This window comes from Lithobates pipiens, unplaced genomic scaffold (assembly GCF_037356315.1).
Source record: "Lithobates pipiens isolate NorthernLeopardFrog02 unplaced genomic scaffold, aLitPip1_a1.2 Scaffold_16, whole genome shotgun sequence".
Classification (NCBI taxonomy): domain Eukaryota; kingdom Metazoa; phylum Chordata; class Amphibia; order Anura; family Ranidae; genus Lithobates; species Lithobates pipiens.
Window position 1 is genome coordinate 105,334,919 of NW_027507748.1, and position 72,089 is coordinate 105,407,007.

The 72,089-nt window shown below is 44.3% G+C and overlaps 2 protein-coding genes and 1 pseudogene across 2 annotated transcripts; all 3 read left to right on the plus strand.

Annotated features, from left to right (window-relative positions):
* The first annotated feature begins 1,430 nt into the window (after nt 1-1,430).
* LOC143984264 (histone H2A-like) lies at nt 1,431-3,732 on the plus strand. The gene is made up of 2 exons (XM_077484536.1): nt 1,431-1,500; nt 3,221-3,732. The coding sequence occupies exon 2, from the start codon at nt 3,231-3,233 to the stop codon at nt 3,639-3,641; it is 411 nt and encodes a 136-aa protein (XP_077340662.1). The 5' UTR covers nt 1,431-1,500; nt 3,221-3,230; the 3' UTR covers nt 3,642-3,732.
* Nucleotides 3,733-11,000: 7,268 nt separating this feature from the next.
* Nucleotides 11,001-39,477, plus strand: NIT2 (nitrilase family member 2). The gene is made up of 10 exons (XM_077480201.1): nt 11,001-11,080; nt 14,129-14,247; nt 15,526-15,646; nt 15,814-15,902; nt 21,369-21,462; nt 25,167-25,241; nt 25,491-25,569; nt 30,515-30,613; nt 34,297-34,352; nt 38,655-39,477. The coding sequence occupies exons 1-10, from the start codon at nt 11,056-11,058 to the stop codon at nt 38,744-38,746; spliced, it is 849 nt and encodes a 282-aa protein (XP_077336327.1). The 5' UTR covers nt 11,001-11,055; the 3' UTR covers nt 38,747-39,477.
* Nucleotides 27,414-27,495, plus strand: LOC143986365 (U2 spliceosomal RNA; annotated as a pseudogene).
* Nucleotides 39,478-72,089: the final 32,612 nt, after the last annotated feature.

A 72,089-nucleotide genomic window follows, 5' to 3' on the forward strand; every position in this document is an offset into this window, starting at 1 on the left:
GCCTGTGGCCAATCATGGCTCTCCTCGCTGCTGGCGCTGTGATTGGCCAAGCATGTGGGGTCACAGTGCATGCTTGGCCAATCATGAGCCAGCAATGCACTGCGATGATACAGTGCATTGTGGGCCGTGAGCGCCACACGAATTTGGCGCGAACGGCCCTTAACGTTCGGAATTCGGTGAACAGCCGATGTTCGAGTCGAACGTATGTTCGACTCGAACACGAAGCTCATCCCTAGTCATGATGCTTGTCATTCAGGCCACAGAATTCAATCTTTGTTCCATCAGACCAGAGAATTTTGTTTCTCATGGTCTGACAGACCTTCAGATGCCTTTTATTAAATAGTGGCTTCCGTCTGGCTACTCTACCATACAGGCCTGATTTGTGGAGTGCTGCAGAGATGGTTGTTCTGGAAGGTTCTCCTCTCTCCACAGAGAAACGCTGGAGCTCTGTCAGAGTGATCATTGCGTTCTTGGTCAACTCCCTGACTAAGGCTCTTCTCTTTCTATCACTCAGTTTGGCCCGCTCTAGGAAGAGTCCTGGTTGTTCCAAACTTCTTCCATTTACAGATGATAGAGGCCACTGTGCTCATTGGGACCTTCAATGCTGCAGAAATGTTTCTGTACCCTTCACCAGATCTGTACCTTGATACAATCCTGTCTTGGAGGTCTATAGTCAATTCCATGGACTTCATGGCTTGGTTTGTGCTCTGACATGCACTGTTAACTGCAGGACCTTATCTAGACAGGTGTGTGCCTTTCCAAATCATGTCCAATCAACTGAATTTACCACAGGTGGTCTCCAATCAAGTTGTAGAAACATCTCAAGGATGATCAATGGAAACGGTGCACCTCAGCTCAATTTTGAGTGCCATGCAAAGGCTGTGAATATTACTTATGCGCATGTCATTGTTTTCATTTTTTCTTTTTAATAAATTTGCACAGATTTAAAAAAAACTTCTTTCACGTCATTATGGGGTATTGTTTGTAGAATTTTGAGGAAAATAATGAATTTAATACTGTTTGGAATAAGGCTGTAACATAACAAAATGTGGAAAAAGTGAAACGCTGTGAATACTTTCTGGATGCACTGTATATTCATCAAAATGTACCAAGCGTTGTGTGAGGTACCATCTGATTGGATGGACAGTATACACAGGCACTCACACTATGAAATGTTTGCTGAATTTTGTCTGTTTTATCCGATGGATAAAATCTGAAACAAAAATATATGTGGGAAGCAGATTTATCAAAAAACTCCCTCTAAATGAATATTGCTTCTTCTACTCTGCCATGCTTGTAATGTGATTGGGTCAGGGGAGGGATTACAATGAGCCCTGTAATAATGACCTTACCTTTTGCACCTGTAGCACTATGCTTGCAATTAGCCCCTTCCTGAGAGTGTTCAGTATATAAGCTATAGTGATGCTACATACTCATACTACTTTGGATTGCTGCAGTGTGAGCTGGTCAAGGAAGAGTGGAACAAAAAGATTTGCTGTGGTAAGTTTGATTTAAGTATAGTGTTTGAATTTTACACAGTTAAGGTTCTGTCTATGGCCTAGTGAACTGTGATTTATCTTCCCTTCTGATACCAAAGGATACTGGCTTTATTAGTTCCAGACCTTGCTGCACTGTAATGCTGCAAGGGGGTTATGCAACACTGTACCCATATGGGGGGGGGGGGGGGGGGTATTATTTTTTTCACATAACTTACAGCTTTCTTTTGGTGGTTTTTAAAATTTTGCTAACTAAAGAAAAGAAGACTTTTTTTGATTCCAAATAAAAACCATTTGGAGACCCTCCTCTAAGAGCTTTAACAGTGTAATCTTATCAGGCTTCACTATGTGGCCATACGCTACCCCTGTCCACTTAATCAACTCTGCTTTTATTACCTCTGATCTAAAGCAAGCATAGGGATGCACCGCTTAAGTGTGAAAGCCACTAGAGAGACCGCAGTGGCTGTTTCAGGGCACTTTTATTTTTTTTGTGAAAGGGGTCTAATCGAAATCTGCAGTGCTTATTTTCCCCTACTGCATGTGCATCCACCCCTTTGTTGGACCTGCAATGCTGCTCGTTTCCCCCCCCCCCCCCCCCTTGTTACTGCGGGAGGATGTTTCAGGATGGAGAGCAGGGGAAAGGGCTAGTAAATGTAATTCACCGGCCCCTACCTTTTCTGAACGCTTGCTGTGCGCATTCAGAACTGTTTACTATGCTTCAGTTTGTGAATGTACAGGAAGACACTTGAGACAGAGCACTTCCAATTCATTCACTGTCCTGTGCAGCTGAGGCTGCAGAGACAGGGTATATTTGATCTTTTGGGGCACACACCCTAATGCAATAGGCTGCGCACACCTATGAAAGCAATTCAGACGAGTCTGGTCCTGAGATGTGTGAAGTTAAAGCGGAGGTCCACCCTAAAGTGGACCTTCCGCTCATCGGAACCCTCCCCCCCCCCCCCCCTCCGGCGCCACAATTGGCACCTTTCAGGGGGGAGGGGGGTGCAGATACCTGTACAGGTATCTGTACCCACTTCCGGGATAGCTCTCTGCGGAAAGGGGCGTATATTACGCCCCTTCCTGCAAGTGCCCCGCTGCCTGCTGGGAAAACACACAGATCCCAGAGGCAGCGGGGACCGTCCTTATTGCGCGGCTCGTGCATGCGCAGTAGGGAACCGGGAAATGAAGCCGAAAGGCTCCATTTCCTGATTCCCATACCCAAGATGGCGGCGGCAGCACCCGAGATACGATCTACAGATCGGCTTCGGGTGCCGACATCGCGGGCGCGCTGGACAGGTAAGTGTCACTATTTTAAAAGTCAGCAGCTGCAGTATTTGTAGCTGCTGGCTTTTAAAAAAAAGAAAACGCGGCGTCCCGGTGGACTCCCGCTTTAAAGTAGAACTATAGGGAAACATTCCCCCCCCCCCCCCCGCCTCCATAGCCAAACAGGAAGTGAGGGGAATTCCTAGGGGACCCCCAGGTCATCAGAACTAGCATCCCCATTGGAAGAGTTACCCCCCCTTTTCTAGGGACAACCCATAACCCATATCCATGGGTGGGGGTTTTTTTTTTTTTTTCTTTTCTTTCAATGATGAATAGATTAACACAAATGAAGTGGGTGAATCTCATTGTAACAGGGGGCACAGACTGCAATAAACTGATGGGTGTTCTAATCCCTCTCCACTCACACTATCAAAATGTTAAACTTTTTTTGTTCTATCCAGTCTTTTCAAGATGTCTGGTCGTGGAAAGAAGGTCCAAAAGCCTGCAGCAGGCAAGTCATCCAGGTCAGCTAAAGCAGGTCTCCAGTTCCCAGTAGGCCGCATCCACCGCTTTCTGAAGAAGGGAAACTATGCAGAGAGGATTGGCTCTGGATCCAGCATCTACATGGCAGCCACTCTTGAATATCTGTGTGCGGAGGTCCTGGAGCTGGCAGGAAACGCAGCCAGAGACAACAAGAAATCCCGCATCATGCCCAGACACATCCAGCTGGCTGTCAGGAATGATGAGGAACTGGCCAAGCTGTTTGCTGGTGTTACTATTGCAGATGGGGGAGTCTTGCCCAACATCCAAGCTGTTCTGTTGCCAAAGAAGACCATGAAAAGCTCACAACAATCCACAATTGCAGAGTCTCAGGAAGTTTAAATGTTTACTTTTAAATTGGCCATAATTTATTGATGTTTGTATTTTGCTGTTTTTATTCATATTGTATACTTATTAAAAGTTGTTCTTCTAACACTGTTGTGACTATTTGCCTACCTAACCTTGGGGCTTTGTCTGGCTAAATTGTTGATCTTCTAAGCTGCTTCCACTAGCTGAGAATGCACTTGGAGTCCAAATCTGCATGGGTCTCCCAGGAAGCCTCCATATAGACTATCCAAACAGCTGCAGCTAAAATCGGTTTTGGCAAATACTGCAAACTGAGAGCTTGCTACTGCTCATGGACAGTATACTGTATATGCCAAAGCAGTTATGCCACAATTGGCAGGAGCGGGGTGGGGAGAAAACCACCTGGGTTTACAATTGTCTTTCCTGTCTTAGAAATCTTGTGGCCTGCTTTATTGGACAGGGTTACCTCAGGGGTTGTTGTCACCCCACTTCATAAAATACTGCTCAGTGTTACCCCCCCCCTCCATAGTTTAGGGGTCTTCCATAGAGGACCCCCATTAGGTCCCCTTATATCAGCACTCCACTTGGAGACCTCTATTAGATCAGGGAACCCCCCCCCCCCCCTGCCCCTAAAGGCCCACATTAGACTGCCTTACTAAGAGCTGTTTCAAGCCAGGAAGTGTGGGAGCCGGAGTTTGGGGGCGGAGCGAAGCTGCTCTACTGTAGTGCTATTTTTCTTTCTTTCGTTCCATTGTGTAGGGGGGCTTGGAGGGTAAGCAAAGTAGAGGCAGGTGCTGCATCACTGTGCCCAGTGTCTGCAGGACACAGGAATCAAAATACATCCAAACTTGTGCACTCACAGGGCCACTGTTAGGAATCATGGGGCCCTCACCCCCTGAGGGTGAGAGGAGGAGGAGGAAAGGGGTTGAGGAGGCAGAAGAGAGATGGGGAGGGGATTGGGGGAGTTGGGTGAGAGAGCGGAGGGTTGAGAGAGAAAGGTGGTAAGAGATGGGATAGCTGATAGAGAGGGGGGGGGGGAGGAGTAGCTGTGAGAAAGAAAAGGGGGGGGGGGGGGGTAACTGACAGGGGAATGGAGCTGACAGAGGGGGGGGTAGCTGACAGGAGGTGGGGGGGTAACTGACAGAGGGAGTAGCTGACAGGGGATTGGAGATGACAGAGGGGGTGGCTGATGGGGGTGGGGGGGGTAACTGACAGAGGGGGGGGAGTTGACGGGGGAGTGAGAGGGCAGGTGTGAAAGACAACTCAGCGAGGACTCAAGGAGACACAGCAGAGAACACACCAGGCAACTTCGGGCGGTAGCGATCACCCACAGTCCAGCCCCGTCTCCACATGTGACAATTTCCACTGAGCCGATCAAAGACTCTCGTGTACGCCGCCCGCAAGTGACCTCTCAGCCAATCGCAGGCTGAATAGGTATGCCCGCTGCCCATCGTTGCGCGCGGCTCGGAGACTGAGCTCACAGGCAGTAATATACACTGTTAAGCTGATGAATCAGGATTCACCGCTCTAGGTTGAACTGCAGCTATATGTGCCCGGGTTTCAGGCGGCTTGAAAACCGGGCACGTGTTCAAACCCGGACTGTCCGGGTCAAAACCGGACAGGTGGCAACCCTAGTACACACGATCAAACAATCCGGGGGAAAAGTCCGGCAGACTAAGATTGGAGTTTTGCACATCAATCTGTCCGAACTAGCATTTCGGCGGACAGTACAGCCATGTGTGTGCCAGTCCGCCGTACTTTTGAAATGAACAGACTTTTCCCGTCCGGAGAAAAGTCCGCTCATTTTGAGCGCGGCTCCAGGTAGCCGGGACTAGCGAAGGAGACGTCGCTGGCCCCGTCACCTGGTATGGACTTAAAGGGGAAAACGGCGTGGGGGTCCCCCCTAGGTCCATATCAGACCCTTATCCAAGCATGCTACCCGGCCGGCCAGAAAAGGGGGTGGGGACGAGCACCCTCCCCCTCCTTAGCCATACCAGGCCATGTGCCCTTAACATGGGGGGTGCCTTGGGGAAGGGGGGGCCGCGTGGCCCCCCATCCCAAAGCACCTTGTCCCCAAGTTGATGAGGACAAGGTCCTCTTCCCGACAACCCTGGCCGTTGGTTGTCGGGGTCTGCGGGTGGGGGGCTTATCGGAATCCGTGAGCCTCCTTTAATAAGGGTGCCCCCGGATACCGGGGGAAGAGGCCCTTGTCCTCATCAACATGGGGACAAGGTGCTTTGGGGTGGGGTGCGCTTGCTTGTCCCCACCCCCTTTCCTGGCCGGCCAGGTAGCGTTCTCAGATAAGGGTCTGATATGGACCTGGGGGGGGACCTCCACGCCGTTTTTTCAGCGTAGGGAATTCCCCTTTAACTCCAGACCAGGTGACGGGGCCAGCGATGCCTCCTTCGCTGGTTCCGGCTACCTGGAGCCACGCTCAAAATGAGCGGACTTTCCTCCGTGTGTGTGGGCGAGTCCGTTCATTTCAAAAGTACGACGGATAGTCCAGCGGACTTAATCCACCGGACCTAGTCCATCAAAAAAGTGCCGTGTGTGGGCAGGTAGCTGGTTCGGAAAGTCCGGTGGTTTGTCTGCCAGACTAAGTCCGCCGGATAGTCTGATACGTGTGTACGCGGCATAATGCTGTCTAGTGACGCTGTAATATAGAGTCATCACCATCAAAAATGCATATAGAGTCCAATGCCATCTAGTGGCAATTCAAGATATATTCTCAACCTATTCATACTATGATAAAACTTTATTAGTACCTAATTTATGTGAAAAAATGTAAATGTTAAAATAGAACAGATAACATGAGAATTTTAATTAATTGTACTACCCATATATAAAAACGATATCAACACCCATATAGCTAAGTTAGAATTATAAAATCTCAGAAGTACCTGGAGATAAAACAACTAAAATCTATTTCTATATTCAAACCCTGAATCATAAATCCACAGGGTTTCTCTTCTAGAAGTATCCCTTAGTTGCTCTTTTTCACAATTTTTTATATATTTTATTTAAAAATAACAGAAGAAGTAGCCCAGATCCTTCTTTTCTTGGGTCCCATGCCAGCGTTTCTGGCCCCTCCCTCCTGCCCCCATAGCAAGCAGTTTGCTATGGGGGCGCCTGAGCCAAGCCGCTGCTTTGTGCTTGCTTTCAGACATAGAGCCATGGTTCAACCCCACCCCCTCTCTCTCCTCATTGGCTCACTGACCTTGATTGACAGTAACAGGAGCCAATGCTGTAGCGCCTGTAAAGCGCCTCAGTGTGAAAGTAGCTTAAAACACATCCAATAAAAAAGCGGACAGATTGGACACTATAAATTACACTTTTGACACTTTTTTGGGGAAACAGTGACATTAGTACAGTGATCAGTGCTAAAACTAATGTAATGTCACTGTACTAATGTCACTGGCAGGCAAGAGGTTAACACCAAGGGTGATCAAAGTTTTAAGTGTGTCCCTAGGAGGTGCTTGCTAACTGTGTGGGGGATGGACTGCCTGGATGAAGACAGAGATCTCTCATTTCATCCCTGTCAGAACGGCGATCTACCTTATTTACGTAGACAGATCGCCGTTCTGCCTCTCTGGGGAATGACCGTCGGGTCCCGGGAGACAACGCGCCTGCCAATTGGCTCCCTCTCTGGCCAATCGGCACACGTGAGCACTCCCAGTGACTGTTGCACGAAACCACGTTACACGTATGTCATTTCACTCATTACAGCCAACATGCCGCAGTATATGAACTGTGGCTGGTCAGCAAGTGGTAAATGTTCTGTTGCAAATTGTAATGTACAAAAAAAAAATTTGCAGGTCAAACTTGAAAAGTGACAGCTGATTAGGTACATTCATGATAAGGTCCAGCACTGTTCTGCAGCAGTTCTATTCGCTGTCCTCAGTAGCAGTCTGCATCTTCCTCCTCTTCACTCCACTTTGATGTTCTGTAGAAGGAAGGGGGGGGGGGGGGGTCCTGGAAGTAGTCACTACTTTTTGACAAGGAGCACTTCATACCATCCAAATCAATTCTTACCAAAATGTTGGTGACCCAGTTAGTGTCCAGCTCTTTGCTCCCATTACCTGCATGGGCTGCACTGTGGAGATCTTTTAGAGTACATTCTAGCCAATCTCTCCTATGCAATTCTGAGGGAACACCTCTCCCCTCACACAGGGACAGCTTTACAGACAGCCGAATGTCACAGACTATCAGTGCCATGGCTGTGCATAGCTCCCAACTGTCCCTGATTTTGAGGGACTGTCCCTAATTTGGAGAAATGTCCCTCTGTCCCTCATTCCTCCTCACTTGTCCCTCATTTTGGTCTGATCTATATAGCTGTATATAAAATGCATTTTTTATCTATCATAAAGTGTTTCCCAGTGCTAAACCTTTCATCCGATTTCAAAATTGCTGCATTTGTAAATTCCAAAAGCCAATATAAAGGAATAGTAGTGGTAAAAAAAAGCACTTTTTTTTTATTGTACAATTCTCCTTTAAGGGGGCTTGGTAAGGGGTGTGTCTTTACATTTGCTGATAGGTGTCCCTCATTCCATAGTTGCCAACAGTCCAGATTTTCCCAGGACAATCCCGAATTTGTGACCCTCGTCCCGATCGGAGGCTTTCCCGATTCGAGATTTTGCCCAGGGAAATCGGGAATGTTTGCGTTTGCAATTTTTGGAGAGCTGGCTTCAACAAAATGGCCGCCGCCGCTAAATCGTTCCCCCTTGTGTTCAATGGAGAGAGGAAGGGGGCTCAATCCGTGCAGCCAATGAATCAGCTTCTCCTCTCATAATACTGATCCGGGGTTAGCTGCATGGATCGGCCCCTCCCCTCTCCACTGAACACACAGTGCCAGTGTCCGATCAAATATGGTCCCCCATCGGATAGTGTCCGCTGTGTACTGCGCATGCACAGTACATAGCACACTCAGATTCCGAAAATAGCCGAGGATGAACGGCGTCTGCGCCGTGAGTCCAGGTTCTATCCCCACCATCCAAGTGGACATAGAATTAGAATAAAAAGAGCCGAGCGCAGCGAGGCCGAGCCCGAAGCGTGGCGAGCGAAGCTCGCCCACGAGGGGCCCTCTAATTTTCACAACCCTGTGTCTGCTTGGATGGGGGGGCTAACACCTCCACTCATGGCGCAGGCGCCGCTCATCTTCGGAGATTTTCCGAAGCTTCGTCTGCCCCGTACTGCACATGCACAGTACGGGGCGGACACTATATGATGGCAGGACACTATCTGCCAGAACACCGGCCGCTCATGCCAGGAATCTGCTCTTGTCTCAGTTAGTGCACAGTGTCTTCCCACTCAGATACTGACATGGTATTGGGCCGTGGGTGGTATCTCATTGGGCTGTCTGGAACTGTCATTTGTCCCCTCCAGATCTATTTGGACCATCTTCTGCTGGGTCCTGGCAATTTCTTTCTACTTTTGCCACAGTTTCTCTGCCTGTCTTTCCCTGTTTTGGTGGGGAAGGAGTCAGTGTCCTCTTGGGTACAGTGATCAGTTGCTGGCAGACTCTTTCTGTTCTTTCTAGTCCTGACAGGTGTAGTACCTGGAGGAGAGGGTGGCTGCAGGGTGGTTGTATTTTCCATGGATTGCTGTCCCAGGATCGATGTATAGGAATTTGCAGTAATCTAACTTTAATGTACAGGCAGGAGGTGGGTTAACTATATACAGGAGGAGGGGGGTTAGCCATATGCAGGCAGGAGGGGGGTTAACTATATGCAGGCAGGAGGGGGGTTAACTATATACAGGAGGAGGGGGTTAACTATATACAGGAGGGGGGTTAACTATGTACAGGAGGGGTTAACTATATTCAGGAGGGGGGCAGGGTTAACTATATAAAGGAGGGGGCTAACTATATACAGGAGGGGGAGGGTTAACTATATACAGTAGAGGTTACTATGTACAGGGGGGGAAACTATGTACAGGGGGGAGTAACAATGCATGGGGGGGTTACTATGCACGGGGGGGTAACTATGCACAGGGGGGTAACTAGGGGGAGGGGGTAACTATGTACGGAGGGGGAACTATGGCTCTGCCTGGGACACTGATGTGAGGACTGACTCTGCTGGGGGCACCTGATGCAAGTATAGGCTCTGCTGGTGGCACCTGTTGCAAGAACAGACTCTGCTGGGGAACACCTGATGCAAGGACGGACTCTGCTGGGGGCACCTGATGCAAGGACGGACTCTGCTGGGGACACCTAATGCAAGGACGGACTCTGCTGGGGGCACCTGATGCAAGGGCGGACTCTGCTGGGGACACCTGATGCAAGGACGGACTCTGCTGGGGGCACCTGATGCAAGGATGGACTCTGCTGGGGGCACCTGATGCAAGGATGGACTCTGCTGGGGGCACCTGATGCAAGGATGGACTCTGTTGGGGGCACCTGATGCAAGGAAGGACTCTGCTGGGGGCACCTGATGCAAGGAAGGACTCTGCTGGTGGCAGGCGGCACGCTGAGGGATCCCACTGATTCGGCATTATGGTGAGTTGAATGATTTAATTTTCTATTACAATCTAATAATAGAAATAATGCACTTCAATCATCCTGACACCATAACAATCATGGTGCCGGGATGATTGAAGTGCTAAAACCAGGTGTTTGGAGTATCTTTATCTGCTGATTGTTAAACTCTCTAGAATACACACATTTCTATTGTTGTGCAGGATCTGAGGCTACTGTCCCTTCATTCCTCTCTCCCCCTTTCCCTCGCCATCCCTCATTCATCTCGGACTCTAACCACACCCCTTTGAGCTACGCCCATTTAAACCACACCCATAATTTCACACAAACCACGCCCAATTTTCACCACAATGCACTTTGCGTGCTGCTGTTTTCTTTTTTCCCTATGTCACGCCTACAAACGTATGCCCCGCCCCCTAATTATAATACAGCTGCGCCTGCAGCCAAAAAAGTGTCCCGGAATTTTTTTTTTTGCAATGTTGGCAACTCTGCATTAGAAAGACAGAGTTCAGCGGCTCCTTGTGCAATATGGCTTTATTGAATGACTGAACAAAGAATTGAAAAAAAAGGTCTGTGACTTGTCGTGTGACTTCGATGTCCAAAGTCGCACAAGTGGAAATGGAGCAATTGATAAAAAAGTTTGGCCTTAACTTACACTATAAATAGTGGGTGTGGATGGATTGGGTTGTAGAGAAAGGATAGAATTGTCACCTCATATGGTGTCAGTGCAATAAACTGTAATGTAACTTTATTAGTTCATTATAGACATTAGTCATTGCATCCCTTTATTATATACAGCCGATCATCTAATCCCCCATGAGCTCTGCACAACCACACCAAGCCGCCTGACACACCAATGCATTCATTTCTAATGGCTGTACCGTGGACTACACTTCCCAGCATCCTCTGTGCTCCTGGGTGGGCGGGGAGGAGGGACACTTCCTGTGTATTAGGTGACAGCTCGGCTCCTGGGTCAGTATGCAAGCAGCTAGAGCCATGGCAAGTGAGTAGTGACCCCGGTATTCATGTATAGAGCTGCTTCCTGCACTGTGACACCGCTGGCCTGGAGGGTGTGGATGGCTCTTCTCTTCCTGTCATGTAGATTTTATGTCAGCTCATTTATACATGATAGATACACACACTGTAATATTAGTGTATATGTATACAATCTGTTATCATACAGACACAGGGAGGGCTCCCAACATCTGGAATCGTTTCCAGGGACAGAGCTTTGTGCTTTAGTATTTTAATGACAGAACAGTGTATATTATGTTATTTATTACAGAATATATGGTGACATTATTCACTGATTAACAATAGGAGAGATCTTCAGTGTCACAACTTCTGTCTGTGAGTCTGTGCTTAGGGATTGGGGAGTTTTGGTTGAAATGCTTTTGAACCAACGTGGTCACATTTATTCAGCATCTCTAATACTATAGAAGACTGTCAGGGACCGGGAACATGTTACCGAGGACTGTCGGGGACTGCAGTGCTTTAGGAGTTTGTCAATTTGAGATATCAGAGATTGCAGACATGGTTCAGGAGACTTTCAGGATCCCGTCACCTCTGTCTGCACCATTGCTGTATGTTACTGTATGCACTTCATTCCTCCATGCATGTTACTGTATACACTTCATTCCTCCATGTATGTTACTGTATGCACTTCATCCTTCCATGCATGTTACTGTATACACTTCATTCCTCCATGTATGTTACTGTATGCACTTCATCCTTCCATGCATGTTACTGTATGCACTTCATTTCTCCATGTATGTTACTGTATCTACTTCATCCCTCCATGCATGTTGTTTCTTTGCTCTCCTATCTTGTCTGCTGGCTCCCCTCCAATCTCCCACCACACACCAGATCCTGCTCTGCCATCATCTCTTCTATCGGTGGGAGCCAGCTCTCTTTTCCTAGTTCTGATGACACACATGTAGTGGAGATTGCCCTGAAGCCTTCTGAGATGCGTCACTTGAGTATTCCCTGAGGCTTTGGACGGGCCACCATTCTCACCTGGACAGAAAAGATGGAAGTGTGGGTTCCGTTGTGCAAAAATTGGTGTTGCAAAATAAAAAAGACATCCAATTTTGCAGGGGGTTCATGTTCTGAATTCCATGCGTTTTATTGTTCGCTGTATTAAGGCATTAATAAAAACCAGACCTGCACCTTTTACATAAATGCTGCCCACATGATTTCCCATCTCTTTACATGGGGTCCTCCAACGCTGCACGTGTAACATGGACCAGTAGTGGCTGGTGGTATATTTGGGGGGGAACTGCAAACAATGCACCCACAGCTACCCGGTTGGTTGGCCGACGGGTCACTCGTAAACCCTCCACCCCCTATAAGTCGGTCACACAGCTGTCACGTCAGGCTCAGTACAGTAATCACATCGGGGACTGTTGCTCCTCTCTGCCCATACTCTGCTCTCCCTCCATACAGCTCCGCTCTCTCCTGGTGGCCATGAAGCTCTCCAGCAGCTCCTGAGCCTGCCGCCATACCGTCCCCATCCTCCTCCTCCTAGTAAAATGGGCTCGCTTTTCTTTTCAGCCAATCGGGACATGGGTCTCAGAACCTGCTTCCTGATTGGCCAGGAGAAGAATTAGTGTGACAATATCAAATACTCATTCGCTATTGACACACAACTGGGTGGGCTCACTGCACCCCAAGCCCACCCTTTTTTTAAGCCTATTGGAGCCTCTGGTGCGATGTCTCCTGGGCACCCACAATTGCCGATAACAGAACAGGAACGTGGATCTGTGTGTGTAAACACACAGATCCACGTCCTGTCAGGAGAGAGGAGACCGATCGTGTGTGTCCCAGTACAGAGGAACAACGATCGGTCTCCCCTTGTGAGTCCCCTCACCCTACAGTTAGAATCACTCCCTAGGTAACACATTAACTGCTTGATCGCCCCATAGTGTTAATGCCTTCCCTGCCAGTGACATTTATACAGTAATCAGTGCATTTTTATAGCACTGATCACTGTATAAATGTGAATGGTCCCAAAATGGTGTCAAAAGTGTCCGATCTGTCTGTCGCAATGTCATAATCACGATAAAAATCGCGGATCGCCGCCATTACTAGTAAAAAAAAAATAATAATAAAAATGCCATAAAACTATCCCCTGTTTTATAGACACTATAACTTTTGCGCAAACTAATCAATATACACTTATTGGGATTTCTTTTACCAAAAATATTTAGAAGACTACATATCGGCCTAAACTGAGGGGAAAAAAAATGGGATATTTATTATAGCAAAAAGTAAAAAATATTGTGTTTTTCTTCAAACTTGTCGCTCTTCTTTTGTTTACAGCGCAAAAAATAAAAAACACAGAGGTGATAAAATACCACCAAAAGAAAGCTCTATTTGTGGGGAAAAAAAGGGGCCTGGTCCTTTGGCTGCAAATTGGTCCGGGGCTTAAGTGGTTAAAACACTCTTGATACCAAGGACTGGTGAGACTTCATAGCTCTATCCAACAAACTCACAATAAAGCACCAGTCTTACTCTGAACTTTGTTAAAATAAGTGCGGACTGCACTGTCGATTTCATTTGGGTACAGTGTTGCACGACCGCACAATTGTCATTCAAAGTGTGACAGCGCTGAGAAATGAAAATTGGCCTGGGCAGGAAGGGGGTGAAAATGCCCTGTATTGAAGTGGTTAATAAAAACTGTACCATAGCAGGAGAAGAGGATGATGGGAATGATGGTGGTGGTGGTTGACTGGTGGTAGTAAACAGAAGAGTTTTAGGACTGGTTGGCTTTAGGAAATGAATATGGCACATTATTGTAGTTCTGGAAAGTCTTGTGGTTCCTGGTGGCCCATTCCTTATACTGTGTCTGTATGGGCCAGGATTGTGCTGGAGTCATGTCTACATTTTTGTTTTGTCATCCACAGTGACACTAAATAGTCAGCTGAGTAAACTTTGCCCCGGACAGCTTGGCCAGACTCGATGTCAAATATTTATCTGTTACTCAGTAAGACTTTGTTAATAGGTGAACGGAGATTTCTAAAAATGCATTGTGTGTTTTTTTTTTCCATAGAATTCCGCTTGAGCCTAGTTCAGCTTTTTGTGTCGCCTGTAAAAGCAGATAATCTGAAGAAGGCATCCGAGCTGATAAAGCAGGCAGCCCAGCAAGGAGCTCAGATTGTAGCGCTGCCGGTGTGTATCTATATCACTTCATATTCTCCATATAATCTGCAACTTAGTGTTTCCATTGGGCTCCATAGCCCATTCATTTCAATGGCCTGCCCTTAATGCAGAAACATGGGCAAAGAAGTCCTGGACCCTTTTCTTTTTTTTAAATAATTCCAGAGGAAATAGCATGGTGCTGTGACACCATGCAATTTTGTGCGCGTGAAAACACAGCGTTTTGCCAATGTGTGGGGGTGCCCTTAAGAATTAATAGCACCTCCGCGCATGTGCTAAAGAGCAGTGCATTTTGTCTGTGGGTTAGGAACGCGTATGATTTTGCATACATTCCCGAACTGGACCCTAGGTGCTCCCTGGGAAGGGCAGCACAGTGGTGTAGTGGTTAGCACTTTCACCTAGCAGCAATAGGGTTGCTGGTTCAAATCCCAATCACGACACTATCTGCCTGGAGTTTGCATGTTCTCCCTGTGTCTGCGTGGGTTTCCTCCAGGTACTCCGGTTTACTCCCACACTCCAAAAGACATGCTGGTAGGTTAATTAGACCCTGTCCAAAAAAAATTGGCCATAATATGTGTATGTGTTGTAAGTGTGTCGGGACCGTACAGGTTAAAGGACCACGTAAAAGCTGCAGATGGACACCGGTGGCAAGAAAGCGCCCTGAGGCGATTCAGTTTTCATAGGTAGCGCTATACAAGTCATTCATTCATTCATTATATTCCATTGATCATGTATCACCCTTGCATTGGGTGACCAGTGATATTCTAACCAAGCTGGGATGCCAGGGCAGAGGACAGTGCTCTATTGGCTTACCTGTATGCAGGGGCGGACTGACAACTCATGGGGCCCCCGGGCAATAGGAGATTATGGGGCCCCTAGGCAATCAGACATTATGGGGCCCACACAGTATACACAAACACACACACACACACACACACACACACACACACACACACACACACACACACACACTGTATACAATCACACAGTATACACAGACATGTTTCTATTGGCTGAGAAGGTGCTGGAGAGGTGGGGCAGCTATAATCTCAGGATTTTTAGACCAAAGGGATGTTGGTAAAGGACATTTCAGAGACAGATGTAAAAAAAAACCCACAGATTTTTACATACTTTCCCTGGTTTTACTGAGGCTGGCAACCCTGATGGGGCCCCCTAGTGGCACGGGGCCCTCGGGCAGTGCCCGAGTGGCCCAATGGTCAGTCCGCCCCTGCTTGTATGTTGTTCTAAGCTAATTTTCTAACTGCCTTCTTTGTCCACATTTCACAATAGGAATGTTTTAATTCTCCATACGGAACCAAATTCTTTCCTGAATATGCTGAGAAGATTCCAGGCCAGTCTACACAAATGTTGTCCGAAGTAGCCAAGGAGTGTGGAATCTATCTGATTGGAGGTCTGAATGAAAATCTGTCTGATATAGTACTATTTATTGTGCCCTTTGGATGGAGCTTCAATGCTATTATCTTTGTTAGCCAAACAAACCTTCAATGTGCCCCTCTGATTTAGTTTTTCTCTGTTTTCTTGGCTACGTTTTGATGTATTGATGTCATTTCCCTCTAGGCTCTATACCAGAGGAGGATTCTGGGAAATTGTACAACACCTGCACGGTGTATGGTCCTGATGGAACATTGATGGTAAAGCACAGAAAGGTAATGGAATGCTTGTGAGCCAACATGCTATACAAAGTACTTCAAAGAGTAACTCCACTTTTGTTGAGAAAAAAAAAACATTCCCCCCTGGGTGATCTATGTACATTGCAAGGATTATAACAATCTTTGTTGCAGATTCCTATCTTTTGTTATTCTGAAGAAATCACTGTGTGTTTGTCTGCGCCTCTGTTCTAAGTGGGTCTAATGGGAGTGGTTTCATAATTATCAGTTAGCTGTGGGCATCAATGTGGGCACCAATGAGGAAAGCTGCTGGGCCTGCATCCCTTTAGACGTGTTCCTATTGGAAATATCTCACCAAAAATGAAATTTTTGTTGCAAGGGATGCCTGAAATCTGACTTGTATCTTAGGCAGACTTCTGGGAAATTTGGTGAGCCAATCACACAAGCAGGAAATTATGTTACTGGGGAGTGGTCAGTACACACTCTGTGTGCAGAACAATTCCATGTAGTCATATTCCTTTGCATTTATAGAAAATTACAGCAGCTGCAGATTGAAAAGGAAAGGTCATTTATAATAACATTCAATCATGACTTGTAACGCAATTGTGCACGCTATATTATTTTTTTCTTTATTTGCCACAAAAGTGGAGTTACCCTTTAAGACTTGGTTCACATATACAGTGCCTTGAAAAAGTATTCATACCCCTAGGCATTTTCCACATTTTGTCTTGTTTCAACCAAAAACGTAAATGTATTTTATTGGGATTTTATGTGATAGACCAACATAAAGTGACATGGAAAGAAAATAATAAATGGTTTTCAAATTGTTTTACATATAAATATCTTAAAAGTGTGGTGTGCATTTGTATTCAGTTCCCCTAAGTCAATACTTTGTAGCACCACCATTCACAGTAATTACAGCTGCAAGTCTTTTTGGGGATGTCTCTACCAGCTTTTCACATCTAGAGAGTGACATTTTTGCCCATTCTTCTTTGCAAAATAGCTCAAGCTCTGTCAGATTGGACGGAGAGTGTCTGTGAACAGCAACTTTCAAGTCTTGCCGCAGAGACTCAAATGGATTTAGGTCTGGACTTTTACTGGGCCTTTCTAACACAAGAATATACTTTGATCTAAACCATTCCATTGTAGCTCTGGCTGTATGTTTAGGGTCATTGTCCTGCTGAACGGTGAACCTCCATCCCAGTCTCAAGCCTTTTGCAGACTCTACCAGGTTTTCCTCTAAGATTGCTCTCTATTTGGCTCCATCCATCTTCCCATCATCTCTGACCAGTTTCCCTGTCACTGCTGAAGAAAAGCATCCCCACAGCATGATGCTGTCACCACCATGTTTTGCAGTGCGTATGGTGTGTTCAGGGTGATGTGCAGTGTTCGTTTTCCACCACACATTGGGTTTTGCTTTTAGGCCAAAAAGTTCAATTTTGCGCTCACCTGATCAGAGCAAATTCTTCCAACATGTTTTCTGTGTCCCCCACATGGCTTCTCATAGACTGCAAACAGGACCTCTTATGGCTTTCTTTCAACAATGGCTTTCTTCTTGTCACTTTTCAATAAAGGCCAGATTTGTGGACAGATTCTCCCATCTGAGCTGTGGATCTCTGCAGCTCCTCCAGAGTTACCATGGGCCTCTTGGCTGCTTCTCTGATTAATGCTCTCCTTGCCCGGCCTGTCAGTTTAGGTGGACAGCCATGTCTTGGTAGGTTTGCAGTTGTGCCATACTCTTTCCATTTTTACCTGATGGATTGAACAGTGCTACCTGAGATTTCATAGCTTGGGATATTTTTATAAAACCTAACCCTGCTTTAAACTTCTTCACAACTTTATCCCTGACCTGTCTGTTGTGTTCCTTGGCCTTCATTATGCTGTTTGTTCACTAAGGCTCTTTAACTCAACTCCAGTCCTCAAGGCACCCCAACAGGCCATGTTTTCAGGATTTCCCTCAGATGAAATAGCTGTGGTAATTACTAAGGCAGTGAAACTGAACAAATCACCTGTGCAAAATAATGGAGGGCCTGAAAACATGACCTGTTGGGGCGCCTTGAGGACTGGAGTTGAGAAACCCCGCTCTAACAAACCTCTGAAGGCTTCACAGAAAAGCTATATTTATACTAAAATTAAATTACACACAGGTGGACTCTATTTACTAATTAGGTGACTTCTTAAGGCAATTGGCTCCACTAGATTTTAGTTAGGAACATCAGAGTAAAGGGGGCTGAATGAAAATGCACGCCACACTGTTCAGATATTTATTTGTAAAAAATCTGGAAAACTATAATTTTCTTTCCACTTCACAATTATGTGCCAGTTTGTGTTGGTTTATCACATATAAGATATTCTAAGCCATTTGTATGCACAGCGGGTTATTTGCTAAAGGGAAATCCACTTTGCACTTGGAAGTGCAGTCACTGTAGATCTAGAGGGGGTATGCAAAGACAATAAAAAACAAAATGTTTCTGTGTACATGATTGGATGATAAAATCGGGAGAGCTTTCCCTCATTTCAGATCTTCCCCTCAGATCTACAGTGACTGCGCTTCCAAGTGCACTTGTAGTGCAAAGTGGATTTGCCTTTAGTAAATCAACCCCAATGTACCTTAATATTATTTTTTTGTGCTGAAAATGCAAGTAAACATTCTGAAGACATGATGTATGTTTTGTAGTTAAAGTGGAACACCATTTAAAATATTTTCATTAAAGCGGGAGTCCACCGGGACTCCGCGTTTTTTTTTTTTTTTTTTTTTTTTTTTAAAAGCCAGCAGCTACAAATGCTGCAGCTGCTGACTTTTAAAATAGTGACACTTACCTGTCCAGCGCGCCCGCGATGTCGGCACCCGAAGCCGATCTGTAGATCGTTTCTCGGGTCCTGCCGCCGCCATCTTGGGTATGGGAATCAGGAAATGGAGCCTTTCGGCTTCATTTCCCGGTTCCCTACTGCGCATGCGCGAATCGTGCTGCGCAATAAGGACGCTCCCCGCTGCCTCTGGGATCTGTGTGTTTCCCAGCAGGCAGCGGGGCACTTGCGGGAAGGGGCGGGCACTTGCGGAAAGGGGCGTAAGTTACGCCCCTTTCCGCAGAGAGCTATCCCGGAAGTGGGTGTAGTTACCTGGATTATCCAGGTAACTGCACCCCCCTCCCCCCTGAAAGGTGCCGATTGTGGCACCGGAGGGGGGGAGGGTTCCGATGAGCGGAGGTCCACTTTAGGGTGGACCTCCGCTTTAAGTTCACCTTTTGTAAAAAAATAAAAAAATAAAAAAAATGCACATCGGTTTGCAGGCAAAAATTTCTATTTATTTAATTTTTTTACATTGCACTCTGTAAACCTTTGCCCTCGCTATCAGCAGATCTCAGATGCAATGCCTGGATGCTGCAAACTCTCAGTCTGTACCTCTTATAAGGGTAGGCAATTAGTGAATGGCAAGAAGAATCAGTGGAGTGCTCACAATTGCCCTCGCAATTCACTGAGAACTACAAGCCATCAAACACAATGGCTGATGGTAGTCTATTCATTCACAGGAAACTGTGGATGATTGACACAGCCACATGGGCGGAGCCCCGCACAGCTGCACTGTTTTCTAAGTGTGACAGTGGGTGCAAGAAGATCTGCGCCCGCTGTCAAAGAGTAGGGAGCGCTCGCTGCGGGAGGTGGGTGGATATATAGGTACTTGTTATACCTGAGATATGGGTGTACTATGTAACATGCTTCTAAAGGTGAACTTATTCTTTAACCACTTGCCAACCGCAATATATATATATATATATATAAAATATACATTGCGGTCTGCAAATGGTTTACCAGGATTATGGCTGAAGGTATTAGCCATAACCCCGGTACAGTTTTTTTTTTTGTTTTTTTTTTTTTATGCAGGTGGCAGGATTTCTCATGAAACCGATCTGAGCAGTCAGTGAGCCACTGGAATGGTTTCTGCCGATTGCTGGTGTTTCTTGGACTTACCATTTCTGCCACTTCTTCCGAGAAACAATCCAACAGTATGGCTGGTTGCTCCCATAGGCGATCAAAGAGGTAACACTCTTTGATCAACTCTATAGCCTTGGAGTACTGGAGTGATGTCATGACGTCCCTTCCAGTCCAGGCTGGAAGATATTTTTTCAAAGCAAAGGATCAAAAACATTTTTTTTTTTTTTGTTGATCTTTTGCTTTTAAAGGTAAAGAAGAGAACCCGTGATCTCTCCATTAAGAGGACCTGTCATCCTTATTTTTATTACAAGGGATGTTTAAATTCCTTGTAATAGGAATAAAACTGATAAAAAAAATGAAGGGACATTGTAAAAATAAAAATAAAGCGTAAAATAAATAATATATAGTTTTTTAATTAAACCCCCATCCCTCCGTGCTTGTGCACTGAAGTGAACACATATGTAAGTCGCGCACGCATATGTAAACGGTATTCAAACCACACATGTGAAATATTGCCACAAACGGTAGAATGAGAGAAATAATTCTTGCACTAGACCTTCTTTGTAGTTTTAAACAGGTAACCAGTAAAGGCGTTTAAAGCGTCACTTATGGAAATTTTTAAGTACTGTAGTTTTTCACCTTTCTATGAGGGTGCGCAATTTTAAAGTGTGACATGTTATTTATCTGTTTACTCTACGTAACATCAGCTTTCACATTTTACAAAAAGATTGGGGTAGCTATTGTGTTTTTGTGTGACATGTGACATAAAAAATTCCAACAATCGCCATTTTATTCCCTAATGTCTCTGCTAAAAAAATATGTATAATGTTTGGGTATTATAAGTATTTTTCAAGCAAAAGATACTGATTTAAACCTGTAAACAAAAAGTTCCCCGAAAAAGCCCGGTCTTCAAGTGGTTAAGCTTGATTAGCGTGGGGTTAGAACATTTTCGGGAGATTTTCCTTAATTTTCTGTCTCAAGATACACAGAATTTTCTCTCTCCTAAGCAACTGTCACTGAAACCTGTGTCCCCATCACAATTTTCTCTTCTAGTCCCAATAAAAATGGTCATCAGAACAAACAGACAATGAAGATCTCCTGTGGGGACACAGACACCAACAAAAACTGTCAGAGGTCCTTTCGCTCTTCTTACCTTTTCCAAAAAATTTCTTTGGACACTGTAGATGCAGGCAGCTTACACCTTTGTTATTCTTCAGATTGATCCGTATGTCCTCGCAGAGTCCCCTTGAATTCTAAGCTGGCTATATATGCCGTCCAAGTTGAGATTACGCCCCATCTTTTTCTGATAGGAATCCCTGCCTCTTGTCATTCAAAAGTCAATTACCAGAGTCCCTATTTCCCAAGTTTCAGTATTTGAGCGACAGGCGGTAGGAATTAGTGCCAGAGGGGGTGGAGCCCAATTTCTCAGGTTAGATCTTGCACTTTCAAGGCAATCTACCCATGTCTATTTCACTGAGTATTTCTGGGTGTATGTTGTATACGTTTATTGGTAATTTCCTTTCAGGGTGTTTATGATGACCATTTATTTTATTTTTATTTTTTAATCCACAGATCCACCTGTTTAATATTGATGTTCCAGGGAAGATTAGATTCCAGGAATCGGAAACGCTCACCCCTGGAGAAAGCTTTTCTGTTTTTGATACACGTATGTTGCTTTTTTATCAGTACTGCAGCATACCCTCACTTCCATTGTCTGCGCCTTGTCCTCTGCTGCCATTTTCCTAAAAAATAAAAAAATAATTATTCAACATAAACCCTAGGGACAGGAATGAGACCACCACACACTGATGGCATCACTGAAGTCAAGTTTATTCCATAAAACAACCCTAGGACTGCCCCCTCTAATGCATTTCAATAGCAAATGCAATAGATGCACCTCTATTGTTAAAATTATTAAAGTGCTTTCTATGCAATAAGGTGAAAAACCTTCTGTATGCAGCTTCCCCCCCCCCCCCCCCCCCCCGATACATACCCAAGCCTGATCTCGACCCAGCAATGTGCACAAGAGCCGAGGCTCTCTCGCTCCTTATTGGCTCAGATACAGCAGTGGGAGCCTTCAGTGGGAGAGGATTTTGTCATGTGTTATTGTCATTTCTTATAAACTCTAGGGAGTTAAAATGGTTGAATAAATAATGGAATAGGATCTGGGTGTCCCCGTGGTCATAGACTAAACAAGACCATTCAATGCCAGTCTGCAGCTTCTAAAGCTAGCAAAATATCCTCTGCATTGAAAGTGGCATAGACCCATGAAAGAGACAACATTTTCCTTCTAATTATTAAAGATTCATCTTGAATATGTAGTTATGTTTTGGTCACCCACTCACAAAAAGGATATTCTTGGACCAAAACAAAAGTAAGGGATATGGGAGACTTCCACTATGATGAAAGACTGAATTACTTTTACCCACTTTTTAAGGGGCAGTGGCAGCCCATGCATTGTGGGTGCACGGGTGCCGCCCACCCAACACCACTACCGCACACCCTATCTATGCACCCAGTCCCTTTCAGGACGCTGGGAGAATTCCTATAGCGAGGATGGGGGGGGGTTTGAAGCACCTGATTAGAGCCAGAGGCTCTAATAGGCTTCAAAAAAGGGTGGGCTTGGGGCGCAGAGCGCTATATCCTGATCCCACCCAGTTGTGTTAAGATAGCGAATACATTTTCGCTATTTTCACACTAAATCTTCTCCCCACCAATCAGGAAGTGGGTTTGAGACCTGTTTCCCGATTGGCAAAAACGTTAGGCGATCCTATTGGATGGAAAAATCAAATTGTACCAGCGCTCAAACTTACCCTCTTTTTTCCCTTCCTTTATATAGTTATGGGTACGCTGCAATCCCAAATCAAATCCCCTACTTTGAGGGTTACGGTAGATGTACAATATGTATATTGGGGGATTGCGCCTCCTGTTCAGTATTCCCCCCCATCTAAATAATAATAATGCCAAAAAATTTGTGCCAAAAATAATTACTATACCCCCTTAATATCAAAACAGTGATATATATGTATAACAACGTCTCTATTAGCACCCAGAAACAAAAAAATAAATAATAATATATAGTTCTTCAAATGCAATGATTAATTCAACGACTCCAGCTATATCATCTTAATCTTCATTTATCTTCTATCAAAAAGATCCACAAGTGTCACCAAAGAAACCCAATCTGTGTCACCGTCACCCAGCAGAATGGCCACTCACCAGATGTCACCAAATGGTAGGCCTTCAGTTCATTAAACGGATAACCAATCCTCAATGCACTTCTCCCGTTAGCAATTCCTCAATGTCCGTAAATTCATATAAAATCAAATGGAACCAATATAGTGTAAAACCGTTTTCATCTTTAATAGAAAATCAATAAAAACATATTGCACTCACATTTCAATGTGTCTATCAGCCGACACCAAGCTGTTCCAGCAATGAGAAAACCACATAGGATAGGGCAAGCCAACGATGTTCCACAGGTGGTGATCTACTCCTTCCACTAAACCGACCTGTTCCTGGCTGATGTTTCAAAGATATGTCTCCCACAGCTCCTACGCGTAGGAGCTGTGGGAGACATCCTACGCCCTATGCCCTATCCTATGCGGTTTTCTCATTGCTGGAACAGCTTGGTGTCGGCTGATAGACACATTGAAATGTGAGTGCAATACGTTTTTATTAATTTTCTGTTAAAGATGAATACGGTTTTACACTATATTGGTTCTATTTGATTTTATATGAATTTACGGACATTGAGGAATTGCTAATGGGAGAAGTGCATTGAGGATTGGTTATCCGTTTAATGAACCGAAGGCCTACCATTTGGTGACGTCTGGTGAGTGGCCATTCTGCTGGGTGACGGTGACACAGACTGGGTTTCTTTGGTGACACTTGTGGATCTTTTTGATAGAAGATGAATGAAGATTAAGATGATATAGCTGGAGTCGTTGAATTAATCATTGCATTTGAAGAAATATATATAATTTCTGGGTGCTAATAGAGACGTTGTTATACATATATATCACTGTTTTGATATTAAGGGGGTATAGCAATTATTTTTGGCACAAATTTTTTGGCATTATTGTTTAGACGGGGGGGGGGGGGGCAATACTGAACGGGATCCTATTGGATGCCTAACGTGGAGCCACTGCCCAGACCCTGCACCCGCTAGCCTGGAGCCACTGCCCAGACCCTGCACCCGCTAGCCTGGAGCCGCTGCCCAGACCCTGTACCCGCTAGCCTGGAGCCGCTGCCCAGACCCTGCACCCGCTAGTCTGGAGCTGCTGCCCAGACCCTGCACCCGCTAGCCTGGAGCCGCTGCCCAGACCCTGCACCCGCTAGCCTGGAGCCGCTGCCCAGACCCTGCACCCGCTAGCCTGGAGCCACTGCCGAGTCCCCACACCCGCTAACCTGGAGTCGCTGTCTGGAACCTGTAGCCACTGCCTGCACCCAGCCATGCTGGATGACACCCCCATTTATCTGGATCTATCTATCTATTCAGGTAAGTACCAGACCAACCGGCAGATGGGAGGGGAGGGGGGTGTTAGTTTCACACCACCGGGGGGGGTTGGTTGGTTGTTTACTGCCCCCCGAACAAAAAACCCACCAGCCGCCACTGTGAAGAGGGATTTTGAATGCTATATACTGCTGGTCAAATGTTTTACAACACCCCCATTTCTCTAGTTTTTATTCAAATGTATGCAGTTTATTCTCTCAATGTACTCTGAAATTAAACCATTTCAGATAGAAAATGTAACCATGGATTCCCTTTGTTTAAGTTTCACGAATAGCTGCAGCTGCTGACAGCCTGTCACTGCAGTGTATGGGCTCAAAGGCCGCAGCTTTCCATGGCTGTTCTACATGGCAGTTTTTTTGTTTTTTTAAAGTAGAATTCCAGGCTACCACCTAGTCTTAAAAATCTGTACTTGCAGGCTTTTTAAAGGGATTAATTATGGAAAAATGTGCATGTATTGCAGGCGTATTTTTTTTTTTCTTCTTATTTTTTATTTTTATTTTTTTCTTGATGTTCACTTTAATTGGGCAACCCTCGGTAGAGGAGCATGTTTCAGGGCAAAGTGTGATGAGATTATAATATAGACTTTGCAATTACAAAGCAAAGCCGTAATTCCAAAATCCATTTATTTTCCAAGTCAGTGACTGAGAGAGTACTGAAATCAATGGATCGGCATGACAGCCAGGCAACTAGTATTTTCAGAAAGAGAAGTCCGTAATAGCCATCTCCATACTTCCCCCTGATAGAACCTTGTCACGTGTTCAATAGAGCCAATGCACTTGACGTACACAAATATTCTATACTTCTTCTTTTATTTGGTCGTTTTTGAAATAACGTTCATCTCATCATTTTAACAGCCTATTGCAAGATTGGAGTGGGCATCTGTTATGACATAAGGTTTGCTGAACTCGCCCAGATATACACAAGGAAAGGTACCTCTGTCTTTGTACCGTTATTGATGCTTTGTGTGATATTTATTTATTCTAAAATCTTTGCACAATCAACATTAGATTTACCAAGACTATGTAATATGAGGACCTATATAATCTATCGAATCAATTTATATCCAGTCAGGCAGGTTCTTGCCTTGCATAGTAGTTGGTAGATATAAAAGAGATTGTACAATCAGATGCTAAGGCCTCATATACTTTAAGCAATATTACTGTATTAATATTTACCAGGTTGTCAGTTATTGGTATATCCCGGAGCATTTAACATGACGACAGGACCTGCACATTGGGAGCTGCTGCAGAGAGCACGGTATGTTGAGAGGCTCTACATCTCTATATCCTTAGAACGTTTTCTGGGGAAATATTTTTACGATCCCATGCATTGGAAGTGTTTGCATTACCAATCATGCCAACAGCTTATAGTGCGTATTAAAAAAAAAAAACATTGCTTTTGGCTGCAGTGGTCCTTTACAAATTAAATGTTAATGTTGGTGATAAATGTCCAAGGAATTCTTTTAGGTTTAATTGCTATCTTCTATTTTTTTTTTTTTTGTGCCTCGATTCCTGTCATGTCACCAAGACAGGGAGAACAGGGTACTGATTCCCCCCTATTAGATACTTTTACCGATTTGTTCTTTTTATAAGAACAACTCTACTACTCCTTTATGGGAAAGTACATAGTCTTTTACAGCTGATCAGGTGAGCATACAGTTGAGGAGCCTTAAGGCAGGAAAATAAGCAGGACCTGATGGCGTTAGCCCCAGGCTACTTTGGGCATGTGCAGACCAGCTGGGGAGTGTCCTTCAACGGGTCTTTAAAGCGGAGTTCCACACAATTTCCCAAATTAACCACCAGACACTAACACCCCCTTTCTGCCCAAGCCATTTTTCAGCTTTCAGCGCTATCGCACTTTCAATGACAATTGCACGGTCGTGCTACACTGTACCCAAAGAAATGTTTTATCATTCTCTTCAAACAAATGGGTGCACAGGAGTGGCTGTTCTGGGATGCCGTCATATGATGGCATCACAGAACCAGAGCTGCACCGCTCCGCCATCATTTGATGGTGGGCGGGCAGCAAGCAGTTAAGCTTATTACCAAGCTGGCATAATATACATAGTCAAATGGCAATATTTTTTTTTTTTTCCTAAGGGTTCCCTTTTTATGCAGTATTAATGTGGTGTTTCCTGTGTCAGCCACCCGCCTGTATCGCCGTCATATCCGGAATTGTCTTCTGGAGAGGCACACTGTCTCCTGGGAGCTATGAATCAATCTTCCCAGGAGTCAGTGTGGCTAGCCGCCGCTAAATATCGCGAGATCCCGAAACTGGAAGTGACGCGATGATGCCAGCTGGAATGAAATCTGTGTGGTTTTGTTTTTCTTCGTTGCCATCACAACGGGGCAGGCACTTCCGACGATGTGATGTGTACATAATGTGCATGCGCGGGAACGGGCAGTGCATGCTGGTAGCTCAGCATCACCGTATCCCGGAACTGGCTGCTTGTAGGCTTCACATGCCCACAGGCAAGATGACAACTGCCAGTAGCACAGAATATAAGTTCTTTTTTACATATGAAAACGGACATCAGGGGGTAATTTTGAAAAAAACAAGTGAGTGGAACATTAACATTATATGAACTTAGGAATTTTGGAAAAAAATAAATAAATATGATTGGATGTTGGAACTCCTCTTTAACCTTAGTCTGAGTCTAAAGGGTCCTATCTTGTCTCTGTGTTAAAAATACCATGTCCTTGTGGCTCCAAGGATTATAGACCAGTGGCTTTGAGCTCCCACATCATGAAGACCTTGGAGAGAGAGACTTGTTTTACATTAGTTACGGCCCATGGTTAGCAAATGTTTAGACCCTTTGCTGTTTGCATACCAGCTAAGACTGGAGGTTGAGGATGCTATCATTTTTATGCTAAATCACACGTATGCACACATGGATAAGCTAACAAGCACTGTGAGGGTCATGTTTTTTAGCATCTCCTAAACTTTTGATACTATCAGGCCAGATCTCTTGGGTGAGAAGCTAGCAGCAATACAGGTTGATGTTTCCCTTGTGTCATGGATTGTAGACTACCAGACAGCAAGATTGCAGTATGTGCATTTGCAAGACTGTTTGTCAGATAGGGTGATCAGCAATATTAACCAACCTTTCTTGGCCTTTTGGCTAAGATCAAGTGTAGTATCTGTTCTTATCAGTTGCCAATAGGTGGCGCTTGTTTACCGTCCCTGTTCTACGGCGAGGTGGAGCAGGGGTGGCGGTGGCTATGTAAAGCCTGTTGGTGTAAAGGTGACCCGGACTGGTTTGTAGCCGGTTCGGGAAGCCTCCTTATGGGGGCGGAGAACCACTGGTCGGCGCCAGGGGAGGGGACCCTGGCAGACCGGCTTGGATTGTGGCAGCTTTAGCCCCAGTCAGTTTTTTCGGGAGGGAACGCTTAGCTCTTCTGTTCCAGCAGAGGGGCGGCCTGTACCTTCCGAATATAATTAGGTAGGAGTGACGGGAGTGAGGGTTTGACCTGATGGCAAAGGGTCTCACTAAGCTCGCTGATCTCCATGCCTTTCTGGCTGTGGTGGGGGCTGTCGGGGATGCTTTTGTTGGAAAGCCCATGGTGATGTGCCCCTGGAGTGGCAGTCCAGGGGTGCCTTATTCACTGTGCGTCCGCACTTTGATTTTGGCACCTAGGTCACGTCACCATTACACGCTTTTTTTACACCTGCCTCTAGGGCCCGGCCTTTTGGCTAGGACCAGAGGAATTTTTGATTCCTGGCCGGAGGGCCGGCCATTGTATTGCACAATGGCCACTTTTCACTCTCCTTTCCACTATCCCTTCCTCACTTTTTATTTTATTTGTGTGTGTTTTGTCACTGTTTGTCACTTCACGTTTTGATTAGTAGGGTGTCGGTCCTCGGACCAATCCTGAACGTCTTGTGGGAGAGCGGACATAGGCCTTCTGGCTTGGTCCAATCTCCATGAGGGGGGGCCTACCTTCGGGGAAGCCCCCACAGTACCAAGTACCTAGGAGGTTCTGTTTCGGCAGTCCTCCCGGGGAAAGGAGGTCTTCCGGTTTCGTCCGGGGACCACTTGTTGAGTCTGGTACCTCAGTCCCCGTCTGGAGCCTAACGCCCCGGGGGATCAGGATATGGTCCTTCTTTTGGAGGACATCAGGCACCCGTCTGCACTTTTTAGTGTTTCACTCTTTATGTGTGTGCACTTTTTTTATGCACCGGGTGGAAGTTTTTTTGGGTGAGTTTGCACGCCATGGGCTTTTTCAATAGAAAAAATCTGTTCTTATCAGTTGTCAAAGGAGGCGCTGTTCCATCCCTATAGAGAGGGTTTGGCCAGCACTCTCCAATGGTGTAATTAGCACCTGGAAAGACGGTTTTGGTAGGGTTCACGCCGTGCTGCCCAACGGAAACTGGGGGCCGGTGCATGATCGAGTCTGAACCGTCTGGAAGGGTGCTCCTGGTGAGGATGGGTGCCGCTACTGGTCTGACCCAGAGGGTCGAGTACCTGGTCTTCTGGCCTGGATTGGGGTAGTTCTAACCCCGGACAGTTTTTCGGGAAGGAACACTGGCTCCTCTTTTCTGGGTGGGAGGAGCGGTTAGTACTTCCTGAATGTAATTAGGCAGGAGTGATGGGAGCGACGGTGGAGCCTGATGGCAAAGGGCTCTCACCAAGCTCCCTGAACTTCATGCCTTTCTTCCTGGGGGGGAGGGGGCTGCTGTGGTCCGGACCGTTGGTCAGGGCAGTCTTAAAAGCCTTTGGAGCATTGCCCCTGGAGTGGCAGTCCATGGGTGCCTTAAAATCGCTGTGAGTGAGGGTCACTTTGATTTTGGGCACCACGGTCACTGCACCAATAGCACGCTTTTTTAGCACCTGCCTCTTGGGCCGGGTCTTTTGGCTGGGACCAGAGGATTTTTTTATTCCTGGCCGGAGGGCCTGGTCATTGTTTTACACAATGGGCACCTTTTCACCCTCCTCTTCACTATCCCTTCCCCACTTTATTTAATTTATTTTTGTGTGTATTTGTCAGGTTTTTATGTTTTGTCACTGTGCACTGTGTTGAGTAGGGTTGCAGGTCCTCAGGCCTGTCCTGAAAGTCTGGAGAGGGGGTGGACATGGCCTTCTGGCTTAGTTCGCCCTCTCTTTTCTGGGGTCTCCCTTTGGGGGAGCCCTACCTAGTACTTGGGTGGGTCTGTTTCGGCAAACCTTCCAAAGAAAGGGGTCCATCTGGTTTCGGCCAGATGGACCATGTTTTAAGTACCCTTGTCCCTGTCAGGAGCCTAATGCCCTGGGGGATTCAGGGCAAGGCCCTCTGATTTCAGAGGGCTTGTGTAACCATTGCACTTTTTGTGTCTCACTCTTTATGTGTGTGCACATTTTTTTGGCACCAGGTGAAATTTTTGAGTGTGTTTTGCACGCCCCAGGCTTTCAAAAAAAAAAAAAAAGAGCCAACCTGCCACAGTAAGACTATGGTGGCTGGTCTTAAAGTGGTTAAAGAGTGAAGTTCCACTTTAATTTAAGCTTTAGCCAACCTACAAAGCATCACTATACAATCAGTCTTGTAATGTAGAGATACAAAGACTTGAGTATTAATTTCAGTGTCAGGAAAGCACAGTAATGACATACAAAGACATACAAAGACCTAGGCCACATAGATCCCACTAAAATTATTTGTAAGTTGTTCATACATGTTACAGTCTGAATGTACTCTTTTGGAGATGCTACGTGAAGGTCTACCTATATATGCATATGGTTAGCTTTGTTTCGTGGAATAAAATACTTTGAGAAGATTGACAAACAGAAGCAGTTGAGGTGCTTAAAGAAATGAGGAACCATCTGTAGGTTTATAGGTCCCTCCATGACCCTGACTGACATTCCTTGGCCAAACTTGCTTGCTTGAGAATGTTATAATGGCTGGGATGGATTTTTCCAGCAGATCGCTGTTTTCCCCCAAAGTACAGCCAGTGCCAGCAGTGCTACCCTTCCCCAGCAGACGCAAATGAGAAAGATTCCTGAATGCTTCCTTACTAATTGTTGGAGTAAAATGTACACGTGTATAGTGGCTGTTGCCTAATATCTGTAGCAAAGAAAGGGGAGGATTGAAATTAGAAATTGATAAATGAGACCTTACCATGTATGATTCAGGCTGCATGCGGGGAGAGGAAAGGGCATTACTAGTCCAGTGTGGATATATATAAAGAGATGATATAATAAAATCTGTAAATCTTGTCTTGTTATGTCTAGGGCTTTGGACAACCAAGTCTACGTTGCCACCGTGTCTCCAGCCAGAGATGAAAAAGCCTCCTATATAGCTTGGGGACACAGCACCGTGGTCAATCCATGGTAAGTAAAATATTGTTATTTGACAAACAGAAGTGCAACTTTAAAATACAAAAAACCCATAAAAAAAGTAAACTCTATTGACTGTAATGCAATTGCACATATTACCTGAATATTTTACCAACATTTAAATATTAAGAAAAAATATAAGGAAAGCCTTTTTCCTAATTTGTTTTTCTCTTTCAGCAGCTTAGTAGATGCCCCTTACTTATTCATATGCGGTAGTGGAATACATGTTTAAACTTTAATGTGTGTGCTGTTATTATAGGCTCTGGATGGAATTGTGTTGCCGATTTAGAAATGGCCAGCAGAGTAGTGATAATTTTTGATGTCAATTTTCGATTTGGTTTTAGGCCCCTTTCACGCAGGCTTTCCAATCAGGTCCTCCTGTCAGTTTTTCAGACGGTCCTGATCAGATGCTCCATTCACCTCTATAGAGCGTCGGATGTTGGCGGTGACATGTTCGCTGACATCATCTGATCCTGTCTGTGAAATCCAGACAGATGGTGACTCTATTTTCCATTTTTGTCTGGGCGATTGGATGGGATCAGATGAAAATGGACAGGCGGTCTGTTTTCATCTGATATCTCATAGAGGAGAACGGGGGCTCTGACAGGTCCATCTTAGCACAGTAAGCGGAGATGGACCTGTCATCCACCTGCTCAGCAGGGATCAATGGTATCGATCCCCTGTTGATCAAGCAGAATCTGTATAACAGACAAGCTCATGTGAAAGGAGCCTAAGTCATAGTCTTTTGACTAAAATGCCATTTTAGTTTTAGTCGTATTTTAGTCATCTGAATTGTTTTAGTCGACTAAAATAGTGTTAATTTAGTCGACAAAAATATTTTAGTTGACAAAAATACCACTGGTTGTGGGGCTCCTGGTCTGTATGCAGTCCATCATCTGTGAAAATCAAACTGGTCATAAGCCTCAGGATGCCATCAGATCCCCAGCACAGCATTGCTGCCTGCCCATAACTTTATATGCATTCTTTTGCAAGCCTTGCCCCCTCCCACCTCCTAAAAGTTCATTTTGGCACTGATGAACATACACCAACATGTAACACTACCAGGAAGAATTGGAACTTGCTGGTTACACCGTACAGCAGCCTTGATCTGTTGTAACTATGTGATTGCCGATTAGAGCTTTGGATCCGCTGTGGAGATCTTTGGTGTGCTGGTGATATTTTTTGCTTTAATGTAGGGTGGATTTGATCTAAATCACAAGTAAAAAGGCTTGATTTAAATCATATTTTTTAAGAGCAACTGTCATCTCTGTCCTGCAGAGGCTCCTCCTCTGACCCACTGTTGACTCACTGACAATCCCATTCACTTTAATGGGACGGCTGGTGATGCGGCAGTGACACAACAAGGTGAGGGACGTGGCGGCAGCAGGTGAGCGGATGCCCGCTAACAGGCGTTGCCGTGATGGATCTGAAATGACATGTGCTCTTTAAATGTAAGGACTTATTCTTGCTGGTAATTAGAATCTTTAATATTTGCAAACAAAATGAAAGTTTCCTATTTAGAATACTAACTGTCAGGTTAGTAAAACAGCGATATCAGAACTGACTCAATCATACAGTTTGTAGTGTACATAGAACAATGGGATAAAGGAATATTCCTGAACTTTGTTTCATCTCATGGTTACTGTGACATTGTGTGAATGCATCAATGCAGTATATGTTATCTCAGCTTGCAGAGTTTGGATTCATTGAATGAGTTTACCAAAAATGAAAATATTGCAGAATATACAGCCTCATGCTACATAAATAAGCACCATTTCATGCTCAATAAACCAAATTATTAATGTATCTTAAATAAATAAAAAAAACATCTTTTAGATACTCCAAAAGCATTTTATTAAAATCTGATTAAAAAAAATAAAATAATAATTGATTTATATCTACCCTGCTTTAACCACTTCCCAACCAGCGCACACCGATATACATTGCCAGAATGGCACGGGAAGGCAAATTGGTGTACAAGTACGTCCATTTGTATTTGCCACCCTGCTATCGGCGCGCACGCGTGCCAGTCTGGACCCCCGTGAGTGGACATACTTAACAAACACAATTTCACAGACCTGTCAAGCCAGCAATACTATGCATGAGCAATTGAATATCTGTAAAGTACATACGGGTTGGTTCACACCAGGAATCACATAGAAAAGCACTATGCATTCCTGTGCAATTCACATGCAAGATAACAGTAGCCAAATGGATGTTTCCCCATTGCCCCTTGCCTGCCCTCTTCTCTGTACACTAGCTCACTATAATTTTATTTTATTTTTTTATGATCCTTGTCAAATTTGTTTATTGAATTTTAACAATTTAGTATACATAAGTACAGTACATATGGTGGTAGCAAAAGAAAAGATCACATATATGGTAATAATGTTGAGTTGTAGTTCCAACATAAACTAAAAGTAGTTTAACTAAAACAATTTTAGCATGGATATAAGTGCCGGTTCACACAGGGGCGACTCAGATCCGACTTCAAGTCGCCCCAAGTCACCTCAGGTCGCACAACATGTAGAAATCAATGTAAGTGAATGAGAGCTGTCTTAATACACACTACTGAAGTCGCTCCGACTTCAGAAAAGGTTCCTGTACTACTTCAATCCGACTTGTAGGCGACTGGTACCCATTGATTTGTCTATACGGAGGCGACTCTCAGAGAATTATCAGCTCTCAAAAGGAGTTCCCCCCCCTGAGAGCTCATTCTCTGATTGGCCACGGCAAGTCGCCTGGCCTGGGGCGACTTAAAGTGATGTTTTAAGTCGCGTCCAAGTCGCGTCCAAGTCGCGTCCAAGTCACGTCCAAGTTGCCTCCGAAAGTCGTGCTGCCCCTGTGTGAACCGAGCCTAAAGATTGTGTCATACATTGTATAAGAGAGGATAAAATCAACTTAGACTAGGTTAATATAAGATGTCCTCAGAAAAAAAAAAATAAAAAGGTCTTAATTTGTATCAAGAGTATAGTTTTTAAATAAAAAGAAAAATAAAGAAATTTATTTTTTAGAATCTAAAATCTTATACTACGCGTTGGAACTATGTACAATTGGAAAAAAGTAGAAGAGAGAAAGAATATAAAAGAAAAAGTACTCTTAGGTAGGAGAAAAAATTGATAGGGAAGAAAGAAATGAGCGGCGGTAGGGGTCCCCGGGGTAGTACATGGTAATAAATACATACCATAAATGCAGAGAATGGAAGTATTAATCGAGATTACCAAGGTCTTAGTAGGGAAGCATCAAAATTGGAAGGCAAAAAGTGAGTCATCCAGGGATTCCATATATTGTCAAAGTTGGTTTTTTTATCTTGAGTTCTAGCCTGTGTTTTGGCATGGATCATTGCTTGATTGACTCTATTTTTACTTTCAGCAATTATTAAGAATGGGGATTTCCAAGCTTTGGCAATTGTTTGTTTCGCGGATGTTGTGATCTGTAATAGGAGTTTGAATTGGTGGTAAGAGAGAGTGGCCGGTTTTAAATTTAAAAGTGCTATTGTGGGATCATTGATAGGGATTTCAAACAGTGTTTTCACTATGATTTGAATACTCTGAGCTTTAGTTTGGCATATAAACTATGAACAGAGAAGACAGAACAAGAAATCTAATTTATGACTATGAGCTGTTACTTCTCAAATGCCTGAATTTATCAGTCTGTGTATTTGTGGTGTTTTTCAGGGGAGAAGTCATTGCTAAGGCTGGGGCAGATGAAGCCATCATTTCCACAGATATAGGTAAAGAATGTTCTTGGTGTGTTCAGTGTGAGATATCGGGATCCTCCATGATGATGCACGTTTACAGACTCACTTCTGCCAAAGTATTAATCTACCATTTTACCAGTGACACATATATGAAATATTCCTGATAGCCCCTCACTGTCATAATCGAGGTAAAGTGTACCCGAAACATTCACATTAAAGGGGTATTAAACCCCAAACCAAAAATGTAATATAATGCAGCCTAGAGCTGCACGATTAATCATTAAGAGTCAAAATTGTGATCTTTTTCTATTCCCGATCTTCAAAACAGCATGTCACAACAAGTGCAGAGAGTTCTCACAGCTGGGGAAAAAAATAAAAATCCAGGCAGCCTGCCAAGTTTAATCACAACACACCAATAAGTAGAAATAAAGTATCTTTTTGTTCTTTTATCAAAGGAAAGAACTCCTGTGTGTAAATGAGGGAAGTTTAACCATTTAAAGACCAAACCCTTTCTGACATTTGTTGATTACAAGTAAAAATCATTATTTTCTGCTAGAAAATTACTTGGAACACCCAAAAATGATATATTTTTTATTTTTGCAGAGACCCTATAGAGTAAAATGGTGGTTGTTGCATATTTTATGTCACACCGTATTTGCACAGCGGTCTTTCAAACGCCTTTTTGTTCTTTTTAAATACACTTTAATGACTTTTAAATAAAAACGTAATAGTAAAGTTAGCCCAATTTATTTGTATAATGTGAAAGATGTTACACCGAGAGAATCGTGATCTTTATTCTAAGCAAAAAGATTGTGATTCTCATTTTGGCCAAAATCGTGTAGCTCTAATGCAGCCTACCAATCATTAGATGTGGTGGCTACATCAGTTTTCTTTTATTTGGCTTTTCTCCCCTCTGTTTTAACCTGGTGATCTGACCAGTAACACACCTCCTGTATTAGTGTGATACAACTCTGCAGGTATGTGCACAGTAGGCACAACTGACAGCATCATCGTCAGTCAGGGGGAGGGCAGTGTTAAATTTATTAGTAGATTTAAATACACTAAACAAATTGAAGCCAAACGTCAGCTCACACTTCATATTCATTTACAGCAAACATTTTTTTTTTTCCTTTTTGGGATAAAGGCTTTGCATGAATAAATAAAAGCTGATCGTTTTAATCACCTCTGCCAGTGTTAAGTGGGTTGTCTTATCCATGTATACTGAATCATTGTGTTGGAGAATCTAAAAGAAAAAGTGCAGCGTGTTTGAATTTGGTATCACAAATTTTAGTGTCAGCAGCTCACATATATTACTCCCGAGCACAGAGATTCTCCCTTCATTATATCCTGCTGGAGAGCTTGAGCTTCTGAAAAACAATAGACTTGCTGACTGGATCACCAGATGAAAGGAGAAAGAAAGCTCATCTAAGAAATGGTAAGCTGCAAAATACTAAAGGATTGCTTTTGGGTTTAATACCTCTTTACATAGAAGACCTCCTAAAATGATACAACGTTGGACTTCAAAAATACGTATATGTTCGTCTTCAGAATAATATATATGATTGATGGATAATCATAGGCCCCACATTTCTTATATCCTTATATAAAGGAACAAATTCTACTTTTGGTGTAGACTGTGGGACTTTTTTTAACATAAATGAAAAATATATATTATTACATTGTCAAGATAATATTTATCATTCTTGACCCATGTAGTAATACATTTATTATTTTTTATAAAAAATGTTGCCATTTGTGTTTGGCACCGCAAAAATCTCAAAAGGAAAATGTGTTCCTTTTTTCATTTGTCACCTAATTCCTTTTTATCATTTAGACCCGGTTCACACAGGGGCAAATTGTGAGGCGACTTAGCCGCCTAACAAATCACGCTCCTTTCTGTACAATGGAACTGTTCTAATAGGAGCGACTCAAGTCGCTCCAACTTAGAAAAAGGTTCCTGTACTTCTTTGGGGCGATTTCAGAGTACCTTGCATTGACTTCTATGCAGAAGTCATTTTGCAAGCCACGCTGAAGTCGCACTGTACGGGGCGACTTCAGAGTTGGGCGACTTTGAAACCGCCCCTGTGTGAACCGGGTCTTAAAGTGGATCTCCAAATCTGTTGAGAAAAAAAAATCGCCTCCATGATGAATTATACAGTGGAACCTTGGTTTACGAGTAACGCGGTTAACAAGCGTTTTGAAAGATGAGCAACTTTTATTTTTTCTTTATTCTGACCCGGTTTGCAAGTGTTGTCTCACAAAATGAGCAGAATTCAAGCTAATGGGGTGTGCAGTACCGCATCTGGCCAGAGGTGCGGGGTTGCCAGGGACACTCGGAGCGGTTCGGAGCCATTTGGAAATACTGTTTCCAAGCCTTTCCGAGTTCAGCCGAGCTGTCCCCGAATATTTCTGAGGCTCTCCGGCACCCCCCACCTCTGGCCACATGTGGTATTGCATGTAATAGAAGTTAATGAACTAATTATCTTTGACTTCTATGGGGAAACTCACTTTGATATGCGAGTCCTTTGGATTACAAGCATTCTCCTGGAATGGATTATGCTTGTAATCCAAGGTTCCACTGTACACTGCAAGGATTTTGGTAAACTTAATTGCAAAACTTCACCTTGCTTCTGTTCTGAAAATATTAAGATATGTCTGCTAACTGAAAGGGTCTACCTAAAAAACTGATCTGCAGGTACAGAAACCTACATTTAAATGTATTCCATACTAGCCACAAAGGATAAAAATCAAAGTCTGTGTGCAGCAAATGCTTTTACAAAACTGATATTACCTTGTTAAAGTAGCAAATGCATAAGCTGTGCTGTACATAGCCTGTGCAGAAAGCAGAGCTGTCAGAGGGACCCAACAACTTCACTCGCTACAGGCTGCCTACAGAAAACCACAGGAGGGGGCGAAGACCAGACCAGCTACCCTGCACAAGGAGAGAGACCAGCAGTGACCCGTCTGCATTACAGGAAGCTCCTGCACATAAGATAACGTTCACGCTGGATAACAACACAGAGCTAGAAGAAATACACAAAGAACACCAGATAAGATTACAACAAGCATTTTGTATTTATATATAAGCGGTGGAGGCGATCGCGTCTTGTCTCCTGCTTGGTATGGAGACGAGTGAGGGGAAGATGGCCCCCACCCGTCTCCATACAATTGCTGGGCGGAAGTGACGTCAAAATGTCACAGCTCTTACATTTTTTTAAATTACAATTTTTTTTTTTTTTTTTTTTTATTGCATTTTAGTGTAAATGTTAGATCTGAGGACTTTTGACCCCAGATCTCATATTTAAGAGGACCTGTCCTGCTTTTTCCTATTACATTCCTTGTAATAAGAATAAAAGTGACATTTTTAATTTTTTTTGAAACAGTGTAATAATAAAAAATAACAGGTAAAATAAATAAATAATTTTTTTTTTTTTAAACGTGCCCTGTCCCGCCGAGCTCACGCGCAGACGCGAATGCATAAGTGAGTAGCGCACCCATATGAAACCAGTGTTCAAACCACACATGTGAGGTATCGCCACGATCGGTAGAGCGAGAGCAATAATTCTACCCCTCTGTAACACAAAACATGCAACATGTAGAATTTTTTTAAACGTCACCTATGGAGATTTTTAAGGGTAAAAGTTTTTCGCCATTCCATGAGAGGGCGCAATTTTCAAAACGTGACATGTTGATTATCAATTTACTCTGCGTCACATTATCTTTCACAATATAAAAAAAATTGGGCTAATTTTAATGTTGTCTTTTTTTTTTTTTTTTTTATTCAAAAAAATTACTTTTTTCCAAAGAAAGTGCGCTTGTAAGACCGCTGCGCAAATACAGTGTGAAAAAAAGTATTGCAGTGACTGCCATTTTATTCTCTAGGGTGTTAGAACCCCTAAATATTATATATGTTTTTTTTATAAGTAATTTTCTAGCACAAAAAAACATGTAAACACCAAAATCTCAAAACAAGGCTGGTCCTTAAGTGGTTAAAAGAGACCCTGTCAGCAATTGCATTGCAGTGCATTCATCAGACCCTTCAGATTTCAACACTTCTTGTAATAATGTATGCCTGTGTCCCCTGCCATGAGGTGTGGCTTCTTCTATTGACCCATACACAACTGCTGAGTCCTGATGATGTGGAGGCCAGAAGAATGTGTCACAGTGCTCAGCTGGGGACAATGTCATCTGTCAGTCCAAAGGTGTTAAATTCAGAACTGATTGACAGATAATTGTACTAAAAGTTCTCTTTAACAATACAAGGCTGACTGCCATTTAATCATTACAGTACTGTGTATTTCATCTTCTACTATATATTTATTTATTTTTTTTCAGACTTGCAATACCTCGCTGATATCCGTCAGCAAATACCAATTCATAACCAACGTCGCCATGATCTCTACAGTGTGGAAGAGAAGCCCAAATAAACTCCTTGGATGTCGTTTTTCCTTTACACAAATTGTATTCCCGGTCAGATCAGTGATTATTTATAAGGAGTATATAGGTCATTGGAAAATATATGTGTGATTTAAATGTGAATTCTCTCACCGGTTAAAGAGGAGCTCCAGAGTTGCCATACCTACAGTACCTTGATCATCCAGAAGAGGGCTACAGTCATAATGCATCCCCGGAGTGTTGGGAGATATTCTAATCTAATTCATCACTGTAATGCAGTGGGAAACTTTGTACTGCGTCCTCACAACCATGTTACAGACTAGCGAAAGGGCTTATTTAGTACAACAGAGAGGAATATGAAAAGCACATTATTTAATATCAACTAATGAGCATTAATATTTCTGGCTACTTGAACTGAAGAAAGGAAGAATACGATTGGTTGGTATGGTTCTTTGCATATTTGCCATATGCGACTTTTTCTTCCAGTCAATGCTAGTTCTCATTTCCTCCAATAGATAGAATACAGCCTTTTCTTTCACATTTCGTTGTCCATGATGCTCTTTTTTCCCATACATTTCATGTTCAATGAAAATACAAGTATGTTAAGTGCCTTTTATACAGTGGATGATTTTTTTATACACCTGGTTGTATTATTTCTCTTCACCTCTGAAAGTCTTCTCTGAATAGATGGCAAGTTGTGTGACAACATAACCTCTGTATTCTCTGATTACCAACTGTTACTATTAAAATGTATATTTTGTGCTGAGGATCTCCTTATTTCCCATTAAGTTACATGTGCAGGATCATTTATCAACACGTCAAAACCTCATAGGCTCTATTTTTTGAAGGTACAAATACAGGGAAACTAGTGATATCCACCAAACCCTATTTAGTTAGAAATCGCCTAATAAAACAACTGAACAACTCATGCCGTCATCTGTGGTGATGTAAGGGGTCAGCGCCATGTCTTCAGTTGTTTCACCATCCATTACTACAGTCTGGAAATAAATTCCAAATGGAGTTCATATAAATGTATATCCACCAGTTGGAAGATGATTACTTGGTTGCATAAAATTTAGATCCACCATGTGACAGCTTCTTGGACATGAAAGGTGGAGACTGGTGGACTTCATAGCTTTTCAGCCTTCAGAAGTGATATCTTCATTCCATCACATCAACTCTGTTCCTGTACACCTTACTGTCTTAAGCTTGACATACATGACCCCGATTTTGGACATGGAAATTTGAGAAATGGGTGGCCCTGTTGACCCATTAACCACTTCAATACCAGGCACTTTCGCCCCTTCCTGCCCAGGACAATTTTCAGCTTTCAGCGCTATTGCACTTTGAATGACAATTGCGCGGTCATGCAATTCTGTACCCAAACTACGTTTTTATCATTTTCTTCCCACAAATAGAGCTTTCTTTTGGTGGTATTTGATCACCTCTGGGGTGTTTTATTTTTTGCTAAACAAACTAAACACTGATGGGCACTGATATGTAGCATTGATGGGCACTGATAGGTGGCACTGATGGGCACCAATAAGTGGCACTGATATGCAGCACTGATGGGCACTGACAAGCTGTTGTGATTGGCACTGACAGGAGGCACTGATAGGTGGTACTGATTGGCACTGACAGGAGTCACCGATGGGCAGCACTGATGAGGTTCTGACAGGTGTTACTGTAGGTCACTGATTGGGATTGTGGTGGGCACTAATTGGCACTGATGGACACCTACAGCTGTTTCTGATGGGGCACTGACTGTCAGCTGATGGGCACCTTTTTTGGCAGCTGTGGGGGCATATCTGATAGGGCTGTGCTGATAATCAATGTTCTGTATCAGCACAGACCCCCTTCTGACAGGGAGAGCCACTGAACATTTACTGCCACTTCTTGGTTCACGCGATAATCAGCTGTGATTGGTCACAGCTGATCACATGGTAAGAAGCCACTGTCAAAGGCTTCTTACCACGATCAGAGATGCGGCTTGTCAGACTGACACGCTGCACTCAAGATTGCCGCGCTGCATGTAATCCTGCTGGACGTCATATGACGCCCAGTCAGGATAGCAGAATGATTGAAAAAAATTAACAGGCACACTTAAAGCGGACCTTTAGTCATTTTTTCAACTTTCCATCTATTAAATCTTCTGCCCTTGTTGTTTTAACTTTTGGATAGTAAAACATTTTTTTCTGCCAGTAAATACCTTATACAGCCCACTTCCTGTTTCTTGTCTGGTCATCAGCCTAGGCTTATGACATCATGCACAGCTCTCTCTCTCACTCTCCCGATTGTTTGCCTGCCAGGAAGGGAGGGGGATGAGTCATAAGAGGGCCAATGAGAGCTGCAGGGCTTCAGAGCTGGAGGTGTGTCTGTGTAAATCCAGGAAGTGAACAGGCGGCAGCTTCAGCTGCCCACAGTTAAAATGGATCCCGCCAGACTCGGTGGAGGGAGATTTCTGCAACATATTTGGCAAGTACAGAATCACAGTATATAAAAAATAATATGCAAAGTGGTTGGAGGGAAGCTTCAGAATGGCAAAGATGTTTTTATTACAAATTATGGGAGCAGGCTGCAATTCCTCTTTAAGACGCCCCACAAAGCATGGTTCCCATTTTTGTGCATCTGTGGTACTTCTGTGTCAGCTGTTGACCATGGATAATTTGAATTTCAGCCGATTCCTGTTGAATTGGCCAAAATTTGAATCTTGCAAGAGCCACCTAGCTTGACCAAAGTCATTTTAAAAATAGACCAAACCAGATGAATAATTTGTGACCAAACAGTGACTGCATCCTCTCAGATGCAGCCACTGTTTGGCGGCGAGATTGGCATGTCGCTGGCCCCGTCATCTGGTATGGACTTAAAGTGTAAGCCCTATTCCCCAAAAAACGGCGTGGGGGTTCCCTGCAGAGTCCATATCAGACCCTTATCCGAGCACGCAGCCCGACCGGTCAGGAAAGGGGGTGGGGACGAGCGAGTGCCCCCCCTCCTGAGCCATACCAAGCCGCGTGCCCTCAACATGGGGGGGTGCGGCCCCTCCAAACCAAAGCACCTTGTCCCCATGTTGATGAGGACAAGGGCCTTTTCCCGACAACCCTGGCCGTTGGTTGTCGTGGTCTGCGGTCAGGGGGCTTATTGGAATCCGGGAGCCCCCTTTTAATACCGGCCCCCCACCCTATGGGAATGAGTATGGGGTACAATGTACCCCTACCCATTCACCTGTGAACAAAATGGAAAAAAAAAAAACACAACACAAGGGTTTAAAATAATTTATTGCACAGCTGGCAAGAAGAGGCGGCGGCAGCGACAGAAGACCGGGCCACCGCTAGTAAAAGAGCTAAAGGAAGAAAGCGGAGGCCCAGCAAGAAGAACCGAAGAGGGAGACAAGACCCCTGAAGTCGGAAGAAGACCCCCGGGCGGTGATGAAGAAGAAAGCCGGGCTCCTCCGCTAGTAAAAGAGCTAGCAGAAGATAGCGGAGGAGTCCAGCGAGAAGACCCCCCCCAAGACGGAAGAAGAGGCAGCGGCGCCAGAAGACTGGGCCACCGCTAGTAAAAGAGCTAAAGGAAGAAAGCGGAGGCCCGGCAAGAAGAACCGAAGAGGGGAGGGGAACAAGACCCCCCAAGAGGGGGACAAGACCTTTTTAAGTTGGAAGAAGACCCCCGGGCGGCGATGAAGAAGAAAGCCGGACTCCTCCGCTAGTAAAAGATCTAGCAGAAGATAGCGGAGGAGTCCAGCGAGAAGACCCCCCAAGACGGAAGTAGATCCCTGGAGCTGTGCAATAAATAATTTTAAACCCTTGTGTTGTTTTTTTAAATATTTTTTTCACTGGTGAATCGGTAGGGGTACTTTGGAGCCCATACTCATTCTTATAGGGTAGGGGGCTGGTAATAAGGGGGCTCCCGGATTCCGATAAGCCCCCCGCCCGCACACCTCGACAACCAACGGTCAGGATTGTCGGGAAGAGGCCCTTGTCCTCATCAACATGGGGACAAGGTGCTTTGGGGTGGGGCCCCCCCTTCCCCAAAGCCCCCCCCATGTTGAGGGCACGCGGCCTGGTATGGCTCAGGAGGGGGGCGCTCATCCCCACCCCCTTTCCTGACCGGCCAGGCTGCATGCTCGGATAAGGGGCTGATATGGACTCTGCGGGGGACCCCCACTCTGTTTTTTTCGGCGTAGGGCTTCCCCTTTAAGTCCATATTAGCTGATCACATATTAAAGGGCCGCTGTGATTGGCCCTATACCATGATCAGCTGTGTTTGAAGGACACAGCAGTCACAGAGCGTGCTGGATGCCTGCTTCAGGGGGCATGCAGGAGGCAGGGCTCTGGGAGTATGTCCATGGAAAACTTCCTAGAACTGGAAGCCCCGTCACCTGGAGCCGCGTTCAAAATGTAGGCCCTAGGAAAGACATATCCAGATGAAAGACATGTCCACATTCCCATGGAACATGTGTATAAAGTGTGTAGGCTGAAGGCCAAAGTTTCTAAGTTTGTCCCATTCCCATTCTTCCCACTGACCACTAATGTAAGGAGCACTGTTTTTTCTGACAACAAGTATAAAGGAGCCTTTCTCTAAGCAACCACCATTGCATGAGGGGTTCTTCTCCCACTGACCTCCAATGTAAGGGGTTCCTTCTCCCATTGACCACCAACCCAAAAGGGTCCTTTTACCTCTGGCCACCTATGTAAAGGAGTCCTTCCCCCACTGCCCACCAGTGTAAAATTATCCTTTTATCATTGACCACCAATGTTAAAGGGACACTTCTCCACTGACCTCCAATGTAAAGGGGTCCTACTTCCACTGAGCATCAGTGTAAGAGGGTCCTTCTCCCACTGACCACCTACATAAGAGGATTTATTTACCTCTCACCACCTATGTAAGGGGGTTCTTCTCCCACTGAACACCAGTGTAAAAGGATCCTTTTATCACTGACCACCAATGTAAGAGGACACTTCTCTGACCACCAATGTGAAGGAACACAACAAATTATTTTGATATATAGGACAGCTCTGGGTGTGAAATGCATTAAAGCGGGAGTCCCACTTTTTTAAAAAAGTCAGCAGCTGCAAATACTGCAGCTGCTGACTTTTAAAATAAGGACACTCACCTGTCCCAGGGTCCAGCGATGTCGGCACCCAAGGCCGAACCCTCCCTCAGATTCTGCCGCCGACATCTTCGGTAAGGGAATCGGGAAATGAAGCCTTGCGGCTTCACTTCCCGGTTCCCTACTGCGCATGCGCGAGTCACGCAGCACAATCCGAATGGTCCCTTCTGTCTCTGTGCGTCACAGCAGACAGCACGGCAGGACAGGAAGAGGCATAGACTTTCGTGGGAGTCTATGCCCGGAAGTGGGTGCAGATACTGTCTTAGACAGGTATCTGCACCCCCCTCCCCACTGAAAGGTGTCAAATGTGACACCGGAGGTGGGGGGGTTCTGAAAAGCGGAGGTACTTTGGCACATTTGTCATATGTAGGGGAGTCCATAGAAATGAATAGGCTGTCCTATGCTTGTAGCTCAAAAACATGCATTCACTCACGAAAGCCAGGTGTGAACCTAGCCTCAGTGATCCCTCTCCTTCCTCACTGGACCCCTGTCCTTAAAGTGGTTGTAGACCCTTACAAACCACTTTGACCTACAGGTAAGCCTAGATTAAGGACCTGTAGGTCCAAGAAATATCTCCTAAACCTATACGGTTTAGGAGATATTTGCCCAAATACAGGCACCGTTGTCTACAGCGCATGCGCCGTAGACAGTGGCGTGCAGGCGCACTGAGCGCAACTTTTTCAACGACTGAGCTGCCGCGCGTGTCGGCTCCCGTGCGCATGCGCGGGAGTAACTTCACCGTGGCTTCGCCGAATGACAGCGGCTCAGCTGCGAGACCCCACCGAGAGGATGGACGCTCGGAACTACAGGGGACATCAGTGACTTCGCTGGCTCCTGTGTCAGGTAAGTGACACATAATGGACTTTAGTCCATTATGCTTTACCTTTGCAGGGAATCAAAGAGGAAGTAAACTCATCAGGGTTTACTTCCTCTTTAATGAAGTCTTATAAGAACTCACCCAGCCTATAGTCAGCACTTTATACTGAAGCTGAGTGCATTATGGATATAATATGGAGCTGGGGAGGGTGGGAGCGAGGATCTAAAAATAAGGCCAGGCAAGGTTTACAGAGGAATTTGTAGTACCCTTGGGGGGGCATTAGGCATTCTTCTCCAAAGTTTTGTAGAATCCTGGAGCACACCGCCTAGAATAAGTATAGGCAGACCCCCTCCCCCGCTTTGTGTGTGGTCCTCCACCATATTTATATAATCCCTTCATTTAAAAAACATACAGCCGGCACGTGTGCTACAAGAGAACACGCCAGACAGAAGGGACTCGAGAGGTGACGCAGCTTTGATCCCGAGTGCAGGGAATAGAGACAATGCAGTTTCATCTGCTTATAGTTTTCCTTCTCGTGTTCATCCCTTCATCAACATGTTAATGCCATTTTAAATGACCTCGGTCACTGTGCTTCTCTATGCAATGCAGGCAGATCATGCCTGGTGGGAGGGGCCGGCAGGATGCTGTACATCTTCCAGAAAACATCACAGCACCCGGCCTCAGTACCCTTCTACAGATCCCTCAGCCCTGATGCAAGCAGTGGGATTTCTCTTGGGAAGAGTTATGCAAATGTCAAAATACCTTTATGGGTGAATGTCAGTCTGGAGGAATGGGAGTTATATTGCATGCAGACTGCCCTAGTGACCCCCACACGTGATTCTGAGCCTCTATGGTTGAAGGAACTGAAATCATAGACTTTAATAGGATTCACCGCTAAGTTTGGGTTTGCCAAATTGGAAACATAATTTCCTGGACCCTCAATGATTTTAACCAAATTTTGTTCTTAATCTGCACTAATAGGTTATGAATACGGGATGCTATGGTGGGAAGGGTCATGACCCCCTGCACTCACAGTATGTGCTCAGTCTTCTGTGTAGTGTCAACGGGGTTTAATTTAACCCAGAAGACTGAGGGCATCTTGTGGTGAAGAAAAGGTACTGTGGGAGGCAGTATTTAACCCAGAAGACTGAGGACATCTTGTGGTGAAGAAAAGGTACTGTGGGAGACAGTATTTAACCCAGAAGACTGAGGACATCTTGTGGTGAAGAAAAGGTACTGTGGGAGGCAGTATTTAACCCAGAAGACTGAGGACATCTTATGGTGAAGAAGAGGTACTGCGGGAGACAGTATTTAACCCAGAAGACTGAGGATATCTTATGGTGAAGAATAGGTACTGCGGGAGACAGTATTTAAGCCAGAAAACTGAGGACATCTTGTGGTGAAGACTAGGTACTGCGGGAGACAGTATTTAAGCCAGAAAACTGAGGACATCTTGTGGTGAAGACTAGGTACTTCGGGAGACAGTATTTAAAGCGGAGTTCCACTGATTGTTGAGTTTATTAAAAGTCAGCAGCTTCCGTTCTCTCCCCCTCCTCTTCGCGGCGCCGACATTGTAAGTGTGGGTGCCCGGCTGTGACAGTTTGCAGCTTCACAGCCGGGCGTGCACTGTGCATGTGCAAGTCACGCTGTGCTCTGTCATTGGCCAGGCAATCCTCTGGGACCTATGACGTGTCCTAGAAGGAGGGGGGGCAGCCTAGGGGGAGAGGAGGAGTCACCTAGGTGGCAAGAAGTCGGAAGGAGGAAGTGGGACAGCAAGTCCCACTCCAAAGCAGGTACCCAGGCCCCCCCACCCCCAAAAAAATAACATGCCAATTTTGGCATGTCAGGGGGCGAGGCGTACTTAAAGGGGAAGTTCCACCTTTGGGTGGAAATCCGCTTTAGCCCAGAAGACTGAGGACATCTTGTGGTGAAGAAGAGGTACTGCAGGTGACAATAGTTAGCCCAGAAGACTAAGGACATCTTGTGGTGAAAAAGAGGTACTGCGGGAGACAGTAGTTAACCCAGAAGACTGAGGACATCTTGTGGTGAAGAAGAGGAACTGCGGGAGACAGTATTTAACCCAGAAGACTGAAGACATCTTGTGGCGAAGAAGAGGTACTGCAGGAGACAGTATTTAACCCAGAAGACTGAGGACTTCTTGTGGCGAAGAAGAGGTATTGCGGGAAACAGTCGTTAGCCCAGAAGACTGAGGACATCTTGTGGCGAAGAAGAGGTACTGCGGGAGACAGTATTTAACCCAGAAGACTGAGGACATCTTGTGGTGAAGAAGAGGTACTGCGGGAGACAGTAGTTAGCCTGGAAGACTGAGGACATCTTGTGGTGAAGAAGAGGTACTGCGGGAGACAGTATTTAACCCAGAAGATTGAGGACATCTTGTGGCATAGAAGAGGTACTGTGGGAGACAGCATTTAACCCAGAAGACTGAGAACATCTTGAAGTGAAAAAGAAATACTGGGGAAGACAGTATTTGAACCAGAAGACTGAGGACAACTTATGTTGAAGAAGAGGTACTGCGGGAGACAGTATTAAAGGTGAATATTGTAGCCTGAGCTTTTTTTGTTTTTCGTGCATTTGGGGAACCTTTTCAACAACTTTATAAAATCGTTATGCATAGTTGTGTCAGCACCACAGGTGTGACTTTCTGGAGCTCACTCATTCGGCACCCCAGGAGGATACTGAGGATCAGGAGCTGGTAGGACATGCTCCTGGTTACATCATCACTGTGCAGCCAATCACAGTGAATGAATAAATAGTAAACCCCTCCTACAGTGGCAAGGGTTAAAAAATAAAAGTTTAGCTGTAGTTGGACTTTAGTGTTAGTAGCCTTATCAATGTGTTGTTTAAAAAAAATATCTGGCTTACATTTAATGCTCCTAATTATATATGTCCTGTCCAGTCCACGGCAGAAGTCATGAGCAGGTTCTGTGCTAAAACGCATGTGCATTGTTGGGGTGTCATTCAAAAATGAATCACTGCACTTAGTTTTGTGTGTTAACATGCATTGTGGTCATGTGCGGTAAAACATGCATTTTTACCTTGGTTAATGCAACACACAAATGTGAATAAGAGATTAAGTCCTTGTACACACGGTCGGAGATTCCGACAACCAAATCCGTCGGATTTTGTCCGATGGATTTTGTCCAAAACTGTTGCATACACACGGTCGGACAAAGTTGTCGGAAAATCCGACGTGATTACATTATTTCATTACAACGGGACTACGTTCAGGCTAGTAGCCAATGCTTTGGTGTAGGAATTTGATCTGAGCATGCGTGGCACTTTTTCAGATCGGAATTCTCTACACATGATCGGAGTATGTCCGATCGGAGCATTTTGTCGGAAAATATTTCCGTCAAGTTGGAAAAGTTGGTCCGTCGGATATTCCAAAGGAAACAGTCCGATGCAGACCACACACAGTCGGAATATCCGACAAAACGCTCCGATCGGACACATTCCGTCAGAATCTCCGACCGTGTGTACAAGGGCTAAGGCTAGAGCCACATATATGCAAATCTGATGCATTTTTACCAAATCCGATTGGCATAGCATGTAATTTGGACTGGCTTTCAATGAAGTCACACATGTCCTGGGTGGCCGCTGTCCATCACTGAAAATGGTCCTGTGTGATTTTAGATTTTGGGTCCAGTCTAGGTGCAAATTCAAGTAAAAATTCACATCTGAATTACACATGAACCAGTGAACAAAACTGCACCAGACTCCGAACTGCAAATTGCAGCTGCACATGGTGTCTAATTGTTTTTTCTGTTGTAAAATACCACATTTGACCACTAGATGGTGCTAAATATTATAGAACATTCCTATTGTACTCAGCATCATCTAGTGGCCAAAAGTGGTATTTGCCCTTTTAAGTGAATGGAAAACATATGACCAGTGCAGGAAATAGACAAACATAATTTTTTGCCACCATTTGCACAGAACAATTGTACATGCACTTTCATTGGGTAAACTGTTATGCAACTTTTTTTTTTCTTTATAAATAGGCCCTAATGTGTATGTAAAATATTTTTCTTTTTAAATGACCCCTCTGTAGGCTCCTGCACAGCTGATTGATAGAAGGAGAGAGCGCAGTGATGACCGCAACAGTGCACTGTTCCTTCACTAGCCAATCACAGGCCAGGACTGGCTTTTTGACCAAGTGGTCTTGCCATAACTTCAGTGAAGGGAAGTGAGGTCAGGCAGCTGGCTGTGCTGCCTGGCAGGGGTGACTGAATCCGAAGATGAATGGAATTAGGATCTTTCAGTAGGTAAAATTATTTGGACCCATGTCCTTCAATTCAGCGGCTTGCCTATGGCTCTTTAAATTCGTTGTAGAAAAGCACGCAATAATTTTGTGTAGAAAGTACAATTGCATCATCTTCTACAGAAAAAAGAAAAATGCCGTTCAAAGCGTAGGATAGGAATTGGAATGACACATCCGCTATAATAGAGACATTTAGCGCACCAGGCTATTGTGTAGCAGACAGAGATCTGTCATTTTTCTGAATCATGTCTTCTACCCTAGCACACAAGTTGAATGATGAGAACAGTGAGTTGTCCTTCGTAACAGAACAGTGTGTTTAATTTAAACGCTGTGTAGGATGCACACCTGACCTTTACTTATTTGGACTTTTGCAATTGTAGCCTACAAAAAATAAATAAAAAATTACATGTTTGAAAAGAACCAACTTTCTGAAATCCAAGCAATCCAGTTGCAATTTTTTATTTTTTTTGCTAAATACATGAAAGCAGATTTGTGCAATCTGCTAAGAACCACGCAATTCCCAAACCGCGATTGCCTGGATTTCTCAATGGTGTGGTGCTCTGCAGATTAGAAAAATATGCATGATAATGTTTAGGAGAATTAATATGTAACTAAACCCAAGAACAAAGATGATATATTTTAGCTTACCTATTTCTTAGATGTTGTGGCTGCATTAGCCTTCTTTTTTTTTTTTAAACTTATTTTTCTTTTTTAAGCGGTATTGAACCCAAAGCCTAAAATGTAATATATTACAGATTACCAATCATTAGATGTGGTGGCTGCATCACATGGGGGATACAAATCAATGATTTTTTTCCAGTGCCCACACAGTGCCATGAATCAGTGCATAAGTGCCAGCAGTCAGTGCCACCTGTCAGTGCTCACGAGTGCCACTTATCAATGCCCACCAGTGGTGCCAATCAGTGCCTCATCAGTACCACCTAGCAGTGCTGACTATCAGTGTCACCTACCAATGCCAATCAGTGCCAATCACTACCATCCATCAGTGCCAGCTATCAGTGCCACCTATTAGTGCTCTTCAGTGTCACCTATCAATGTTCTTCAGTGTCGCCCATCAGTGCCTACCAGTGCCGCCTATTAGTGGCCATCAGTGCTGTCTATTAGTGCCCATCAGTGCCACCTTAGCAGTACTCACGAGTGCCACCTATCGATGCCCACCAGTGGTGCAATCAGTGCCTCATCAGTGCCACCTAGCAGTGCTGCCTGTCAGTGTCACTTACCAGTGCCAATCAGTGCCAATTACTACCACCCATCAGTGCCCATCAGTGCCAGCTATCAGTGCCAATGAGTGGGGGTCCTCAGTGTCACCTATCAATGTTCTTCAGTGTCACCCATCAGTGCTCACCAATGCCACCTCATCAGTGTCCAAAAGTGCCGTCTATTAGTGCCCACCAGTGCCGCTTATTAGTGCCCATCAGTGCCACCTTAGCAGTGCTCATCCATGCAGCCTATCGGTGCCCATCAGTGCAACCTCATCAGCGTACATCAATGAAGGAGAAAAATTACCTGTTTGCAAAATTTATTAACAAAATATAAAACGGTTTTGTATTTAAAAAAAAAAATTTTAATTTTTTTAACAAAAAACAACAACTCAGAGTTGATCAAATACCACTAAAAGAAAGCTCTTTCTGTGGGAAAAAAAATTATAAAAATTTCATTTGGGTACAGTGTTGTATGACCGTGCAATTGTCATTCAAAGAGTGACAGCGCTAAAAGCGCTAGGTGCCCAGTAAGCAAGTGCCCAGTAAGCAAGTGGTTAAAAAGGCTTTTTGAAATAATATCACATTGTATCTAATCACAAAAATAAACCTGTATTATATAACATCTTCCCCGCCCTTAGAGGAGTGGGCTGCTTTATTTATTTATTTATTTTTTATGGCTTCTCCTTGGTTTTCACCTGGCGATCCTGCCAGTAATTCACTTCCTGTCCTGGGGTGACTATGATGGCTGGACTGTATTTATTCCCATTCAGATTCAGAATACTTGAATAATCCCAAAGGGAAATTATTGCGATACAGCTACTTTCTACAAAGACAACACAAAATACCAACAATGAACAGTACAAAGCACAAAGACACAATACAATTACCAATAACAGCAATTAGTAACAATAAAACGAATTAAAACTGTACTCTAATAAAACATCCATACTATTAAAATGCAACATAGAATAAATATCCTAGATTGAAAACAAAAAAAATCATAATTAACATAATATCAACATACTATAAAAACTGCATAAAAATCCTGATCATAAACCAGATTAATGGAGTAGCAGCATTGTCACCGTAGGGCAGGACTACAGAACACCTCCCACTATCCACTTAACATAACAGGTATTGTTTTGCACTTATCCAGTAGATATAGAAAAACACTTTTTCAATGGTATATTTAACAGACCAAAAGGAAGGAAATAATTATTTTTATATACATTTAAAAAAATGTTTAATTGGTGATTTGCATTCAATCTTTACTTTACAAATACATATTTAATGAAGGGTGCAGCCATAACAGTTTGTCCACCATAGTATGCTTGGCTTTCTTTTAACCACTTCAGCTCTGGAAGATTTGACATCTCAATGACCAGGACAATTTTTGCAATTCAGCAATGCGTCGCTTTAACTGACAATTGCACGGTCGTGCGACATTGTACCCAGGGGCGGACTGACAACTCATGGGGCCCCTGGGCATTAGAAGAAGATTATGGGGCCCCTGGGCAATAGGAGAATATGGGGCCTCCAGGCAATAGATTATGGGGCCATACAGTATACACACACATACACACACAGAATACACATACACACACTGAAAAGGTACTGTAGAGGCGGGCAGCTATAATCTTGGGATTTTAAAAAAAAACTGATTTTTACAGACTGTCCCTGGTTATATTGAGGCTGGCAACCCTGATGGGGCCCCTTAGTGGCATGGGGCCCTCGGCAGTGCTCGAGTGCCCGAATGGTCAGTCCACCCCTGGTTGTACCCAAACAAAATTGACGTCCTTTTCCCCCCACAAATTGAGCTTTCTTTTGTTGGTATTTGATCACCTCTGTGGTTTTTGTTTTTTGCGCTATAAACAAAAAAAGAGCGACAATTAAAAAAAAAAAAAAAACAATATTTTGTCCTTTTTGCTATAATAAATATCCCCAATTTTTTTTAAAAAAAAGCAAACTTTTTCCTCAATTTAGGCTGATATTTATTCTTATACATATTACATATTTACATATACATACACCTTACATGTTTTTGGTAATAAAAATCGCAAAAAGCGTATATTGATTGGTTTGCACAAAAGTTATAGTGTCTACAAAACAGGGGATAGATTTATGGAATTTTTATTATTATTTTTTTTTTTACTAGTAATGGCGGCGATCAGCGATTTTTATGGTTACTGCGACATTATGGAGGACACATCGGACACTTTTGACACATTTTTGGAACCATTGACAATTATATAGCGATCAGTGCTATAAAAATGCACTGATTACTGTGTAAATGTCACTGGCACGGAAGGGGTTAACACTAGGGGGCAATCAAGGGGTTAATTGTGTTCCCTGACTGTGTGTTCTAACTGTGGGGGGGTGGGAGTGACTGGAGGAAATGATAGATTGTTGTTCATAGCTAGTAGGAATTCACGATCTGTCTCTCCTCTCCTCAAAGAACAGGCATTTGTGTGTTTACACACACACGTCCCTGTTCTGGGTCTCATACCTGCGATCGCTCGTGGCTGGCGGTCATCGCAACCGCCGGTCACATGCATCAGCACCCCCACTGTGCAGCGGGCGTGCGCGCCTGCTATTTTGCTTAAAGGGACTGACATACAGCTACAGCGGTTTGCAGGATCATGCCGACCTGCTGCAGTATAACGACGGCGGCTGGTCGGCAAGCGGTTAACTTCTTCTAGACAGCCCCACACAAATATACTATGGCAGGGCGGCCCTCCTGGGCAAAACCATGTACCTGTTCGTGATTTCAAGTTCCGGGTCTGGATCGTGGGGTGCTGGTGAACATCGCATCCGCCGGGCCCACTGCTTGGCTCCCACTGTGTCCAATCACAGCGGGAGCCAATCAGCGGGTCCGGCGGAACCCAATGTTCACCGCCACCCTGCGATCATTCCCAAGAGAGGAAGAACGACTGTCTGCCTATGTAAAAAAGGCAGGTCGCCGTTCTGTGAGAGGGGAAGAGGGTTATCTTTTGTTTCTGCTAAGCAGAAACACAATCTCTGTTTTTCTTTAGCCAAAGCACCTCCCCCACAGTTAGAAAGCACTCCCATGGAACACACTTAACCCTTTGATTGCCCCTAATGTTAACCCCTTCCCCACCCATGTCATTAGTACAGTGTCAGTGTTTTTTTTTTGAGCACTGATCACTGTATTGGTGTCACTGGTCCCCAAAAAGTGTCACTTTTTGTCAGATTTGTGTGCCGCAAAATCTCTGATCGCCGACATTGCTAGTGTAAAAAAAAAATTTTTTCCACATAAGTTTGAGATGTTCACTTTTTGTCATCAACAATTTCTGAATGAATGGGATTGGCTGTCCTTAAACAGATCTATGATGGAAAACAAGCAGCATAGTAAGTGTATGCAATATGTTACACATATACAATAGGCATACTGTATATTTGCTCATATATACATTACTAAGTATACTAAACTATGCCATTATACAAAAAAGTAAATTTTCTGTCCCCCAAAAGCAGAAAAATTACTACAACATGTGCAAATGTCCGGAGCCAAGGATTCAACTGTAAGAGATGACGTGCCAACAGGATCCCCTCTTAAAGTGTCATTAAGTCCAGACTATGAAAATCTCTCATTACATGATATATAACAGGGTGTTCATACTCAGAAAGCCACCAAAGCACTTGTTTTGTGTAGAGTGAAATATACCTGGTTGAGATTGTGTAGTCTAGCTGGTGTCCTCTACGGAGCATGCTCAATTTAATCTTCTAAGCTCTTAATTTCCTCCTTTTTCCTCCTTTTTCTTATCCATGCAGCCATCATGAGTTTAGAGGGTGTGGGTGCATACAAAGTGGTAAATTACACTCCCTTCCCTCTACATGCAAAATAAAAGAAGAAGAAGAAAATATATATATATCTATATATATATATATATATATATATATATATATATATATATAACACAAAGAAGATTTAACAAGAGAAACAAAAAACAAGATCACATAATACCAGCAAAATGCTTGAGAAAGGGAGAAAAAAGTGAAACAAACTAACAAAAACAAAATGAAATAATAAAATTAAAATACTTAAAGCGGGAGTCCACCGGGACTCCGCGTTTTTTTTTTTTTTTTTAAAAGCCAGCAGCTACAAATACTGCAGCTGCTGACTTTTAAATAGTGACACTTACCTGTCCAGAGCGCCCGCGATGTCGGCACCCAAAGCCGATCGCTCGCTCGTGCCGCCGCCATCTTGGGTATGGGAATCAGGAAATGGAGCCTTTCGGCTTCATTTCCCGGTTCCCTACTGCGCATGCGCGAGCCGCGCGGCGCAATCCGGACGGTCCCCGCTGCCTCTGGGAGCTGTGTGTTTCCCAGCAGGCAGCGGGGCACTTGCTGAAGGGGGCGGGCGCTTGCGGAACGGGGCGTAACGTACGCCCCGTTCCGCAGAGAGCTAGCCCGGAAGTGGGTGCAGTTACCTGGATTATCCAGGTAACTGCACCCCCCTCCCCCCTGAAAGGTGCCGATTGTGGCGCCGGAGGGGGGGGGGATTCCGATGAGCGGAGGTCCATTTTAGGGTGGACCTCCGCTTTAACAAAACAAGAAAATTGAGAAGAAAAAAAAGAACACTTAGGGGAACTCACATCTTAATAAATAATATATTAACATTGTTATACAGTATGTACCATATTATTCCACTTCTTATTTCCTGTCAATCTCAGTAAAATAGGACAAGATGGGTTATTGCATTTATGTATCAGCCGTATACTACAGTTTTATAGAAATTACGTAAAACTACATTCATTTATAAACCTGGACTTGCAGTTGCTTTTAACTAATAAATCCACTTAGTTTCAACTAATATATATGTATATATATATATATATATATATATTGTAAGGGATCTTCCCGGGGTAGGGTGAGTTTGGACACAGTTCACATCAGACTTGGAATTTATAAAGCAGACCTTGGCGTTTATTCGTGGTACAAACAGTCCAACAAAAAATATACAGCAACTCCGTGCTTCTTGTGTATAACAGGAACAGAATAATAATAAAACAAAACAACCTAGCCCGGCTGGGCGCTTACTAACAGGTTCTTCTCACCTATCTGACACTTATAAACACAGCGTCTTTCGCCTGGACATCGCAGGGTGGGTTTTAGCTCCAGCAGTGGCTGTGCTTGCAGCTTCCTCCAACACACAGACTGTTCATTCCCTGGCTGAGAGCAATCACCTGCAGGCCCAGCGGAGCCTTTACCTTCCCAGGCTAATTAGGATCAAAGCTCACCTGATCCAAAACCCAGAACTGGATCGGGGGGGTGTGGAATGACAGGTCCCTCTACCAAACCTACCTGCCATTCCATATAAACCCAGGCCCGGCAAGATTAAATAACAACTTAGCAGCATATCGCTGCTGAGAAACTGATCCATCCTGGACTTACCATCTCACACTGTGTAGCAACCTAAGTGAGATGTACACCCCCTCGATCACTTCTCCCGTGACATGTCTACATATCCCCCCCCTCTTTTTCAGACCGGAGGGCTGAGCCTTTTGTCCCCACAGACAACTTACCCTCGACAATGCATCAGCATTTGCCTGTAATTTCCCTGGCCTGTGTTCCACAGTGAAATTAAAGTTTTGTAGGGACAGAAACCATCTAGTCACTCTTGCATTTCTCTCCTTGTTTAACTTCATCCATGTTAGGGGGGCATGGTCTGTCACCAACTTGAATTTCCTGCCTAGCAAGTAATACTTTAAAGATTCTAGGGCCCACTTCACTGCCCGCATTCTCCACCAACTGTAAGGGATCTTCCCGGGGTAGGGTGAGTTTGGACACAGTTCACATCAGACTTGGAATTTATAAAGCAGACCTTGGCGTTTATTCGTGGTACAAACAGTCCAACAAAAAATATACAGCAACTCCGTGCTTCTTGTGTATAACAGGAACAAAATAATAATAAAACAAAACAACCTAGCCCGGCTGGGCGCTTACTAACAGGTTCTTCTCACCTATCTGACACTTATAAACACAGCGTCTTTCGCCTGGACATCGCAGGGTGGGTTTTAGCTCCAGCAGTGGCTGTGCTTGCAGCTTCCTCCAACACACAGACTGTTCATTCCCTGGCTGAGAGCAATCACCTGCAGGCCCAGCAGAGCCTTTACCTTCCCAGGCTAATTAGGATCAAAGCTCACCTGATCCAAAACCCAGAACTGGATCGGGGGGGTGTGGAATGACAGGTCCCTCTACCAAACCTACCTGCCATTCCATATAAACCCAGGCCCGGCAAGATTAAATAACAACTCAGCAGCATATCGCTGCTGAGAAACTGATCCATCCTGGACTTACCATCTCACACTGTGTAGCAACCTAAGTGAGATGTACACCCCCTCGACCACTTCTCCAGTGACATGTCTACAATATATATATATATTTTATCAGTCACCTCCCCTAGGAATTACAGTGCCTTGAAAAAGAATTCATACCCCTTGAAATGTTCCACATTGTCATGTTACAACCAAAAACGTAAATGTATTTTATGTGATAGACCAACACAAATTGGCACATAATTGTGAAGTGGAAGGAAAATTATAAATGGTTTTACTTTTTTTTTTTACAAATAAATATGTGAAAAGTGTGGAGTGCATCTGTATAGCGCCCCCCTGAGTCAATACTTTGTAGAACCACCTTTCACTGCAATTACAGCTGCAAATCTGTTTTGGGGATGTCTCTACCAGATTTTCACATCTAGTGAGTGACATTTTTGCCCATTCTTCTTTGCAAAATAGCTCAAGCTCTGTCATATTGGATGGAGAGCGTCTGTGAACAGCAATTTTCAAGTCTCATAGATTCTCAATTGGATTTAGGTCTGGACTTTGACTGGGCCATTCTAACACATGAATATGCTTTTATATAAATAATTACATTGTAACTCTGGCTGTATGTTTAGGGTCGTTGTCCTGCTGGAAGGTGAACCTCCACCCCAGTCTCAAGTATTTTACAGACTCTAATGCCACGCACACACGACCGTTTTTTTCCATCAGAATAAAATCTGACGGTTTTTCCGCTGAAACGGACTTGCCTACACACGATCACACCAAAGTCCGATTGCCTAGAACACGGTGATGTACAACACGTACGACGGGACCAGAAAAAGGAAGTTCAATAGCCAGTAGTCAATAGCTGACCTTGCGTCGTTTTTGGACTGTCGGAACAGCATACAGACACGGTTTTCCCGATAGGGATTGATTCCGTCAGAAAGATTTAAAACATGTTCTATTTCTAGGTCCGCCAGAATAAAAAAAAAAAAAAAGTCAGACGAGGGGATCACACGCGATCGGAATTTCCAATGAAAGGATTCCGTCTGACTTTTTCTGCTGGAAAGTCCAACCGTGTGTATACGGCATAACAGGTTTTTGTCTAAGATTGCCCTGTATTTGGCTCCATCCATCTTCCCATCAACTCTTCCCTGTCCCTGCTGAAGAAAAGCATCCCCACAACATGATGCTACCACCACCATGTTTCATGGTGGGGTGGGTGTGTTCAGGGTGATGTGTAATGCCGCGTACACACGTCCAGACTTATGTCCGAAAGACTTTCGAAGGAGTTCTGCCGGAGTTCTGACAGAGTTCTGACGGACTTTCCGAATGAGCGGACTTGGCCACATACAATCACACCAAACTCCGATGGTTTTGAACGTGATGACGTACGACTGGACTCGAATAAGGAAGTTCATAGCCAGTAGCCAATAGCTGCCCTAGCGTCGGTTTTAGTCCATCGGAATAGCATACACACGAGCGAATTTTTCGGTAGGAACTGGGTCTGGCAGAGTTCTGGCGGAAAAATTTGAAGCATGTTCCATTTCTAAAGTCTGTCAGACTTTTGCGAATCAAAAGTCCGTTGCAGCCCACACACGATCAAATAGTCTGCCGGAATCATTCCGTCAGACTTTGGATGTTGAAAAGTCCGCTTGTGTGTACGGGGCTTTAGTTTTCCACCACACATAGCGTTTGGCTTTTAGGCCAAAACGTTAGAGTTTGGTCTAATCTGCCCAAAGCACCTTCTTCCACATGTTTGCAGTGTCCCCTACATGGCTTCTCACTGACTTCTTATGGCTTTCTTTCAACAATGGCTTTCTTCTTGACACTCTTCCATAAGATCCCTTTCACACCACACCGCCCTTTGCGTCGGCGGTAAAACGCCGCTATTTTTAGCTGTGTTTTAACGCCGCGAATTGCATTTCGGCTGCTAGCGGGGTGCTTTTACCCCCCGTTAGCGGCCACGAAAGGGTTAAAACCGCCGGCAATACGCCGCAATAGCGGCATTTTGCTGGCGGCATTACAGCGCTGCCCCATTGATTTCAATGGGGAGCAGCGGTGGAGGAGCGCTAAACACACCGCTCCTTCACCGCTCCAAAGAAGCTGCTGGCAGGACTGTTCACTAAGGTCCTCTAACAAACCTCTGAGGGCTTCGAAGAACAGCTGTATTTATACTGAGATTAAATTACACACAGGTGGACTCTATTTACTAATTTGGTGACTTCTGAAGGCAATTGGTTCCACTAGATTTTAGTTAGGGGTATCAGAGTAAAGGGGGCTGAATAGAAATGCACGCCACACTTTTCACATATTATTTGTAAAAATGTTGAAAATCATATATCATATATGTGTCCCAGCAGACAGCGGGCGCCGGGACAGGAAACAGCATAGACTCCCGTGGAAGTCTATGCCCGGAAGTGGGTGCAAATACCTGTCTTAGACAGGTATCTGCACCCCCCCTCCCCCCTGAAAGGTGCCAAATGTGACACCGGAGGGGAGGAGGGTTCTTATGAGTGGAAGTTCCACTTTAGGGTGGAACCCCGCTTTAAATCCAATTGAGATGCTGTATCATGACCTTACACAGGCCGTTCAATACACAGGTCGACAATAGAGAATTAATATTCGCTATTGTCTTCCTGATCCTCCTCCCGGCCAATCAGGAAGCGGCCGCGGGACCTTAGACCCGACTGGCCAGGGAGTCTCAGCACCCAGATTCTGTTCGGCCAGGAGGAGAAAGACCGAGCCCGGAGCGAGGTTTCCATGAATGGGTCACCCACAGCCATATCCAGCACTCCGGGCTCGGACAGTGGAGGGAGAAGGAGGGGAGATTACAGTGTCCTCCCGATTGGACTCGTCATCTGCCTCCAAAGGTAAGGAGGCCCTCTGACTAAAAATCACTGATCGCCATCGTTATTAGTAAAAAAATAAATAAATAACAATTCAATAAATGTATCCCATAGTTTGTAGACGCTATAACTTTTTTTCAAACCAATCAATATACGCTTATTGGGATTTTCTTTACCAAAAATGTGTAGCAGAATACATATTGGCCTAAACTGATGAAGAAATTCGATTTTTTAAATTTTTTACTGGATGTGTTTTATAGCAGAAAGTAAAAAATTTTTTTTTTTTTCAAAATTGTCAGTCTTTTTTTGTTTCTAACGTAGAAAAACAAAAATACCACCAAGAGAAAGATCTATTTGTGGGGAAAAAAAGGACACAGACATATTTGGGTACAGCGTTGTACGACCACGCAATTGTCAGTTAAAGTGGAGTTCCACCCAAAAGTGTAACTTCCTCTCATTTGTCTACTCTCCCCCACTGGTGCCACAATTGGCACCTTTCGGGGGGAGGGGGAAGTATACCTGTCAAAGACAGATATCCTGTTCCCACTTCCAGGAGTTCAGGCTGATGCCAGGCCAGGAGGAGAGAGGAGCCGGGCCTCATGCATGCGCAGTAGGGTTAAAATGCCGGGTACCCCTACCCGCAATGGCAGCGGCAGCATCCGACAGCTGATGGAAACATCAGCTGTGGTGCCGACATCGTGGGAATCCAGGACAGGTAAGTGTCCTGTATTGTTAAAAGCCAGCAGCTGCAGTATGTGTAGCTGCTGGCTTTTAATTATTTTTTTGGGCAGAACACCGCTTTAAAGTAACGCAGGGTCATATCCAGTGATGTAAGTAGTAAGTAAGTAGTTAAAATAAACAGAGTTACTTAATGCAGTTACTTTAGAGGGTAACGAGTAATTTAACTAATTACTCTTCCCCTCATGGTAACTCAGTTCCCATTACTTGTGCGGAGTTACCGCAATTACATCTACCGCTCGGGAGGGCCGCAGGGAGGGGGGCTTTCACCCCCTGAGCTGAGAAGAGGCTGAGACTCAGAGAGACTGACTGGACCACCCCATCCTGCCCCACCTATCCAGAGAGAGAGAATGTAGGGAGGCGGGGCGGACACTGAAAAATGAAGTCACCTGACACCAATCGAGTGAAGGGGAGGGTCTCTCTCTCTCTCCATGAGGAAAGGCATCCCTGGAGGCATTCAAGTAAGTGACTGTCTGACTATTCGAATTGCAGTGCAATCGATCCATCACAAGTCCTCCACCACCTCTGCTTCTAACTGATCCCCTCCCTACCCACCCACCATCACTTCTACAACAGAGGTGATTGGGGGAGGGGGGATATGGTAGGGATGAGATCAGTGGTGGTGGAGGATAGGATCAGTAAGAGGCAGAGGTGGTGGTGGGAGAGGATGGCACCACCACCGCTGCCACCCTCCCAAGTACACCACCGCTGCCACCCCCCCAAGTACACCACCACCACTGCCACCCCCCAAGTACCACCACTGCCTGCCACCCCCCCAAGTACACCACCGCTGCCACCCCCCCAAGTACACCACCACCACTGCCACCCCCCAAGTACCACCACTGCCACCCCCCCAAGTACCACCGATGCCACCCCCTCAAGTACCACCGCTGCCACCCATTTCTTTTCTCTTGTAATTTATGTTGATTTTTTTTTTCAGCTTTAGTCACTTAAAAAAATGTAATTCTGGCCAATGTTTGGGAAATATGTTGGGAAACCAATCACACACAACTCAAAAGAGAAGAGGTCCACATGCTCCACATTTATTTATTCCCTCCGATGTCATATAAAATAGTCCTGTATTTCTGAATGGGTGTTGTATATACTGTAGCCCCCATTTTCCTCTTCCTCCTGATATTACACAGCCCTCTCCGGTTGCTTCAACGGCCCCATAAATAAAAGGCTTAGCATAGTAGTCTGGCCCCGATGTAATGGAACCACACACAATTGGTATAGGAGATTCCGGAACATAAAGTGTCCAGGCAGTGAAGGGCCCTGGGAGATTAGTGCGGGGTGCCAAGTACAAATTCTTTGAGTTTTTTTTTTCCTGCAAATTAAAGCTTATTTCTGTAGAATTTCTATGGATTATTATAGCACCCAAGATTTGCTACAAATGCCAGACCAGCTCACCGCAGCTATTAAGCTGTCTGCCATGTGGAAAGGGCCTGGCCTAGAACATTGCACTCCAAGAAAAAGGAGGAAGCAACGTATTGAAAAGTGTCTTACTATTGAACTCTGTGGGGACTGTATAAAACTTATATAGCCTAGAGCTGCACTCCATTGTAAAATGTCTATTGGAAGGATATACTGGCCACATGTCCGGGGGGACCTTAAAGCTGAGCTCCAGGCAAACAGCTAAATACACTGATACAAAAAAAAATAACAGCGAGCTGTTTTTCCTGCGAAAGGATTTGTATTTCATGTCCCACAGATAGAAAGCCCTTTCGATGATTTTTGGGCTTTTCATTTTTTCTATACTGGGTCTCTATAGGGTGATGGCGGTTTCCCGTGGCCACTGTGTTGCTTTTGATACTGTTTTTAATTCTATAGAGTGTGCTATAAGCATCTGATTGCTGCAATTAGTTTCTATCTACCCCTGAGGAAGGAGTATCTCTAGTAGACCCAGAAATACGTCAGGTGAAGGATCAATTTCACTTACCATCTACCTCAACTATTGGCAATATCAGTTAAGGTTGATACGTACACTCCATGATCTATGTTTTTATCTATGTATTTTCAATAAATATTAGACATGTGCACTCGTTTTCGTCCGAATGCATTTTCGTCCGAATTTCAGGTATTTTTGTTTTCGTTTTGACAAACGATAACGAAATAGCATAGGGAAGTTAGCTACACCCCACAATGAGCCAGAACAGCTTTAATTGAAGACATGTCATCCTCCTACAACTATTCCTGGCATCCTTTCCCATGTTGCCCACAAAGCCTACACACTCCAGGATGATTGTGTGGTGACCTCTTCGGTAGGAACCAAGCCCTTAGATTTATAAGCCTAATGGTTAGCTGGAATGACCCATCCAGCATAAATTGTGGATGACATCTCCGTCCCGCAGATTTTGCTAGAGAATGTGACAAATATGTCCTAAAAAACTGAGCACAGCTGTAGCTTGAGAGCAAGCTAGAAGTATCCCAATATCCATGGCATGGAACCAGTTATTCTTGGTGGTCCTGCATATGGGAGGAACAAATCTTTTGAATGCCAAAGCCACCTCAGATTGCCGCCCAGTATGGCTACAAACACTACCCTTACTGGGCAGAAAGCCACAAGGATCCCTCTAGGCACAGGGCCCAGATCCCAGCAAACCTCCTGACTGAGGAAAAAGAACCCATAGAAAGGCTGCCTTCATGACTGAGATTCCATTTGCAGGAGCAAGCTGTCAAGAGACCTTAAAGACCCTGATTCCGGGCAAGCTTCCCGCTGAGGATGTAGCCCTAGAGAGATGGACATTATGGCTAAATCCTTACTCCAACTGGACTGGAGGAGATCCTATCTGGAGCTGTAAATCACCAAAGGATCCTTCCTAGCCTAAAGCTATGATCTTGGAAAACATCCTCACTACACAAGTAATTTTATTAGACAGAGCCTCCAACACAGAAAAAAAAAAACAAACAGATATCTGTTCAGGACAGAAAGTAAACTTTAATAAAAATGCTGCAATGCACATCAGAGCATAGACATCTCCATATGTTTTCTATTTATTTTATTTTTTTTAAACATAAGTGGAGTGTATCCTGGACCTCTTCCACAGGGAAATCAATGCATCCGTAGGGCGACTAGGATCACAGGAACAGCAAGCACATCGTCATGCGTGGCACACTTTAGAAGTCACCCGCTGTTAGCAGGGCATCCGACCTGGTGCAACTGCTCGCCATTGGCAGAGTTTACATTATTACAGGTGTCACTCTTCTGCGTATGTGTGTCATTCACCACCCTGCTGTTAGCCAGGTACTCAGTGACTGCTGGAGCCATCCTGGGAACTTCTAGACACCACAGGACACTCCCAATAGCAGCACAGCAATCCCGCGTGAAATCCAGGTCACCACGTCTTCCAAAAGGTAGGAAACTTCATACACAATGGTTCTAGAGTGAGAAGGACAAAAAAGGAACGCAACCTCTGGCTCAGCCTGAAATAGTAGAGTGGCCAGACGGAAGCCACTCCTCAGTAAAAGGCACGTTGTGACAGCCCGCCTGAAATTTGCCAAAGGGCACCTGAAGAACTCTCAGACCATGAGAAACAAAGTTCTCTGGTCTGATGATGAAACAAAGATTGAATGCTTTGACCACTCATCACCTGGACAATACCATCCCTACAGTGAAGCATGGTGGTGGCAGCATCATGCTGCGGGGAGTGCTCTGGACCTCAGACTGGGGCGAAGGTTCATCTTCCAACAGGACAACGACCCTAAGCACACAGCCAAGATAACTAAGGAGTAAATATGGGACAACTCTGTGAATGTCTTTGAGTGGACCAGCCAGAGCCCAGACTTGAACATCTCTGGAGAGATCTGAAAATGGCTGTGCACCGACGCTCCCCATCCAACCTGATGGAGCTTGAGAGGTCCTGCAAAGACGAATGAGAGAAACTGCCCAAAAATAGGTTTGACAAGCTTGTAGTATCATAGTCAAAAAAGACTTGAGGCTGTAATTGGTGCCAAAGGTGCTTCAAGAAAGTATTGAGCAAAGGCTGTGAATATTTATGTACATGCGATTTTTTTTCGTTTTCTATTTTTAATAAATTTGCAAAGATTTCAAATGAACTTCTTTAGCCAATGTGAAATTGGCCAATCACAGCCCATCTGTACCCCATGTTCTGTGCATGTCCATGCACTGTGTTTATGGCCTTTTGTCAGTTGCATTTTGTGAGTACCCACTTTTATACAAAAAAATTCTTCTGTACCATGTGATTAGCTTTGGCCAATCACAGCTAATCACAACAAAGAACATTGAATGAATCAGTTTCATTCAGTAAAAAATGGTTGCTTATACTAATGAAATTCATTGGTATAAGCAATCATAATGTGTAAAAAAAAAAAAGAAATGAGACAGTATGATGGGACTGATCAATTTTTAGATATATATTTTTATACCATAGTTTGTGGACTCTATAACTTTCCTGCAGACTAAATAATATACACTGATTTGGGTTATTTTCATCAAGGAAATTTAGTAGAATACATTTTAATTTGACCAAAATTTATAAAGAAAGATTATTTATTTGCAAAATTTTATAACAGAAACAAAGAAAATCAGTTTTTCCCCCAATTTTTTTGTCCTTTTTTTTGTTAATTTAGCAAAAAAAAAAAACAACCCAGCGGTGATAAACCACTTTAGCCCTGGAAGATTGGACTGCTGAATGACCAGCCCATTTTTTGCGGTTTGGCACTGCGTTGCTTTAACTGACAATTGCACGGTCATGCGACGTTGCACCCAAACAAATTTGACGTCCTTTTTTACCCACAAATAGAGCTTTCTTTGGTTGTATTTGATCGTATTTTGTACTTTTTGCTATAATAAATATCCAATTTTTTTTTAAAAAAAGCTAATTTTTCCTAAATTTTTTCTCAATATGTATTCTACATATTTTTGTTAAAAAAAAAAAAATCACAATAAGCGTATATTGATTGGTTTGAGCAAAAGTTGTAGCGTCTACAAAATAGGAGATAGATTTATAGCATTTTTATTATTATTATTTTTTTGTTACTAGTAATGGCGGCGATATGCAATTTTTTACGGGATTGCGACATTATGGCGGACACATCGGACACTTTTGACACATTTTTGGAACCATTGTCATTTATACAGCAATCGGTGCTATAAAAATGCACTGATTACTGTAAAAATGCCACTGGCAGGGAAGAGGGTAACACTAGGGGGCGATCAAGGGGTTAACTGTGTTCCGTCTTTGTGTGTCTAACTGAAGGGGGAGGGGACTGACTACAGCAAGTGATGGATCGTGGTTCCTAGCTAATAGGAACACGTGATCTGTCACTTCTCTCAGAACAGGGAAGTGTGTGTTTACACACAGTCGTCCCTGTTCTGCCTCTCGTGCTCGCTCATGGCCGGCGGTCATCGCGAATATCGGTCACGCGCATCATCACCCTTGCTGTTCAGGGGGGCGGCGCGCGCTCGCCTGATATCCCGATCCCACGAGCCAACATATAGGTTCGGTTCGCGGGATCGTGCCGACCTGCCGCCGTATAATGACGGCGGCTGGTCAGCAAGCGGTTAAATACCACCAAAAGAAAGCTCTATTTGTGTGGAAAAAAAATGTCTTATGGGTACAGTGTACTGCGCAATTGAAGTGTGAAAGTGCAGAAAGCTGAAAATCGGCCTGGGCAGGAAGGGGGTAAATGTGCCCAAGTATTCAAGTGGTTAATGATGAACTAATTATTACAGAGCTTGAACTTCAAATTAACTCAATGAACTGAAATTCCAGTGGTGAGATTTTTTTTTTTTTATGAATGTGTAACAAAATAAATTCATCAATATCACTTATAACATTACCAGGCAGAAACCTGATTTTGAAGAACAAAACTTTATCCCTGACAAGGTGACCATTCACGCAGCAGACCCAGCTGTTCCTGTTCCCTCTTAGAAAGCATGGTGGGAGTTTGCTCTTGGCAATGCAGTGACAATGGGTAATCTAAGAAGCTGCCATGTTCAAATGTAACAAAGCCATCCAATAAAACAGCTGCAGCTTTCTCTTCATATCCAAACAAGTTTTCTGTTCTTGATTATGTCCTGACGATGTTGACACCAAGCCAAGATTAAAGTGGAAGCCTGGAACAATCTAATTTACGGGCTTTTTACAAAGGCCAGGTATACATGACTGTTCACCTCAGAGGCGGCTGACCAAGTCAACATGGAGGGCAAACATAAACATAAGCACACAGGTTGGTTAGTGAAGATGCCAAAATGCAGCAGCAGAAAGAATTGCAGACCTTAGAACGTGTGATGGATGCAAACCATATTTCTTAAACGCACTAAACAACATCAGATCATCATCCACAGCCAGCTTTACAAAAAAAAAAAAATGGATCCAGCTATTTTCCTCCATTGAAGTTATCAAATGAGTCAGGCACTGTGCACACAGGCGCAAAATATCTGCAATTCCATTATATCTGAACAGAAGTGAGGCAGACAGATCTCTAAAAAGAAAAATGCCCAAATTCTACGTTCAGAAAGGAGTTTTCTTTTTGGCACAGCAGAATCAGGTGGTTGAGCTGTGGTTTTACCCCCCACCCCCGTGCATCCCACCGACTGAATACCTGAACACATAGGATGGCTTCACACTGATCCACTGGACTTTGGCAGCAGCACAGTGTATCCATGGTTTTTGTGCAGGTTAGCTTCACTATCCCATAGACTTTTTTTATGTCTTTATTGTGTGCAACAAATTTGGCAAACCATTACACACACTCCATAGCAGACAATGAGACTTCAGATCAACACAGTTTTGTCACCCTGTTCCTTAGACACTGTCTCACTCACTTAGCCTACCATTGAGCATTGTCATACCATTGTCAGGGCTGGGCTCAGCCTTTCCTTCCTGTTGGCTAATTGCCAGCTCCTATCTCTCCACAGGTACTCACTTGTTGATGATATCCTGCTCATCAGTCCTGCCTACTTAAGCCATCCAGCCCAGAAAATCTCTACCTTCACCTTGGTCAACATCACAGAGATGATCTCCTGCAGTCCTGTTTAAAGACTTGCTTGGCCAATATCCCTTCTGGCTCCAGATCCTGCTTGCTGTTCCACTACACTGATTCCTGACCTTCTGGCCTGTTACCGAACTTTGGCTATGTTTTGACTACATTTGTTCTATTTTACTTTTATTATTAAACAAGTGTGATTTAACTGTACTTCTGTCTCTGTCTGGTTTCATGGTTTCTGACAACAATCTACACAGGATTACCTGCACTAATTCAGAACTAATTTAATTTCTCCAACTTGTTTGATGTTCTTTTTCACTACCATTTAAGTTCTTCTGCAAGTTATTTTCAACAAACCACTCCTTAAACTTCTTTCCTTTTGAGGCCACTAAACATCACCATTGGTGCACCACCGTAAGGGCCCCAACAAAGCCGGCAGAAATAACTATTCTTTTTCAGACTATTCCATTCTGTCTCATAGTACCTTACATAGACTTTGTCAACTTCTACTACCTTGCATAGTGAAGTCCTGTAGGCAGACTTGTACCTAGAAAGTCTATGTGAAAAAGAAAACTCACAGCACCTAGGATATTAGTGGAAAAGGGAAAATGTAACAACCGCTGCCACTCAAATTCTGGTGATGTAACATAAAACAGATACTGAGAAAATCATTTTTTTCCGGCACTGGTCTATAATCTGTTCTATGCTTAATCTGGTTGGTATGAGTAGTGTAAATATAAGTAAATTAAAAATAATTCTAATCCATCATAGACATGTGCAACAATAAACATATGTGTATCATATAATAAAAATCTGATTGAAGTATGTATCAAATAATGTAAACAGTGACCTTAATAGCAACGTGCAAATTAATTAATAATGCAATGCATGAAGTGCAAATGCTGTAAAAAAAAAAAAAAAGTGCAAGAAAATAAAGTGCTGAAAATGCAAAAAAACATGCAAAGTGCAAAAATAAATGTCCAATCAAAAAAACAAAGTTAATTTGTGATCCAGAGAAGAGGGTCCCAGAAAGCCACTGTAAGCCCCTGTACACACGGTCGGAGATTTCGACAACCAAATCCGTCGGATTTTGTCCGTCGGATCTTGTCCAAAACTGTTGCATACACGCGGTCGGACTAAGTTGTCGAAAAATCCGATCATTCAGAACGTGATGACATAATTTCGTTACGATGGGACTACGTTCAGGCTAGTAGCCAATAGCTTTGATGTAGGAATTTGATCTGAGCATGCGTGGCACTTGGTCCGATCAAAATTCTCTACACATGATCGGAGTATGTCCAATCGAACCAGTTGGTCGGGAAATATTTCCAACATGTTGGAAAATTGGGTCCGACAGATATTCCGACGGAATCAGTCCGATGCATACCACACACAGTCGGATTATCCGACAACACGGTCCGATAGGACACATTCGGACGGATTCTCCGACCGTGTGTACAAGGGCTAAGTCTTATTAAGGAATAAGGATAATAATTCAAAGCACTATAGGTGACACCCAGTGCAAATCCCTCACCATCTGCACTAAATTAACTCACCAGAAATAATGGATGATCACACCATAGACCAACTACTGCGCTCCACAATAGACCCAAAGGGGTTAATCTCCACGACCCTAGTTCTCACTATGGTTTCTCACATTTGAGCTAACTCAGGCATGTCCCGACCATATATCTTTTTTACCAGTCATACTAAGCATAGGAGGGATTAGAGAACAGCATAGCCTCTGGGAGATAACACTATCAGTTTTCTGTCTGCCCTTATGACACTCTAGGTCTAGGTAACCCTGTTACACTGTTTAGGGTGCATGTTAAAATCTGGGCCCAATAACTCTTGGTGTTCCTCAGAAGTTTGGTATAGAAGTACTCTCTAGGAATTGGCGTTATCTCACTCTGGTCACAATTTGCATTACCGTGCTTTAATTGACCAATTTATTTCTAATACACACAGTGTTCATTCAATCTGGTGTTGTTCATTCAATTGAGTACGGGTATCTCAGAATGGTAAGGGCAGTAGCCCTACTAACCTGAGAAGGAAACTAGTTCCAGAGTGCCTAATAAAATAGCAGCTCCTTGGGGTGTGCTACATGGGTGTAACATGTAACGTGCTTCTAAAGGTGAACTTATCCTATAAAATAACCACAAGAAACCAACAGAGTAACATAAGCAGGTGATGCAACAAAGATGCACAACGATGGCTCATTTCAGCTTGGAGCTAAAAGCATAAGCATGAAAGATAACTTTTGTCTCAGCATCAGAAAACATAAAATCAAGTTAAAGTCAACATTTCCTAAAAGAAATACAGAGGCTACTATTGCTAACCCCCCTGTTGCCTGGATGTTATACTGACTTTAAATAGTAACTCCACTTTTGTTGAGAAAAAAAACATTCCCCTTTGAGTGACAGTGCCACCCCCTTATATGGGGCGCTGCCCCCCTAATCTATATGCAGAGCGCCGGATGCATGGATTTCAATAGGGTTTTTTTTTGTTTTTCTTTAAGCACATGATTAGAGCCAGAGGCTCTAATAGGCTTCAAAAAAGGGTGGGCTCGGGGTGCAGAGCACTGCGCCCGAGCCCACCCAGTTGTGTGATCCTAGCAAATTAATATTCACTATTGTCTTCCTGCTTATCTTCCTGGCCTGTCAGGAAGTAGGAGGAGGGTGATTAGCTGAGAGGAGATGCAATCTTATTGTCTGGAACTGAATGGTATTGGCTGGTTTCAATGGGATGGCCCTCAAATGTCGACATCTAAGTGTCCTGAAGTGATGAGTAGAGTGGCAAACTCAGCTTGGACTCCAACCAGGCCACGCCCCAACACATTTCACTCCGCCCCCAGAGCTTAGTCATGGTATTGGCTAGTACCAGGGCACCCTTATCTCTCTGCACTGCATCGCCGCCCAGAGCAATCTCTCTGCTCTGCATCGCCACCCGGAGCGATCTCTCTGCTCTGCATCGCCACCCAGAGCAATCTCTCTGCTCTGCATCCCCGCCCAGAGCGATCTCTCTGCTCTGCTTAGCCACCCGGAGTGATCTCTCTGATCTGCATCCCTGCCCAAAGCATTCTCTCTGCTCTGCATCCCCACCCAGAGCAATTTCTCTGCTCTGCATCGCCACCCGGAGTGATTTCTCTGCTCTGCATCCTCACCTGGAGCGATCTCTCTGCTCTGCATCGCCACCGGATCGATCTCTCTGCTCTGCATCGCCACCTGGAGCGATCTCTCTGCTCCACATCAACACACGGATCGACTGCTTTGCTCTGCATCGCCGTCCTGAGCAATCTCTCTGCTCTGCATTCCTGCCCGGAGTGATCTCTCTGCTCTGCATCGAAACCCGGAGCGATCTCTCTCCTCTGCATCGAAACCCGGAGCGATCTCTCTGCTCTGCATCGAAACCCGGAGAGATTTCTGCTCTGCATCGAAACCCGGAGCGATTTCTCTGCTCTTCATCACTGTCCAAAGCAATCTTTCTGCTGTGCATCGCCGTCCGGAGTGTTCTCTCTGCTCTGCATCGCCACCCAGAGTGATCTCTCATCGCCGCCCGGAGTGATCTCTCTGCTCTGCATCGAAACCCGGAGCGATCTCTCTGATCTGCATCGCCACCCTGAACGATCTCTCTGCTGTGCATTGCTGCCCAGAGCGATCTCTCTGGTCTGCATCCCCACCCGGAGCGATCTCTCTGCTCTGCATCACTGCCCAGATCGATCTTTCTGCTCTACATTGCTGCCCAGATCGGTCTCTCTGCTCTGCATCGCCACCCGGATCGATCTTTCTGCTCTGCATCGACACCCGGATCAATCTCTCTGCTCTGCATCGCCACCCGGATCGGTCTCTCTGCTCTGCATCGCCGGCCAGAGCGATCTCTCTGCTCTGCATTGCCGCCTGGGAGGTTTGTTTGCGCCCCCGCCCTGCTGGAGCACCAGCTGGCACTGCTGAGTGATCTGTGTACATTACAAGGATTTTTGACAAATTTTGTTGCAGATTGCAGATTTGTTGCAGATTCCTGCCTTTTGTTATTCTGAAGAAATCCCTGTGTGTTCATCTGTCTTCTTTACAGAAGTGAGTCTAATGGGAGTGTTTTCTTATGTATCAATTAGCTGCTGCACCTGCATAAGCTCTAAAGAGGGGCTCTTTAGATGTGATATCCTATTGGGAGTATCTCACCAAAATGACATTTGTGCTGCAGGGGGTGCCTGAAATCTGACTTGCATCTTAGTGCAGATTTCTGGGAAAATCAGTGAGCCAATCACACAATTAGCAACAATGTCTAGGGAATGCCCAGGAAAAAACCAAAGCCTACTTACCACCAGCTCGCAGACAACCAAATTGACCTGTCTAACAGTATGCATTAAAAACAGGGGTTTAGTCCCAAACTCATGCGTGAGCCACAGAGCCACGATTAGCCAATCACACAAACAGAAAATGACATTTCTGGGGGGCATTCTGTGCACATTCTATGTACAGAACACCTCCATGTAGCCATATTGCAGTTCACAGAAAATTATAGTACTGCAGATTGAAAAGAAAAGGTAATTTTTATAACAATAAATTACAATATGACTCTTGTCACAATTGGTATATGGCTATATTATTATTTTTTTAATTTACTATTTTTTTTCCACAAAAGTGGAGTTACTCTTTAAGTCACAGACCCAAAACAAGTCTTCAGATCTGGAAAGTGAGTGTAAACTCAGAAGTTCTTTTCTGCAAAGGACTTGTAATACATTCCAAATTACCATTCCTTAGGTACAGTGGCTGCATTTGTTTACTTTTTTTCAGGCCTTTTTACTTAAAGCCCCATACACACTATCAGATTTTCTGCTGCTTTTTTCCTTCAGATTTACCAAAACCATATAATATGAGGTCAAACATTAGGAATTTCAATTTGTATGCAATCAGGCAGGCCCTTGCACTACATTGTTTTGGTAAATCTACATTTATTATCCCATTGTGTTTTGCTGGTTACTGGGCATGGAGGGGGAGGAGGGAGGTAGTGGGCTGTCATTTACCATTGTGTATACGCCCACATGTGTGACTCTATAGTCACATGGGCTGCTCAGATGTGATAGGGAGGAAATGCTCAGCATAGAAACTCACTGAAAACTGA

Coding starts and splice junctions, on each gene's coding strand:
- LOC143984264 (XM_077484536.1), top strand. CDS start 3,231: ATGTCTGGTCGTGGAAAGAAGGTCCAAAAGCCTGCAGCAGGCAAGTCA.
- NIT2 (XM_077480201.1), top strand. CDS start 11,056: ATGCAAGCAGCTAGAGCCATGGCAA. Junction 11,081..14,128: donor AGCAGCTAGAGCCATGGCAA/GTGAGTAGTGAC, acceptor TTTTTTCCATAG/AATTCCGCTTGAGCCTAGTT. Junction 34,353..38,654: donor CATCATTTCCACAGATATAG/GTAAAGAATGTT, acceptor ATTTTTTTTCAG/ACTTGCAATACCTCGCTGAT.